General features: G+C 44.1%; 1 protein-coding gene across 1 annotated transcript; it reads right to left on the reverse strand.

Moving 5' to 3' along the window:
- Nucleotides 1-2,611: 2,611 nt before the first annotated feature.
- Nucleotides 2,612-30,268, reverse strand: LOC126215187 (uncharacterized). The gene is made up of 6 exons (XM_049941855.1): nucleotides 29,875-30,268; nucleotides 16,211-16,328; nucleotides 13,720-13,850; nucleotides 9,969-10,096; nucleotides 6,770-6,866; nucleotides 2,612-3,968 (listed from the first exon to the last, which is right to left on the reverse strand). Exons 1-6 carry the CDS (start codon nucleotides 29,967-29,969, stop codon nucleotides 3,782-3,784), a joined length of 756 nt encoding a protein of 251 aa, XP_049797812.1. The 5' UTR covers nucleotides 29,970-30,268; the 3' UTR covers nucleotides 2,612-3,781.
- Between the last annotated feature and the right edge of the window lie 41,821 nt (nucleotides 30,269-72,089).

Consider the following 72,089-nt stretch of genomic DNA (forward strand, 5'->3'; position numbering starts at 1 on the left):
ACAATTAAGTGTGTAAGTAGGATGTTTGTTTTCTTATTGGCAACGTTACGTAGCGCTCTGTATGAAAATCACTGGCTGTGCTGTGTGCAGTCTGTGGCTAGTTTGCATTATTGTCTGCCATTGTAGTGTTGGGCAGCGGCAGCTGGATGTGAACAGCGCGAAGCGTTGCGCAGTTGGAGGTGAGCCGCCAGCAGTGGTGGATGTGGGGAGAGAGATGGCGGAGTTTTGGTATTTGAAAGAATGGATGTTATGAACTCCTATATATATTACGACTTTTGATGACTATTAAGGTAAATACATTGTTTGTTCTCTATCAAAATCTTTCATTTGCTAACTGTGCCTATCAGTAGTTAGTGCCTTCCGTAGTTTAAATCTTTTATTTAGCTGGCAGTAGTGGCGCTCGCTGTATTGCAGTAGTTCGAGTAACCAAGATTTTTGTGAGGTAAGTGATTTGTGAAAGGTATAGGTTAATGTTAGTCAGGGCCATTCTTTTGTAGGGATTATTGAAAGTCAGATTGCGTTGCGCTAAAAATATTGTGTCTCAGTTTAAGCACAGTCAGGTATAATTGTTCAAAGGGGACGTTTCAAGTGCCTGGCAGAGGGTTCAATGAACCACCTTCAAGCTGTCTCTCTACCGTTCCACTCTCGAACGGCACGCGGGAAAAACGAGCTCTTAAATTTTTCTGTGGGAGTTCTGATTTCTCAGATTTTATCGTGATGATCATTTCTCCCTATGTAGGTGGGTGCCAACAGAATGTTTTTGCAATCGGAGGAGAAAACCGATGATTGAAAATTCATGAGAAGATCCCGTCGCAACGAAAAACGTCTTTGTTTTAGTGATTGCCACTTCAATTCACGTATCATGTCTGTGACACTATCTCCCCTATTTCGCGATAATACAAAACGAGCTGCCCTTCTTTGTATTTTTTCGATGTCATCCGTCAGTCCCGCATGATGCGGATTCCACACCGCGCAGCAATACTCCAGAATAGGGCGGACAAGCGTGGTGTAAGCAGTCTCTTTAGTAGACCTGTTGCACCTTCTAAGTGTTCTGCCAATGAATCGCAGTCTTTGGTTTGCTCTACCCACAATATTATCTATGTGATCGTTCCAATTTAGGGTATTTGTAATTGTAATCCCTAAGTATTTAGTTGAATTTACAGCCTTCAGATTTGTGTGACTTTTCGTGTAATCGAAATTTAGCTGATTTCTTTCAGTACTCATGTGAATAACTTCACACTTTTCCTTATTGAGGGTCAATTGCCGCTTATCGCACCACACAGATATCCTATCTAAATCATTTTGCAAGTCGTTTTGATCATCTGATGACTTTACAAGGCGGTAAATGACAGCATCATCTGCAAACAATCTAAGACGGCTACTCAGATAGTCTCCTATATCGTTTAATATAGATCAGAAACAATAGAGGCCCTATAACACTTCCTTGGGGAACGCCGGGTATTACTTCTGTTTTACTCGATGACTTTCCGTCTATTTCCACGAACTGTGGCTTTCTGACAGGAAATCACGAATCCAGTCGCACGACTGAGGCGATACTCCGTAGGCACGCAGTTTGGTTAGGAAACGCTTGTGAGGAACGGTGTCGAAAGCCTTCTGGAAATCTAAAAACATGGAATCAATTTGACATCCCCTGTTGATAGCACTTATTAGGAGCATAAAGATTTAGTTGTGTTTCACAAGAACGATATTTTCTGAAACCGTGCTGACTATGTGTCAATAAATAGTTTTCTTCGAGGTACTTCATAATGTTCGAATACAATATATGTTCCAAAATCCTATTGCAAATCGACGTTAGTGATATAGGCCTGTAATTCGGCGGATTACTCCTACTTCCCTTTTTGGGTATTGGTGTGACTTGAGCAATTTTCCAGTCTTTAGGTGCGGATCTTTATGTGAGCTTGTATATAATTGCTAAATATGGAGCTATTTTATGAGCATACTCTGAGAGGAACCTGACTGGTATACAATCTGAACCGGAGGCCCTGCCTTTATTAAGTGATTTAAGCTGCTTCGTTACACCTAGTATATCTACTTCTTTGTTTCTCATCTTTGCAGTTGTTCTTGACTGGAATTCAGGAATATTTACTTCGTTTTCTTTGGTGATCCTTGTTGTATGCCCAGTGTGTCAATTCAGTTTGTACACTTTTTGTTGCATCACCCTGTATATATAGAGTTTGCTCTGCAGAATTGTCGTGCACGGACCAGTGTCTTGCCTTTCAAAGTTGTCACCAGGCAGAGTTGGAACTGACGTTTTCAATTTCACTTGTCATATTTTGCAAATTCTCTTGTCATCCATACAGACTGAACCATAAACACCCTATCCGAATGTGGCTGATGTTTTACTGTGCTACTGCCTAATCCTAAAAGAATTAATGTCTTCATAGTCAAGAAAACATAACTCGTATTGCATTAGGAAACATATCTACATAGTTCGAAATTAGGATCCAGATAAGTAAACTCCATTAAAATAATTTGATTGAATCACTCATTTATTGCAAAAATAAATAAATAAATAATAAATCTACAAAAGTACAAAAGTAGTTCAAAGTGTTAGTAAAAATGAACATTAACGTTTGGCAGTGATGCGAACAACTCGAAAGCATATTAAACAGCAAAACCACCTTACAAGAATCGTGGCGACTTCTAAAGGTAGCTTATTGTGACAAATATGAAAGATAACATTTTGACACACTTAAGAAAATGTGTTAAAATTTCCACTGAAGCATTCCGAAAAAAATGGAGTGAAATTCCTGAAATGCGGAAACATAATATTTGCTATCATAGTGAAATTTCCCATTCATTGGCATATGAAATCGTAGGGAGGAACCTATACCATAAGTCGTGGTCTTCATTTATAATACTGTTAAGTGTGTTTGTGGTTCTCAGGAATCATGCCATTAAACTGACTGGCACAGGCATTTTGTGTATTTCGATTGGCGATCACAGCAGTCAAACACAGACGAGAATAAAAATATTTGCGTTCTATGAAAAATAGGTATTTACACCGAGAGGTTTTTCTGGTCTTCTTGCTCAGCAATAGCTGCACAAGTGATAAATAGGTAACTACAATGTCTTATGTACTAACAGCACACTGATTTAAAATAAATATATCGAACCAAAGCACTATTTACAAGCTTGTGGAAGATTGTGGAGGAAAAGATGAAACGATAAATTAAAACAATGATGAGTTGAGTAGTCATGTAAAATTGTAGAGGAGATGGGGAATGACGTGATGAAACGATAAATTAAAAGCGATGATGAGTAGAGTTGTGGTATAAAATTGTAAAAGAGGTAGAGGACGAAATGATGAAACAATAAATTAAAAGTGACAATGAGTGGAGTTGTGTAAAATTGTAGAGAAGCTAGAGAACGGAATGATGAAATGGTAAATTAAAAGTGATGCTGAGGGGAGTTGTGGTGTCAAATTGTACAGGAGGTAGAGAACGAAATAATGAAACGATAAAATAATAGTGAAGACGAGTAGAGTTGTATACAATTGTAGAGGTAGATAATGAAATGATGAAACGATAAATAAAAAGCGACAGTGAGTTGTGATGTAAAACTGCAGAGGGGGTAGAGACGAAATGATGAAACGATAAATTAAAAGCGATGAGAGGAGTTGTGTTGTGGTAACGATGACACCGCTCCGGATGCCGTGGTGCGTGAAGCTGACGTCACTGTTGAACGGGACGGCGAGATCACAGTAGCTGATCCGTTTCGCGCAGCGGTGACGTCACAGCGACTTGTCACGGTGACGTCATCAGAACTCGGCTGTGGCGAAACGCTGTCCGCCCATAGCCAGGGGAACCAGGAGCGGGCGGGCGTCAGACGAGCAGCTGCTGTTCCAGTGCTGGTCCAGGGCTCCAGCCGGGAGGGAATTCTCCACTGCAGTTCCATTGCGCCGGCAGATTGCTCCAGCTTCTTCACTGAATTCGTCTGTCGCACCCCTGTAACAAAAATAAATACGTTAGTATCGAAACATCCATAGTTTTACACTTTTATTGTCTCATTTCCTAACTTAACTCTCTCATCAGCGTCTGATTTGACTGAATATACTCCAGCACCCACTTTTATTGATGTGCAGTTTAAACCTTTGTGTCAAGACAGTATCTTACAACCTCTGTGTCAAGGCAGTACCCATTCCATTCAACTGATCTTTCAAGTCCTTTGCCATCTGTGACAGACTTACAATGTCATCGGCAAACCTTAGTATTTTCATTTCTTCTGCCTGAGCTTTGTTTCTTTTTCCAAATTCCCCCTTCGTATCCTTTATTCGTTTTCAACTACTGAGTCTTGATATCTGCAGGTTGCTTTCTGTACAAATTGCATATAACGTTTTGCTCACAGTATTTTTCCCCTCTTACCCTCAGCATTCAAAAGAAGGTGTTCCACTCAACGTTGTCGAAAGATTTTTGTAGCTACGCGAATGCTGTAAGTCTCGGGTTTCAATTCTCTCAATAGCTAGACGGAAGTGAGGATGCGGTTATAATTTGACAGTTTAATATTTCGGCTCCATTGTACTTAACAATAGGACCATGTTAAAACTGAGGTGGTTTAGAAAATCAGCCTTTCGTCTTTAGACACGCACCCCAAGAATCACGGTGCCTCATCAAGTAATTCTGTGCATCAGTTCATAAATAAATAAAAATTCATTTTTCTAATCGAAACGTCTTTTTCTAGCTCCATTATTTAGTTCTTCCCACGTCCATGAACCCATACAAACACAGTTCAATACCACTTAAAAATCTAATGATCTAAGTTTGTATACCAATATCGAGATCAAAAACAGTTCACCTACAGCGCAAAAAACAATACACACTGCCATGAAAATGTGATTAAAATACAGCGAGTTTTCATAAGAGCGAGCATAAATGTAACGGGACATAGAGAATGCTCCACTGAACAATTTGCGGTAGGGAAGCTGCGGTGAGAGAAGCCTCCTTAAGGATATACGGAAGTAATCTTGTGTAGCACAACCGTTTTCTAGCTTGTTTACAATTAACATGTGTACAAGTTTACACGTACTGTGCTGTTTATTTATATGTATGTACACTGTGTGATCAAAAGTAACTGGACACCCCACAAAACATAGGTTTTTGATATTAGGTGCATTGTGGTGCCACCTACTGCCAGGTACTCCATATCAGCGACCTCAGTAGTCATTAGACGTCGTGAGAGAGCAGAATGGGGCGCTCCGCGGAACTCACAGACTACGAGCGTGGCCACGTGATTGGGTGTCACTTGGGTCATACGTCTGTACGCCAGATTTACACACTCCTAAACACCCCTAGGTCCACTGTCTCCGATGTAGTAGTGAAGTGGAAACGGAAGGGACACGTACAGCGCAAAAGCGTACAGGCCGACCTCGTCTGTTGACTGACAGAGACCGCCGGCAGTTGAAGAGGGTCGTAATGTGTAATAGGCAGACATCTATCCAACCATCAGACAGGAATTCCAAACTACATCAGGATCCACTGCAAGTATTATGACAGTTAGGCGGGAGGTGAGAAAACTCGGATTTTATGGTCGAGCGGTTGCTCATAAGCCACACGTCACGACGGTAAATGCCAAACGACGCCTCGCTTGGTGTAAGGGGCGGAAACATTGGACGATTGAACAGTAGAAAAACGCTGTGTGGAGTGACGAATCACGGTACACAGTGTGGCGACGCGATGGCAGGGTGTCGGTATGGCGAATGCCAGGTGAACATCATCTGCCAGCGTGTGTAGTGAAAACAGTAAAATTTGGAGGCGGTGGTGTTATGGTGTGGTCGTGTTTTTCATGGAGGGGCCTAGCACCCCTTGTTGTTTTGCGTGGGATTATCACAGCACAAGCCTACATTGATGTTTTAAGCACCTTCTGGCTTCCCACTGTTGAAGAGCAATTCGGGGATGGCGATTGCATCTTTCAACACGATGAAGCACCCGTTCATAATGCACAACCTGTGGCGGAGTGATTACACGGCAGTAACATCCTTGTAATGGACTGACTTGCACAGAGTCCTGACCTAAATCATATAGAACACCTTCGTGATGTTTTGGAACGCCGACTTCGTGCCAGGCCCCACCGACCCACATCGATACCTCTCCTCAGTGCAGCACTCCGTGAAGAATGGGCTGCCATTCCCCAAGAAACCTTCCAGCACCTGATTGAACGTATGCCTGCGAGACTGGAAGGTGTCATCAAGGCTAAGGGTGGGCCAACAGCATATTGAATTCCAGCATTACCAGGTGTCCGGTTACTTTTGGTCAAATAGTGTATAAACAAGGAATTGACAGAATATTAGCTGCCCGTGATGTAATTATAAACACATCAGGGGTATTTATCAGGGTGGTTCAGAATCTTATTCACCGATGTTACGCTTGCATTGAGGTTGCTGGCCGTCAGTTTCAGCACATTTTGTAAGATACAGTACATATGGTACGTTCACTGTGTCAGTGATGGTATTTGCAGTGAACTGTAACTAATGTAAATTAAAAAGTTCACAGTAATATGATTTTAATCTTATATTTCCTTAAGGGGACTGTGTTATTGCGGAGGCGGACGTGTGCGGGTCAGTACAGTCCGCAGAATGAGCGCCGCTGCAACGCCTCGCTCAGGTCGATGCTCGCCCTCGGCGGCGTGCTTAGCGCCAGCTGTTCGTGGCACGCTCGGCCTTCCTGGGGAACCTCCTGTCTCTTGTCGCACGACACACAAAGCCCTGCAGGCCTTCACATGCGCTATGAATGAAGTGCGCGATGCGGCTTACCTTGCAATCAGGTTTTCCTTGCGAGCCGGCAGCAGAGAGCCGGCGGTGTGTGCGTGCTTGTGGTCGCCTTCCTCCCAGAGTAGAGACTTCACGCCGTCTGCAAATACACAGAGGAGTGACGTTAACATTGGAAGTGCTTCGAAAAAAGTCCGTGATAAGTTTGTCATGTACGGTGATACAATAAAGTGCTCTAAATTCAGAGTGTATGGATCTTCCATACAAGCAAACATACACACATACACACACACACACACACACACACACACACACACACACACACACACACACACACACACACAGAGAGAGAGAGAGAGAGAGAGAGAGAGAGAGAGAGAGAGAGAGGTGAGAGTAAGAGTGAAATATGGTGGCACTGGAAGAAGACATAGAAAGGAAAGACAATGAGAGTAAGATAATCAGATATTAAAAAGAAAAGATGAATATGAGGAGGGAAACGAAAAGCTGGAAGTACAGTAAAGTAACGAAGAGAGAGAGAGAGAGAGAGAGAGAGAGAGAGAGAGAGAGAGAGAGAGAGAGAGAGAGATTCAGAGACAAATAAGAGCAGAGGAAGAGACAAATATGTTATAGCTGAGGAATACACAATAAGATATTGATATAGAGAAGGAGGAACAGAAAAAAGAAAGAGGTGTATAGAGAACGAGGATCAGAAGTGAATGAAAAGTATGGAGAAAGAGAGGAAGAAGACGAATAGAGGCAGAAAAAATAGCAAGACGAGCAAGAGAGAAAGATATAGAGAAAGAAAAATGAGATGAGAGAAATATATGGAGGATGAGAGTAGAGAGCATGAGATATTTACAGAAAGAGAAAGAGAAAAAATAGAAATATATGGAGAATAATGAACTGAAAAAGATTAAGATGTGACGAAAGAGAACGAAGAGGAGAAGATAAATCTACAGTACGAAATAAGTAGTGAGAGGAAGTAAAAGACGAAGAGGGTGACGCAAAGCCATTACATAAAATGTTGATAATTGCTTAAATATTAGTGAAACTGTGGAATTTGACGTGATACGCGTTGATTTAGAGCGACGCCGATTTCATTCTGCAAAAATAGTAAAGACTTGTATGTCCAGTACTTCTCTAGGGAAGCTGCAAGCGACTGTCATACTTTTTCATACATTAACAAAGGAAGTTATTTCTCGACCTATGAGTAGGAATAAGATCTCCCGATACCTGAGTAATTGAATAAATTGCGTTTAAATCCACAATCGTTGTCAGAAATTTTGCAGAAACTGCTTTGAGTAAGAAAGTGGGAACTAAAAATATGCATTTTTTGTGATGGATGCCAAGTTTAGATCCCACAGAACTCTGTAGAGAAACGCTATAAAAACAATTATCAGAAAACAGAGAAATTACCAGATGTTTTTCCATTTATGGAAACAGCCATCTATTAAACAAACTCGACCCCATTACTGATCCAGGCCGTGACGGCGATCAGTAAATTCAGGACATCTCTGCGGTGTCTGGAGTCATTTCAACTCAAATTGGAACACATATGATGAAGCCCCAGGAGATGTTCCCCTGAGTGAGACTTTGCACTCCAATTTGTGGTAATGTGATGGTAACTGAGTTAAAGCTGGTACGCCATAAGCAACCACATTTGGTGCAAGTATGACGTACGGTCTGGAGAAATGCAGGTTGTCCCAGGACCAATGTTCGGTATTCAGGAATATGGCAGGAACGATCGTTGGAGGCGAAGAAGTCTACTGAACATGGGCTCTAAAGAGCGCACCCTAGTAGCATCTTCGATGATGTGAAGAAACATCTTCTACTGCAAGGTCTTTGCTTTGATTATTTTGGAAGGAGATTGTATGAACTGAAACAAGAAAAAATCGTCGAGTAAACAGGGACTCCAAAACGCACACTTCAAGAGCTGTGGACACTTAGTAGAAGCGACGTGTTTCACAGTAGTGAACACGAATAAAGCCCCTCATAGTATTTAAGGCATGTGTTTTACAGCCCTTGCACGCTGGACATTTTTCTCCCAAAATACGGAAACCAAAGAGCTTGCAGCAGAAGAGATTCGTTTGATACTACTGAAGATGAAGAAACATTCACAGCTTTGGGGCATGCATTTCACAGCCCATGTTTACTAGACATTTTTTGCCTCAAATGTTAGTTCCTGTCAATAATTTCATTTTGAAACTCCTCCATTGCTCCGCGTTAGCCTACAAAAACAACAGGAGACTATGAGTCCGTCTTGATGCAAACACTTTCGTGTTTATTTACTTATTCCCAAGCCGGCCGTTGTGGCCGAGCAGTTCTAGGCGATTCAGTCCGGAACAGCGCTGCTGCTAGGTCGCAGGTTCGAATCCTGCCTCGGGCATGCATGTGTCTGCTGTCCTTAGGTTAGTTAGGTTTAAGTAGTTCTAAGTCTAGGGGACTGATGACGTCAGATGTTAAGTCCCATAGTGCTCAGAGCCATTTGAACCATTTACTCCCAATTAGTTTTAGCGTCAAATATTGCCGTCATCAGTGGATTTTTTGATTCTTATTTACTATACGTCACAGCTTGGTTTCACGATTGTAAAACTATACGTCACAGCATCTTTTAAGGTCATAAAACTATTTTGAGACGTATCAAAGAACCCACTGATGATGGCGGTATTTGTATTTGTTGTTGAAACTAGGTTGGAAATAAATATTAATGCGGACTCACAATCCCATGCTGTTGTATCGTACTTGTCATACCTCTGAATATTGATCATTCCTTCTGGGACACGCTGTAGAATTTAGGTGTAGAACATTCCTAGCACACTTAAGTATGGGGTGCGAGATTCAGTACACATATGCTTTACTACCGAACAAAATATACCGCTCCGTAAGACGCCCCAAGAACCCTTGTCCCATGGGGTAGGGGCGTAAAAGTGTTGACATGTAAAAATAATAGAAAACAACTGATGATTTTGACGAATCCATAGTATGAGAGAAATAAGCGACAGGGAAAAGGTCGTAAAGTTGCGATATATCGCTGCTTCAGAACCTGACAGCTTCAATTACCATCGGCAACAAATGAACTGCAGCCGAATTTACTGGATAATTACATTTGAAACAATCTCTTGAGAGACATAATGCCATATTACGACTCATTGTATTACCACGTTTTCAGTACTTGTCGGCAGGACGTGCTACTATAATCACGACCTGGCACATGACAAACAATATGCAAGATAGCGGTACTCACCGAGCAATAGGTCGACGTATGACAAGATCTGCGACTGCAGGGTTCTGGGTTCTCCTTCCGGCAGCGGCGCGGAAACTGGGACGCACCGCCCCTCGGAGTCCCTCTCGTGGCCCTCCGCGCATTCACACCTGAAACATTGGTTCCTGTCTCTGCTTTCTGTCTGCAAAGCGTCTCACCTAGTGAAATAACTTTGGAGCGTGAGAGCAAAACGAAAATAGCACCTCTACATTCCATGAATTTTTGGAGGAGTGTGTACTTCGAAGTAAACATTCCACAAAAACTTCGCGGAGTACAGTTATTGATGGCCCTATTATGCATGCATCGATGTATGCTGAGCAGCCAAAACATTACGACCACTGACAACCGCTACGTTTGATGCCGGCTGGTTGCGTTGCAGGCACGTGACGCGGTAGCAAAAGTATGTAAGCGGTGCAGTCACGGACGGGGGATCACCCTAGCGGAGATATGCTCTGCAAATGGAGAAATCAATTGAGAGAACTGACTTTGACAAACGGCAGATTTCAAAATCTTGAACATGGCTGCGAAACAGCGTCTTTGTAAATTTGAAGAGGTCGAAAAAATCAGCCAAGCAGTTGCAAAACAAAGGTTTATTATCTCTTGACCTAGGTTTCGATATTTCTAAAAATATCTTCTTCAGAAGTCCCCTGTTGTATCTGCGAATAATCTAGTCTATTGTGAGCTGTTTGTTGGTTGGCTAGTAGGTGCGGTCTCTATATCACTTTACAGTCTAAAGTTAGTCCGAGGTATTTTAGTGTGTTAGTAAATTGGAGAGGAAGTTTGTAAAAATGATGAGCTACAAAAGAAAAGAAGAAGATCTACATCTACATTTACATTTATACTCCGCAAGCCACCCAACGGTGTGTGGCGGAGGGTACTTTACGTGCCACTGTCAGTACCTCCCTTTCCTGTTCCAGTCGCGTATGGTTCGCGGGAAGAACAACTGCCGGAAAGCCTCCGTGCGCGCTCGAATCTCTCTAATTTTACATTCGTGATCTCCTCTGGAGGTATAAGTAGGGGGAAGCAATATATTGGATACCTCATCCAGAAACGCACCCTCTCGAAACCTGCACAGCAAGCTACACCGCGATGCAGAGCGCCTCTCTTGCAGAGTCTGCCACTTGAGTTTGCTAAACATCTCCGTAACGCTATCACACTTACCAAATAACCCTGTGACGATACGCGCCGCTCTTCTTTGTATTTTCTGTATCCCCTCTGTCAACCCGACTTGGTACGGATCCCACACTGATGAGCAATACTCAAGTATAGGTCGAACGAGTGTTTTGTAAGCCACCTCCTTTGTCCTTTCTAAGGACTCTCCCAATGAATCTCAACCTGGCGCCTGCCTTACCAACAATTAATTTTATATGATCATTCCACTTCAAATCGTTCCGTACGCATACTCCCAGATATTTTACAGAAGTAACTGCTACCAGTGTTTGATCCGCTATGATATAATCATACAATAAAGGATCCTTCTTTCTATGTATCCGCAATACATCCGACCCTACCTACTAGGTCATTTATTAAGTGCTAAGTGATGGAAGGGGGAAGTGTTGTAGTAGAAGAAGAAGAGGATGGTGATGAGAAAGAAGGAAATGGATCGAAGGCGACTAAAATGGGAAGTGAGCGGAAGTGTGTGAAAGGAAATCATGAGGAGATCGACACAGGGCTTTGTTGGGTAACAGTTCCTTACGGTCTACTTCCTACCGACTCGTTTGTTTTATTCAGCTAGTACTTAAAGCCACTCTCGCTATGTCGAATGAGCCATCGCAGCAGAAATGTAAAGAGTGTGTTTTGCGTTTATTGTTTTGTTTGTTACTTATATGCATTGATCGACAATGAACCAATGAAACAGGAATCGCGTTATTGTTGCACGTGTGTTACACTGTGTGTTGTGTGCCTGTTTTGAACTAGAATGAGATTTTCACTCTGCAGCGGAGTGTGCGCTGATATGAAACTTCCTGGCAGATTAAAACTGGCAGAAATACAGCTGTGTGTCCTTGGGTAGCTGAGTTGGTAGAGCACTTGCCCGCGAAAGGCAAAGGTCCCGAGTTCGAGCCCCGGTCTGGCACGCAGTTTTAATCTGCCAGGAAGTTTCACATTTTGAACTGTCTCATAAAAAAAGACGAATCGACATGTATACTTTTTACTATTTTAGAAAGTAGTGAAGGAATAAACAGGCTATGGAGCGATGAGGATGAATGTGGTTATGGGGAATTATCGGCGCAGGGGTCGGTTATCCACGTTGCTAGACTGCCTACTACCATAGCTTCCTACGAGAGAACAGCACTGCCAGTCACTGAATATATGGAGACATTCATCCCACAGCGACTACATTTGCCGAATGAAATGAAATGATCGCATGGCATTTGCTGCCCGGGATATCCCTTTCGGGGTTCGGTCGCTGTATTGCAAGTCTTTTTAGTTGACGCCACTTCGGCGACTTGCGTGTCAATGATGATGGATACACAACACCCAGTCCCCTGCCGGGAATCGAACCCGGGCCCCGTTGCGTGGTAGGCGGTATCGCTAGACGTGTAGCTGGTCTCTTATTACACGTTATTTTTTAAATAACGGTGTTGCCGTTCTAAATGTAAGGAAGTACGACTGTTTTTAAATTTCATGTAATCCTCTTGTCTATAAATTCTACTGAAACAGTGGTTCAGAATCCATAGTTCGTGAGCACAGTAGCAGAATCTTCCCGCCATCTTACATCTATGTGCTGCAAATTATTCAATAGCAAAGCTGGCTCAGAGTACTTAACTGCCCCTTGGTCTATTTTCATTCGCCCCACACACCCCTAACTTACTTGACCAATGTTCCGTCTCCATACCGCAACCCTTTCCTCCATCCCTTTCGGCACTCTCATCCCCTGGAACATTACATCCCACTTGGCTCACCCCTTACAGGGGAATCTGCACCTATGAGTGTCCTTCTTTCTGCCTTGATATCGTTAACTTTTGAAATTTCGGAAATTATCGACGGTGACACCAAGTTAAAATGATCAACAGACCCGAACAGGAGGATATGGGATGTCACATATAATAGTGTTCAAAGAGGAGTCTTAAGAAAAGATTGATGCTACAGATGCTAAGTACTGCCGAATCAACAGTTCAGAAGTCACACCTCATAGCTGATTTGTACATGTCAGTATTTAAAAAAGAATCATCTCTAGATGACCTTTGTAACGAAAATAGTGAAATACATCTGAAATGAAAACAAATTATGTAGTTAGCGCCTGAAACCAGAAATTACCAGGTGAAAGTGCCTGTATGAGTGAAGAGGTACTTTGATTACCGAGTGTTTCCGAAAATAAATTTAGCAATGTTAGGATTCGAAACAAGAACCCCTCACATGCACACTCCTGCGTGAGGCAGAATAGAGGTTTCACGGTCCACGGGGTACAGGTTGGATCAAGTAGGCGGCGATGTACAGTATTCAGGCCAAGTGGAGAAAGGTACTGCTAAGTAATCTGAAATAAACCAGCGTTCTCTAACTGCTGCTGCAGCAATACTGCTACCTGTTGCGTCACATAGAGTCGCCTGTTGCTGTGTAATGGATATGGAAACGACACACTTCGCTATCATACAACTAAGACAGAATCTGAGTAATGATGGTCCCAGGATGGTGCCCTAAGGTACCGCCTAGCCATACATATTTTCCGAAGGGAGAAAGAGGGGTAACTGCAGTTGATGGAAAGCAGTACGTCTCCAATGAAGGAAGGACTTACCTGTTGGGTGCGGTGCAGCTTTCTCCTTGAGGACAGCCCCTGGTGCAGATGGGAACGCAGGCGTCTGGTGTGTCTGGGGACCTCTGGTAGCCGGCACAGCAGTGCCTCTCCGTGCGGAACACCACCTCAGTCTGCACACACATACCATCCACATGGTTACATACAGCAGTCAGTGGTATAGCATTCATTTCAACAAAAAAAATGTAAATGTCGTGTGACTAGGGCCTCCCGTCGGCTAGGCCGTTCGCCGGGTGCAAGTCTTTCGAGCTGACACCACTTCGGTGACTTGCGCGTCGATGGGGATGAAATGATGGTGATTAGGACAACACAACACCCAGTCCCTGAGGGGAGAAAATCTCCGACCCTGCCGGTAATCAAACCCGGGCCCTTAGGACTGACATTTTCTCGCGCTGACCACTCAGCTACCAGGGTCGTACATTTCAACAATATACAAATGGAACAACACAATTTCAGAGATTTTACTACCATGCAGATAAGGTTTTATGTACGCAAACTGAAGCTGCCATTGAAAATTTGTACCAGGGTTGGGAATCAAACATCGTCTCCTACTTACTAGACAGGTACGTTAGCCACTATGCCACCTTCACACGGAGACTCACACAATTGCGCGGCTGACCCTGGAACGCCTCCCTTCTCAATCCAAAGAGGCTTAGTGGCTAATGGAACTGCCTAGTAAGCAGAAGACCCAGGTTCGATTTCCAGACTCGGTACAAACTTTCACTCGCCACTCAAGTCTATATCCATAAAAGCATACGTACACCATGTAATACCACACTGTTGCAGAATTTTCAAAGTGCTGTTGTTGTGGGCACTTTTCGACTAGATGTTCTAATGAAACTAGTCAGTGCCCCTTTTCACCACATAGCGTAGTATTTGATATGTGTGATAAATTCGCGACATGATGCCATAGAGTTAAAATTGTGACACTGGATTTTGTACAGTTTTAACAATAGTAATGAGATGCTTTTGTACACTTACATCCAAAATGTGTGTGTTGTTGTTGTAGTCTTCAGTCCTGAGACTGGTTTGATGCAGCTCTCCATACTACTCTATCCTGTGCAAACTTCTTCATCTCCTGCAACCTACATCCTTCTGAAACTGCTTAGTGTATTCATCTCTTGGTCTCACTCTACCATTGTCACCCCCCCCCCCCACTTCCTTCCAGTACTAAATTAGTGATTGCTTGATGCCTCAGAACACGTCCTACCAACCGATCCCTTCTTCTAGTCAAGTTGTGCCACAAACTCCTCTTCTCCCCAGTTCTATTCAATACCTCCTCATTATATGATCTACCCATCTAATCTTTAGCATTCTTCTGTAGCACCACATCTCGAAAGCTTCTATTCTCTTTTTGTCCAAACTGTTTATTGTCCATGTTCCACTTCCATACACGGCTACACTCCATACGAATACTTTCAGAAACGACTTCTTGACACGTAAATCTATACTCGATGTTAACAAATTTCTCTTCTTCAAAACCGCTTTCCTTGCCATTGCCAGGGTAAATTTTACATACTCTCTACTTCAACCATCATCAGTTATTTTGGTCCCCAAATAGCGAAACTCCTTTACTACTTTAAGTGTCTCATTTCCCAATCTAACACCCTCAGCATAACCCGACTTAATTCGACTACATTCCATTATCCTCGTTTAGCTTTTGTTGATGTTCATCTTATATTAACCTTTCAAGACACTGTCCATTCCGTTCAGTTGCTCTGCTAAGTCCTTTGCTGTCTCTGACAGAATTACAATGTCATCGGCGAACCTGAGAATAACAGAATGACGACAGTGGAAATTTAGTCTGGACCAGGACTAAAACCCAGATTTCTCGTTCATCATGAGCAGTCACTTTACAATTAGGCTATACCGGCATGACTCACAGGCAGACCCAAAATTCCATATGTTGTCAGCCATGTGTCTACAACCCGTACTCGTACATCCATTATGTGTATTTCCGTACAGGCGAGACATTCTACTTGAAAGTCGCATGCATGGTGTCGGTGGTTAAATACGCAATTCAGAATAACACAGGCGCTGAAGTATCGTATCGTATCGCGTAATAATTAGAGGCGAACGTGTTAAATATACATGTTTTTCAATTAATACTTCATAAATACATGTTGCAGTGTTCACTAGCTGTTGTATACATGTGTATTCCTATGTACTGAATAACACAGAACATAATTAACCGTGTACATTAAATACGTTTCTTCTCCGTAACTATTTGGAAGAGGACATATGTCCATATGAAGTCTTCTGCTTCGAATGATCGTTCCTGTCATATCAGTGAGTACTGACTATTTCTCTGGGACATCATGCATGCAACTAGAATATGTGTGGTCACGGAACTGAAGCCTGCAGAACATCAGTAGTAATTTATCCCCACCGAGAAGAAGATTTGTCATGCGACCTGCTTGACCGTCTAAGGTAACTCTTTGCTTCTTAACAGTTAAACATAAAGCGTACTGACCTTGTAGTGTGTGACCGGCCTGGCCTCTGCGGCGTACTTCACACATGACGGTCCTTCACAAGACTCGTCGCTCACTGTCCTCTGCACGTGCTGTGTCTCCCCGTGCTTTCGCGTGTACCTGAAAATACACAACACCTACTTTGAGATTTGATTTCGGTTACACAGCACACTGATAGAGTTGTGTATCATCGCATAGTCTGTATCTTCGACTCCACTGGAGACAACTTACACCTAATTATAAGTTCAGTTTTTTCGTACATGGAGCGTCGTCCTTGTTGATGTCTTCTTAATTTAGATCCATACCATGATAAACAACTGGGAAGTGTATGGTAGAGGGCATTTACCATTCTTCCACATACAGGTTGGACAAAATAAAAATTGTCCTAGAAAATGGGCTGACTCGTAATTGACATTTGTCAATAAATAATAGAGCTGCTGACCACAGAAGGACCTGGAAGAGCAGCTGAACGGAATGGACAGTGTCTTGATAGGAGTATATAAGATGAACATCAACAAAAGCAGACGAAGGATAATGGAATGTAGTCGAGTTAACTCGAGTGATGCTGAACGAATTAGATTAGAAAATGAGACACTTAAAGTAGTAAAGGAGTTTTGCTATTTGGGGAGCAAAATAACTGATGATGGTCGAAGTAGAGAGGATATAAAATGCAGACTGGCAATGGCAAGGAAAGCGTTTATGAAGAAGAAAAATTTGTTAACATCGAGTATAGATTTAAGTGTCAGGAAGTCGTTTCTGAAAGTATTTGTATGGAGTGTCGCCATGTTTGGAAGTGAAACTTGGACGATAAATAGTTTGGACAAGAAGAGAATAGAAGCTTTCGAAATGTGGTGCTACAGAAGAATGCTGAAGATTAGATGGGTAGATCACATAACTAATGAGGAGGTATTGAACAGAATTGGGGAGAAGAGAGATTTGTGGCACAACTTGACTAGAAGAATGGTTCGGTTGGTAGGACATGTTCTGCGGCATCAAGGGATCACCAATTTAGTATTGGAGGGCAGCGTGGAGGGTAAAAATTGTAGTGGGAGACCAAGAGATGAATACACTAAGCAGATTCAGAAGTATGTAGGCTGCAGTAGGTACTGGGAGATGAAAAAGCTTGCACAGGATAGAGTAGCATGGAGAGCTGCATCAAACCAGTCTCTGGACCGAAGACCATAACAACAACAACCACAGAAAAATCTGGAAGCCGCAGTTTCGATACACCAGTGTGTTTCTGTCGTGCATTTGCTCATACACATTTCCTGCAGGCTCTGTCCAGACTACTTCACTTTGTCATTACGTTCGAGTAAGTGAGAGGAGCAGACGTGTTTCGTAAGGAGTCGAATGCAACAGAAAATGGTGCGCACGATGAAACAGTGCGTGTTCATCGATGAGTCTTATGTTCTTATGTGAAACACAGTTCATGGAAAATGTGTGCGGAACTGTGCGTGTAAGAGTTTGAGACTGTAATTATTTTGGCAAAACCTCCAGCGAAGTGTCCAGCATTTCATGGCAAAATCTGAGCAAGCATGTAGTTTAGCAGTATGTATTACATGCCTCTCAGTCCATTTTCTGAGCCATCCTCGTTCTAAATATTGTTTGGCCCAGTTTTATTTAAAGATTCTTTCTATTTGTTTCATGTAGACTATGTGTTCAAAAGTATCTCGGAGCAAGTGGACACTAGTATGGGGAGTGTCCACCATTCGCCTTTGCGACGGCATGATCTCTGCTGGGGACTCTGTCACTGAGGTGTCTGAATGTCTCTGGAGGTAAGGCTGATCATTCTTCCCGGAGCGCCGAAACCAGATCCTGGACGATGGGGTCTGGCCCGATGTCGACATTCTAACTCATCCCAAAAGTGTATCACTGGATTCATGTCGGGACTTGGGCAGGCTACTCCATTTCAACATCGTTTCTGTTCGCAAATCATTGCCTCACAGATGCTGTACCCTACACAGTATACCGAGTTATAAAAGGTCTGCAACCCAGGGACCACGAAATGGACCTGTGCACCATAACAGCACCTCGTTCCTCCATCACTGTTGGCGCTATACATGATATCAGCCAACGTTTTCCATGCGTTGGCCAACCCAAACGCTCAATCGGATTGCCACAGGGTATAGCGTGATACATCACACCAGACCCCTCTTTCCCACTGTCCAGTGACATCGCTTACCATTGGCTACAGGAATTTGAAGCTTATGAAGAGCCACTTGACCACTGTGTCCCATTCTTTTGAACATTGTGCTAGTTGGACTGCTGGAAGCAGTCTGGAACTCAAAAGTGGTTCCTTCCGCTGATTTCATGCGACTTTTTACCGTGACCCTCTGTAATGCTCGACCTGTCCGTCATTATTGAGGGCAACTCGGACTCGCTTTAGTTGTGGTTGAGCCCGCATCTCGTGGTCGTGCGGTAGCGTTCTCGCTTCCCACGCCCGGGTTCCCGGGTTCGATTCCCGGCGGGGTCAGGGATTTTCTCTGCCTCGTGATGGCTGGGTGTTGTGTGCTGTCCTTCGGTTAGTTAGGTTTAAGTAGTTCTAAGTTCTAGGGGACTTATGACCACAGCAGTTGAGTCCCATAGTGCTCAGAGCCATTTAGTTGTGGTTGATGGTTCAGAATCGCGTCACCAGCTGTCGACTTGGGCAGTTTTAGAAGGGTTGAAATGTTCCTGGCGGACTCGTTACTCAGGTTGTAATCAGACATTCGATGGAGGCAAGTAGTGGAAAAAGAGGTGTACAGCGGGTAACTTCGAAAAATGTACGAGGGTCACTCCAAAAGAAATGCACACAATTTTTTGTAAAAATACAGTTTTCATTCTGCATGTATGAAAGTTTTACAGTGTGTAGATACATCCTTCCCGCTTGTTTTCAAACTTAGTTCAACCTGTTCCCGTGAGTGGCGCCGTCACAGCATGTCTTCAAGATGGCTGCTACACTTGACGTTCGTCAGAAGCAACGTGCTGCCATAGAATTCCTGTGCTGTGAAAACGAGATAGTGGGGAACATCCGCAAGAGGTTGAGAAAGGTGTATGGAGATGCTGCTGTCGATCGCAGTACAGTTAGTCGGTGGGCAAGCAGGTTACGGGATGAAAGCGGGCACGGCAATATTGAGGATTGTCCTCGCAGCGGCAGGTCTCGTACTGCACACACTCCAGACAATGTGCAGAGACTTAACGAACTGGCGACTGCTGACAGCCGCATCACAGTGAACAAATTGTCACGCTACGTTGGGATAGGGCAAGGAACTGTTTGCAGAATACTGAAAGTGTTGGCGTTTAAAAAGGTTTGTGCCTGGTGGGTTCCCAGGATGTTGACAGTGGCACACAAAGAAACAAGAAAGACGGTATGCAGCGAACTTTTGGAACAGTACGAGAATGGTGGAGATGAATTTCTTGGAAGAATTGTGACAGGTAATGAATCATGGCTCCATCATTTTTCACCAGAGACGAAGAGGCAATCAGTGGAGTGGCATCATGCAAATTCACCCAGGAAAAAAAAATTCAAAACAACGCCTTCTGCTGGAAAAGTTATGGCTACGGTGTTTTTCGATTCCGAAGGACTCTTGCTTGTGGACATCGTGCCAAGTGGAACCACCATAAATTCTTATGCATAAATGACGACACTGAAGAAACTTCAAGCTCGACTGCGTCGTGTTCGACCACATCGGCAACAGCAGGACGTTTTGCTGTTGCCCGACAATGCGAGGCCACATGTCAGTCAAAAAACCATCGAAGCAATCACAAAACTCGGATGGACAACACTGAAATACCAGCCTTACAGTCCTGACCTGGCTCCATGTTTCTTTGGGAAACTGAAAGACTCTCTTCGTGGAACAAGGTTTGAAGAGGATGACTCCCTTGTGCACGCTGCCAAACAGTGGCTCCAACAGGTTGATCCAGAATTTTACCGTGCGACTATACAGGCGCTGGTTCCAAGATGGCGTAAGGCAGTTGAGAGGGATGGAAATTATGTGGAGAAATGAAAATATTGGTCCTAAAGGATGTATCTACACGCTGTAAAACTTTAAAACATGTAGAACAAAAGATGGATTTAAAAAAAAATAGTGTGGATTTCTTTTGGAGTGATCCTCGTACATTTACCAAGGTAAGGAGGAAAAGAAAAGAACCAGCAAGTAGTCTGAGTAAAGGAAGAAGAAATACACTGAAACAACGAAGAAATACCGGGAGGAAAGAAGGGAAGAACGAAGCTGCAGTAGGGCCATGTTCGACTGGTAACACTTCTTACCGCAGCTCGTGGTCTAGTGGTTAGCATGGCTGCCTCTGGATCACGGGGTTCCGGGTTCGATTCCCGGCCGCGTCGCGGATATTCTCCGCCCGGGGACAGGGTGTTTATGTTGTCCTCATCATCTTATCACAATTTGGGGAGTGCTGAGACTGGAAATGGAAAGAGTTTGGAACTTGTACATGCGCTGATGACGACGATGTTGAGCGCCCCTCAAACCAACGTCAACATCATCACCGAGCTTCGAATTGAGGACGTTACTGTTTCTCTGAACGGGTCTCCGGAAATACGTGCTGGCGATTGGCCGGTTGCCACCGGATTGCGCGAAAAGACAAACGCCTGCTTCCTGATACTTGGCCGGTGTTTTGCGCTGCTGTAGTAGCCACATTCTCCTTAACCGACCGCACGAGGAAACCGACAATGGCAGCCTAGGTGATAAGTGCCCGAAGCACACAGCTGGGCAATGCCCTGGCGACAGTTCACCAGTCACACTGTGGAAGCGCGTTCTGCCACGGAGGCAGCAAGCAAGTGTTGGAACATCTAGAGAGGGCTTTCTAGATTCAAACGCAGTGCAATGCACCTGACTTGGGTTGACCACCTCAAACAAATTTCTTGTCCAAAATAAAGAAAAATTGGCGAGGTGCGAATAGGACTAGCGCACTGAGCGTTCCGTAAAAACTTAAGTATGTATACAGGTGTTCGGAAATTTCCGTTACAGACTTCTTGGACTTTTGGGGGGGAGTGAATATATAATATTTTAAATAGGAAGCCACCTTCGGAGCCGGCCCCTGTGGCCGATCGGTTCTAGGCGCTTCAGTCTGGAACCGCAATGCTCCTACGGTCGCAGGTTTGAATCTTGCCTCGGGCATGGATGTGTGTGATGTCCTTAGACTAGTTAGGTTTAAGTAGTTCTAAGTTCTAGGGGACTGATGACTTCAGATGTTAAGTCCCATAGTGCTTAGAGACATTTTCGAACCACGTCCGGAAACGTACCATTTCCGTTCTACGACGGTTTCAATTCAGATGTTTAACGCATCCACTGAGCGAGGTGGCGAAGTGGTTAGCACACTGGACTCGCATTCGCGAGGACGATGGTTCAAACTCGCTTCAGACCATCCTGATTTAGAAAGTTCCTGGCAGATTAAAACTGTGTGCCGGACCGAGACTCACACTCGGCACTCGGGACCTTTGCCTTTCGCGGGCAAGTTCGAGTCTCGGTCCGGCGCACAGTTCCAATCTGCCAGGAAGTTTCATATCAGACCACACTCCGCTGCAGAGCGCAGATCTCATTCTGGAAACATCCCCCAGGCTGTGGCTAAGCCATGTCCCCGCAATATCCTTTCTTCCAGGAGTGCTAGTTCTGCAAGGTTGGCAGGAGAGCTTCTGTAAAGTTTGGAAGGTAGGAGACGAGATACTGGCAGAAGTAAAGCTGTGAGGACCTGGCGTGAGTCGTGCTTCGGTAGCTCAGTTGGTAGAGCACTTGCCCGCGAAAGGCAAAGGTCCCGAGTTCGAGTCTGGGTCCGGCACACAGTTTGAATCTGCCAGGAAGTTTCATATCAGCGCACACTCCACTGCAGAGTGAAAATCTCATTCTGGCATCCTGATTTAAGTTTCCCAGTGATGTCCCTAAATCGGTTCAGGCAAATGCCGGCGAGGTTACTTTGAAACGGCACCGCCACCTACGTTCGCCATCCTTCCCTAATCCAAAAGGGCCAATAACCTCGCTGTATTGTCCCCTGTCCCGAATAAACCAACCAAGCAACTCATCCACTTTTGTGTGAGGAATTGAATTAGGCTTGACGCAGTACAGTAATTAGGTAACAGTTTCCAAGGAAACGTAACGAAACATCCATTTTCCACTTAAGGCCATTCGTTTGTGTTAACACTTCAACATCACGTGTTTACACTATTCCAAAAAGAATCCAGCATACTGTACGTTCAGAGCAGAACTGATGCATTTCAACAGCAGCTCGATGCGGCGACTATCAACATTGTACCTATGAACCATTTCCTAGTACACACGGTCCATCCCATCTGGAGTGTCTTCAGTTTCTAGTGAAGCGTCCAGAACTCGAGCCAGCAGATATTCAACTGTCTCTATTCCCCTGCCCGTAAATTAAACTTACTTACGATTCCACACGAAGTAGTCCCTAGAAGTAAAACCCGGCGGTCACGGCAGCCACGCTTTTGGTTCACATCGGCCTACCCATCTTTGACCATATCGTCTGTCTCCGACCTACTCGTCAGAAGAGAAGTGGTGTACCATTATGCTGACAGATACGCCGCGCGGGGTGGACGCGCGGTCTCTGGCGCTTTGTAACGGTTCGCACGGGTCCCCCTGTCGGATGGGTATGTGCGTATGTGTTGCCCTTAGCGTAAGTTTAAGTTAGATTAAGTAGTGGGTAAGTCTAGGCACCGATGATCTCAGCTGTTTGGTCCCATAGGGACTTACCACCAATCCAAAAAAAATTGTTCAAATGGCTCTGAGCACTATGGGACTTAACTGCTGAGGTCGTCAGTCCCCTAGAACTTAGAACTACTTAAACCTAACTAACCTAAGGACATCACACACATCCATGCCCGAGGCAGGATTCGAACCTGCGACCGTAGCGGTCTCGCGGTTCCAGACTGAAGCGCCTAGAACCGCTCGGCCACACCGGCCGGCTTACCACCAATCCAATCCGACTGATATTCAGTGGCACAGCCTCCTAGAGTGGCTCCTGTACGTTTTGTACGAAGATGCAGGACCAGTAAGCTTGAAGGGAAGGATGAATGACACATCTGAACTGAACCGCCGTAGAGCGCAAATGGTACGTTTCCGGGTATGCTTTCCCAATCAAAATATTACGTGCTCAGTCCCTTGGAGTGTAGATAGTACCCTGTGTAGATAATACATCCATGCCGGGAATCTACAATATCGACGATATCGGGCTATTATCGATACGACACTGGCAAGATATCGGTCCAGGGAATTCCAAGACCGTATCAAAATGTCTACAGAAATTCCTCACACTAGTGTGGACATAGAGAAAGAAGCGAACAGGTGAGTTCAGTTCATGTAGGATGTGTAAAGAGAGAAGATTCAATAAAATATATTTTATTTACTTACTAAAACATGACTACAACTTACATGTCATGTTTGCATGCACAAATATTTTTCTATATTTATTTTGATGGGTGATGAATGCAGCGTTAAGTTCTAATGACGAAACGATTTTTTCCACATAATAAGTTCCACAAATTCCGGATTTTTTTCCTTTACTTGTACTGCGATACCTTGCTTCCAGCCAAATTTCCTATAGGTTTCAATGAGGATTCAGTTTTTACCCAATGAGGAACGGAACACTCAAAATATATCAAACAAATGTTGTTGACCTACCAGAGAAAGACTAACCAGCATGACTGATATATTGTAACTTTGCTCGTCAACAAGATATGAATGGCACTACGTCTGTTTTAAATGGCAGCCTATATTATGTGTTCGGTAGTCCACTTCCTCTCTTCGAGACCTCTTCAGAAAGGTATCAACCAATGGAAACTAAAAAAAAAGACATAAAAAGATGCACACCCGTCATGCGCATACCCGTCGTCAGATGAAGATTTGTGTCTAGACTGTACACGAACGAAAGGAAGATGGAAATGCTGGTCATCTATGCAGAATGTAAACTATCACAACAGTAACTGCAAGACGGGTGCAAGTAGCGCAGTAGTGTATTACTATTAAACGACGTATTGTGTACAGTAACGGCGGTCCTTGATTAAAAAGTGTGCAGTCATTATGTTTCTTGTGTTGTGGTTGAAGGTTGGTGTAAAGCTAGTCAGGTGGGAGTAGTCTGCAGAGGAACCACCTTCGCGGCGGATGTCTTCTCGTCTTGTGAATCTCCAGGAAACGGCAAGTTTCAACCCGAGACATCACAGTCGTTGTAGAACCCGTACAAACGAAGCCGCCAAAGTTACTGTACTCGCTTCTGTGGGGATCAATTCACACATGAGCATAGTACAGCCTCATCGAGTGACTGACATTTACAAAACCTGTCTACATCATAGTCTAAAGCGTGACCATAACTGTCCACCCTTACCATGCACTCTTGCATCAGGAATCCACTTGCAGAAACGTGAACAGTTTCTGTCAGAAGGAAATCCTCGTCAACCAGAACTACTTCTCCGATGTTCTTTTTACGGTCGGAGCTCTACACCTTTAGATGAAGACCGTCAAATCAGTGACCTGCTTATATTTTCTTGGTGCTTCAGTTTGTTTTCTGTCGTTTCCAGCTAGGGGACGACTTAACGTTACGCCGGATACCTGCACTGTGTGCAAGCACAGGAGACTCAAAGTCAGTTTAGTGTTACGTTCTTAACAACTACATGTCTACGTGACCGGTACACTGTGATACGATTTTGAACAGGTGTTGAGGAAAGAAGGTCATTTCCGAATAAAAAATGTACAATGTTATTTAGAAAAGACGCACCTCAGTTCATATCTCTGTGACAAAGAAAGTTACACGGAAGACAATCGTGTTGGTTGATTTACCCCTGGTAGCCATACAGCGCTTGCTCGATATATTTTTCTATCTTTCTGCGTAAGATGTTATTTGGGATGGTGAGGTTTGCTTGGGACATCCTGTATAATATACAGCGTGGTCAGAAACAGTCTGAGGAGCTTATAAGGGTGTTGCAGGATAGGTTATGCTGAGCGGTAATTGTTAAGGGAAAACGAAATCCGTTACGTTGCGCCCTTTCCGAGTTGAGTGAGGTCGAAGTTAACTCGGTGCCTGCCAGTGCTTTCCTTTTTTATTTTCTGTATTTATTTTTTTTCTAACCAAATGAAGAACACGGTTGACAACACCGTCTGTTGCAGGTTGCTTCATTTGCTCACAAAACGACCTGATTAGCCAACGTCAATGTTAATTAAACCAGAAACGGCTCACCGTATCAAATTTTTTATTTTTTTATTTTTTTCCTATCAACTCTTTCTCGGCATAGCTTACTTGCAATAGCCTCCCAAGCTTTTCGGACTGTTTCTGACTACCCTGACTACTTACTTTCCAGACGCTTTTCATTTTGAAGGGATTCTCAGGGTAGTAATACAGTCTGTGTTAAGACGTGAATCTTCAAAGTTCGAAACTGTTTCATCATAATATTTACTAAAGTGTTACACGCATTTACTCGTTTGTTGGTTCAAATGGCTCTGAGCACTATGGGACTTAACTGCTGAGGTCATAAGTCCCCTAGAACTTAGAACTACTTAAACCTAGCTAACCTAAGGACGTCACACACATCCATGCCCGAGGCAGGATTCGAACCTGCGACCCTGCGGTCGCGCGGTTCCAGTCTGTAGCGCCTAGAACCGCTCGGCCACCCTGCCCGGCTACTCGTTTGTTCTTCCGAAATTTGTGACCAGATGAGAGAAAACGTACGCTTTTCCTGCACAGATGAGTAACATTTTATTCGTATAAATACTTCGTATAAATACTGTGGTGTGAAATGTTTCATGTTTCCAAGTATCACACCTAAATACAAAACTATAATTTCTGAGAAAAACTCTATAGACGCCTTTAGTTTAAAAGGTAAAACGCATCTGGAACGTAAATAAGTGTCACATTGCAACAAGAAAAAGGCTTTTTAGTTTGTAACACGAATATTTATGTACTTACATCGGAAAACGGTCGTATTAACAAAATTACTACATGGGGTACTGTTCAAACATCTCAGTACATGAGTAGGTATAATGAAACCCAAACCCATGAATGCCTTGGTGTTGGAAACTACAGAAATGTCACTGACATTTAGAGTGGTCATAATCGCAGAAAAACTCCTCGTTAGTTGAGCGGCTGGCCTTCCTGAGAAAGTAGAAAAACTGGAAAAGGTAAACACCCCAAACGCACCACATCTGCCTCCGCATAAAGGTGGCTAGGCATAAAAGTTTTGTACCGCTGTTGCAGATGGTAAACAAGTTACCATCCACTCACCAGAACACTCGTAGGAATACTCGTATTCAGCGCTGATCTACATCTGTACAGTATCTACCTGCCACATAGACAGTATAGTATCACATACAGAACTACAAATGCGAAATATTACCCACGAAAACTACCAAGATGTCTATGATGATGTCTGGTTTGTGGGGCGCTCAACTGCGCGGTCATCAGCGCCTGTACAAAGTCTCAGTTTTTACACAGTCCATTTTTTTTACCCAATCCAGTCTAGCCACTGTGCGAATGATGATAATGTCGATGATGATGATGAAATGATGAGAGCAACACGAACACACAGTCCCCGGGGAGAGAAAAGCCCCAACCCGGCCGGTAATCGAACCCGGGAGCCCATGATCCAGAGGCAGCAACGCTCGCTAATAGATCACCTGCTGCGGACAAGACATCTATGAAATTAACACTCACCGAGCAAAATCTCTGGACAGAAACAACATAGGCCTACTTTATGCTATTTTATGAGGAAACACCAGGTACCAACGACAATTTTTCCTTCCCAAGGAAGCATCCTTCCTGCATAGGGAGCTTCTAAAAAAAAATGTTCAAATGTGTGTGGAATCTTATGGGACTTAACTGCTAAGGTCATCAGTCCCTAAGCTTACACAATATCTAACGTAAATTATCCTAAGGACAAACACACACATCCATGCCCAAGGGAGGACTCGAACCTCCGCCGTGACCAGCCGTACAGGGAAGCTTCTAAGAATATGAGGTACTAGCAACAGTGTGCGTCAGTCTCTCGCATCGTCGTGATGATACGTGACACTTTAAACACTTCCAGCGACAAACCGAAACATCATGACCACCTCCTTTAACGTACTGGTTCAGCCGGGTTCGGATTAGGCAAATTTAGTGACCAAAACATTAACGTGAGTTGGCCATCATGCTCCACAAATCACTATATCACACACGGACAGTTATCATGCTGGAAGATGCCAGTGGTGTCACAATGGACACCGAGCATGTTCGGATTCAGGTGGTCCTCAATCATGTTCACGTAGTGCACAGAATAGAAAAGGAAGTCGAGATGCTGGCAGTTTGAAGACATCAGAGGGGTAGTTCTGACGTTGGGCTTGATAATCCAAGCAAGTCATTAAAAAAAAGCACGTCCAAAAATGCTTTCGACGTTGTGAGACGGTGCAAGATATTCGAAATTCTGAGAAAAACGGGAGTGATCTATAGGCATGTACAAGACCGAGAGGGAACAATAAATGATCAAGAACGAAGTGCTCGGTTTAAAAACGGTGTAAAAGAGGGTGGAGTGTTTCACCCCTAGTGTTCAATCTAAACAATGAGGAATGGATGAAGGATAGAAAGGAAATGTTCAAGAGTTGGATTAAAATTTCCACGTGAAAGGGTATAAACGGTATGTCAACTGATGACATTGGTATCGTGAGGGAATGTGAGAAAAAGTTACAGTATCTGTTGAATTGCATGAGTACAGGATATGTATTGAGAGTAAACCGAAGAAATTCGAAAGCAGGGAACAGTAGCAGAAGTGACGTTGACAATAAACTTAAAATGAAAATTAGTGACCCAGAACTAGAGGAAGTGAAGGAATTCTGCTTCCCTGGAAGAGAAGACAGAAATTCGACTAGGACAGGCAAAGAAGGCATTTATGGCCAAGAGAAGTCTCCAGTATCCAACATAGGCCTTAATTTGTGGAACAAATTTCTGAGGATGTACATCTGCAACGCAGCATTGTATTGTAAGAATCGTGGACAGTGGTAACAATGGAGATTCGATATGTTTCGTATGTGGTGCAATAGATGGATACTGAGAATTACTTAATCTGACGAGATGAGGAAAGATGATATTCCCCACAGACTCGGTGAAGAAATGAGTGTACGAGGCAGACTGACAACAAGAAGGGATAGGATACTAGGACATGTGCTAAGACATCAGAGAGGAGCTTCCACGGTACTAGAGAGAGCAGCAGGGGATGAAAACTATAGGGGAAGACTACAGTAGATTTTATCCTTTACTTGGATGGTGAGCTCCACTGCTCCCAAAACATACATCTATGCTGCGAGGACGTATACTGGTAAATTACGAAAACACAATTTGAGTGAAACTTATACACTATTTATATAAAAATGAAAAAATTCCTCCAGCTGTATTTAAGGTGTCGATTTTATTTTGGCAACTAGTTTGAACGTTGTAACAACGTCATCTTCAGGCCCAACACTTGTTCACGTCAACTGCGTGCGGCTGATACTCGGAGTCAGTAGTGAGATACGTACGTGCTCCGTGTGGAAGGTTGGTAGTAACTCACTGACATCAACAAGTGTTGGGGCTGAAGAAGACGTTGTTACAACGTTGAAACTAGTTGCCAAAATAAAATCGACACCTTAAATACAGCTGGAGGAATTTCTTCATTTTTAATATAAATTTATACCAGCTGACGTCCCACTGTCCCCCATTTCAACTATGGATGTACAAAGATGTACACTATTTAGTGCAAACAGTTCCAAGTCCACATACTGCGCTAATATTGTGTGCCAAAAGCTCATCCACCGGCACAACGAAAAGGTGCGCATGATCCCTTTGTTTTACGATTGCGCCAAAAAGCTGTGTTGCGTAGAGATAATGTTGCATTTATTACACGTATACGTGCTGTACCCTTAAGAGGTGATCGTTTTTTGAAATATTTTCCAACAACAGGTTGCTATAGTATCGAATAAAGCAAAAGGCTAACTTCAGGGACAAGTTAAAGCAGTAATTATGTTCCATAGAACAGCCTGGCGATATGGTGCCATTTGAGACTGCTGTTTCAAAAGTCAGACATACGGATAATGCATTTCGATAACGAAAATCTTCAAATTTACATATATACAGTGTATTAATACAACATTCTAAACAGTATGTTACATACAAGTGAAGAAAAAAATTAAATAGAGAAGAAGCAAAACGTGTAGGTGAGAACAGCGGTCCCTGGAAGACCCTCACCAGGATTATTATCGCTTACAAGACCTGGCATTGTGGAATAGATGGTAAGTCCCAGTCTAGACCTAGTTATGTATATAGTAATATGCCTTTTACATTGTATACCCGTTCTTGTCGTAAAGTTAGTAATGATGAAAAAATACATGTATGGATGAAAGGACTTGGTGTACTTGCAGAAAATGTAACTGTAACTGGTGATGTAACCCTGTACTATAATTATTAATAAAGTGTGATCTGTAGCGTCAGCCATTAACCGGACAGGGGTACATCTCGAACCGGGGGCTCAAGGATGCAACAGTTTGAAAAAATTGTGAGACATAGTGCCGCACTGCCCGCTGGTATCATGTAACTGTTACGTGGCACTGGAAGGAACAGTAGAGGGGATAATTGTTGGGTAGAGATGGAAAGATTAGCACAGTAAGACAGAAAGCAGCATAAGTGCAACCGAAGCACCAGTAACTTGAAAAATCCATGGTAGACTTACCCCACTCTCTTGTAGCAAAACCGCTGTCTCTCCCCAGCAGTTACGACGACCAGGCTGGTCAAGAGCAGCAAGACTGTCGCAGATCCCAGCTGCATTTTTCTGTGGTTCGAATTCCGCACGGATGAAACTTTGGTCCAACACGACTGCTCCCCCGTCCTAGACAGACCGGAATGCACGACACAGGAGCACTAGAGCCTTCTAGAATGACTTTCTCTGGCTCGAGTAGCGTAGAGCGAAGCTTGAGACGAAGTACCACAGGGTTTCGTTTTCGGTCCAGAGAAACTTATCTCTGGCGGAGTTTTGCAGTTTGAGGTACAGAGCTCCGGCTTCTGGGCTACGGCGGAGATCCTGTGCGAGGAACACCTGTTGTAGGACAAGGCAACACAGCAGAGGCGCGTTCGCGACTGGTCTACAGTGGAGGACTCATCGCCTTGTTAATGGGGCGGCCGCCGGCGTGCTGACGTCAGTGGGGTGTCGTGAGGTGGGAGCAGACGGCGGGGGGTGGGGGAGGTCCACGCCGTGTGGTTTCCCTCCCCCTCCCCTCCCCCCCGCCACCAGCCGAGTACACCTCTCAGACGGTGGGTCGCCGGATACGGCGAGACGGTAGGGAGTCTTATCTGTGACGGCGGTGCGGTCGCAGACCGGGACGCGGATGCTGCGCGTCTGGCGCCGCCGGCGTCGCCCTTCCATTCCGGCTAGCGCCGGCTTCCAGGTAGAGGCGGCCGACCTTTGCGAAGCCGACGCCGCCGTGACGCACCGCGCCGCTGAGCTGGCCTCTGGAACTTCCTCCCGCGCCGACAGCGTTATTCACCGCGCTTAAGTGATGCAAACGAGGTGTGGCGCGCCGCAACGGCGAGCCGAGTTCTTTTATTTGGCTTCGGTTAATTGAAGCATACTGGCAACACTACCGAAAACCATTCCTTCATATATACAGCGGAGAAACAGCAACCTCGCCAGAGATAACTTTTGCTGAACCGAAAATGAAACTCTGTGGCATAAATACACTACTGGCCATTAAAATTGCTACACAAAGAAGAAATGCAGATGATAAACGGGTATTCATTGGACAAATATATTATACTAGAACTGACATGTGAATACATTTTCACGCAATTTGCGTCCATAGATCCTGAGAAATCAGTACCCAGAACAACCACTTCTGCCCGTAATAACGGCCTTGTTACGCCTGGGCATTGAGTCAAACAGAGCTTGGATGGCGTGTACAGGTACAGCTGCCCATGCAGCTTCAACACGATACCACAGTTCATCTAGAGTAGTGACAGGCGTATTGTGACGAGCCAGTTCCTCGCCCATCAGACGTTCTCAATTGGTGAGAGGTCTGGAGAATGTGCTGGCCAGGGCAGCAGTCGAACATTTTCTGTATCCAGAAACGCCCGTACAGGGCCTTTAACATGCGGTCGTGCATTATCCTCCTGAAACGTAGGGTTTCGCAGGGATCGAATGAACGGTAGAGCCACGGGTCGTAACACATCTGAAATGTAACGTCCACTATTTAAAGTACCGGCAATGCAAACAAGAGGTGACCGAGACGTGTAACCAATGGCACCCCCTACCATCGCGCTGGGTGATACGCCAGTATGGCTATGACGAATACACGCTTCCAATGTGCGTTCACCGCGATGTCGCCAAACACGGATGTGTCCATCGTGATGCTGTAAACAGAACCTGCATTCATCTGAAAAAATGACGTTTTGCCATTCCTGCGCCCAGGTTCGTCGTTGAGTACACTATCGCAGGCGCTCCTGTCTGTGATGCAGCTTCAAGGGTAACTGCAGCCACGGTCTCCGAGCTGATAGTCCATGCTGCTGCAAACGTCTTCGAACTGTTCGTGCAGACGGTTGTCGTCTTGCAAACGTCCCCATCTGTTGTCTCAGGGATCGAGACCTGGTTGCACGATCGGCTACAGCCATGCGGATAAGATGCCTGTGATCTCGACTGCTGGTGATACGAGGCCGTTGGGATCCAGCACGGCGTTCCGTATTACCCTCCTGAACCCACCGATTCCATATTCTGCTGACAGTCATTGGATCTCGACCAACGCGAGCAGCAATGTCGCGATACGATAAACCGCAATCGCGATAGGCTACAATCTGACATTTATCAAAGTCGGAAACGTGATGGTACGCATTTCTCCTCCTTACACGAGGCATCACAACAATGTTTCACCAGGCAACGCCGGTCAACTGCAGTTTGTGTATGAGAAATCGGTTGGAAACTTTCCCCATGTCAGCACGTTTTAGGTGTCGCCACCGGCGCCAGCCTTGTGTGAATGCTCTGAAAAGCTAACCATTTGCATATCACAGCATCTTCTTCCTGTTCTTCCTGTCGGTTAAATTTCGCGTCTGTAGCACGTCATCTTCGTGGTGTAGCAATTTTAATGGCCAGTAGTGTATACAGTTGTAACAACAAAGGCACTCTACGCATCAGAAATAACCACAATCGGAGCCGTAACTGCCGTGGGAGAAACACTTTTTTTAAAAAAATTAGGTTGACTCTTACACAGAAGATTACAGCAACCAGCCACATTTCGCAATTCTATCCATAAACAGCCCTTTTCAATCTATCCCAGGCGTGCTCGATAGGGTTCATGTCCGGAGAAGATGCTGGCTACTCTAGTCGAACGATGTCATAATCCTGAAGGAAGTCATTCTCATGATGTGCACGATGGGGGCGCGAATTGTCGTCCATGAAGACGAATGTCTTGCCAATATGCTGCCGAAATGGTTGCACTATCGGTCGGCGGATGGCATTCACGTATCGTACAGCCGTGACGGCGCCTCTTATGACCACCAGCGGTGTACGTTGGCCCCACATAATGCCACCCCAAAACAGTAGGACACCTCTACCTTGCTGCACTCGCTGGACAGTGTGTCTAAGGCGTTCAGCCTGACCGGGTTGCCTCAAACCCTTCTGCGCCGATTGTGGCATATGCGACACTCATCGGTGAAGAGCACGTGATGCCAATCCTGAGCGTTCCATTCGCCATGTTTTTGGGCCCGTCTGTACCGCTCAGCATGGTGTCGTGGTTGCAAAGAAGGACCTCGCCATGGACGTCGGGAGTGAAGTTGCGCATCATGCAGCCTATTGCGTACTGAGTCGTAACACGACGTTCTGTGGCTGCGCAAAAAGCATTATTCAACAGGATTCCTTCGAGCTATAATCCGTAGGTAGCGGTCATCCACTGTAGTAGTAGCCCTTGGCCGGCCTGAGCGAGGCATGTCATCGACAGTTCCTGTCTCTCTGTTCCCCAATAAATAGATTGCAATAATACTTCCAATGTGCATTTTTTTTGGAACATACACTTTTTAAAAGGGACAGTCCCTGTTGACACTAACAAACTAGAAGTAGGGTAAATTAGAATGTCTGTGGTGTTTATTGCAGAAGTCTAGCGTGAGTCGTTTATGAGGCATCGTACTTTGTGAAGTTCCCACAAGAACACATGTTTGTGCCATTCAACTTGTGTAGTTACTAGATACGATGTTGCTGTGTTTGCTTACAATGTGCTTGTGCGCTTGTAGAGTGCTTTGGGACTCGGTAGTCAGTTATTGTGCGACTGTCCAAGTAGAAAAAGCCATCATGATGCGCAACATATCGCAATAGATGTCAACCATCGCTGCAGTTATGTCTCAACCTCAAAGGTAGTTTCGTCAGAGTGGTAGTGTAACACCTAGACGACGTAACAGAAGGAAACAAGTGACGACAGACGAGGGGAAAATTAAAGTTCTTGCTGCTGTTGCAGTTGATACGCACGCTAGCTCCCGCGCAATCGTACGAGGAAGTGGCATGAGTCAGGCAGGTGTCCTACACGTTATTCGTCGATATTGGTTCTACATCTACATCTACATTTATACTCCGCAAACCACCCAACGGTGCGTGGTGGAGGGCACTTTACGTGCCACTGTCATCACCTCCCCCTTTCCTGTTCCAGTCACGTATGGTTCGCGGGAAGAACGACTGCCGGAAAGCCTCCGTGCGCGCTCGAATCTCTCTAATTTTACATTCGTGATCTGCTCGGGCGGTGTAAGTAGGGGGAAGCAATATGTTAGATACCTCATCCAGAAACGCACCCTCTCGAAACCTGGACAGCAAGATACACCGCGATGCAGAGCGCCTCTCTTGCAGAGTCTGCCACTCGAGTTTGCTAAACATCTCCGTAACGCTGTGACGTTTACCAAATAACCCTGTGGCGAAACGCGCCGCTCTTCTTTGGATCTTCTCTACCTCCTCTCTTAACCCGACCTGGTACGGATCCCGCACTGATGAGCAATACTCAAGTATAGGTCGAACGAGTGTTTTGTAAGCCACATCCTTTGTTGATGGACTACATTTTCTAAGGACTCTCCCAATGAATCTCAACCTGGCACCCGCCTTACCAACAATTTTATATGATCATTCCACTTCACATCGTTCCGTACGTATACTCCCAGATATTTTACATAAGTAACTGCTACCAGTGTTTGTTCCGCTATCGTATAATCATACAATAAAGGATCCTTCTTTCTATGTATTCGCAATACATTACATTTGTCTATGTTAACGGTCAGTTGCCACTCCCTGCACCAAGTGCCTATCCGCTCCAGATCTTCCTGCGTTTCGCTGGAATTTTCTAATGCTGCAATTTCTCTGTATACTACAGCATCATGCGCGAAAAGCCGCATGGAACTTTCGACACTATCTGCTAGGTCATTTATATATGTTGTGAAAAGCAACGGTCCCATAACACTCCCCTGTGACACGCCAGAGGTTACTTTAACGTCTGTAGACGTTTCTCCATTGAGAACAACATGCTGTGTTCAATCCCTATCACATCTCTCTCCATCAAGAGCTGCATAGAAACGATTATGAGAATCGTGATAACTTCTGTACATGGACATTAAGGCAGGATATTTAGTGATGAAGCCACATTTACCAATCGTGGCTAGGTAAACCGCCGAAACATGCATTATTGGTCTGTTGACAATTCCCTTCGGCTTCGTCAGGTGGAACGTCAGCGTCCATGAAGCGTAAGCGCGATGTGTGGGATAGGGAACCATCAGCTCAGAGGCCCGGTTTTCACAGGCAGAACACTGAACGGGCACAGGCATTGCAGCGTCCTAACAGACCTGTTCCACGGATGCTCGAAGACTTTCCTCTCTAGTTTAGGACGAACCTGTGGTACCAACATGTTGGCTGTCCAGCCCATAGTGCACGGAGTACTAGAGCATGTCTTCACAAATTGTTTCCAAATCGTTGGACTGGACGCCCGTTCCATTCGCCGTATTTGATACTGAAGACGTTTCTGTGTGGGGAGAGCTGAAAGACGCTTCTACAAGGACATACCAACTGCACCCGACTGTATGAAACGACGTATTACTGCAGCCTGCTCGGACAACTCCACTGAAACGCTGCCAGTGGTCATTTTGTACACAACCTGTGACGGTCAGTTATCTCATTACTGATCCGAATCCATATAACAAGTGTGTGCACTTGTGCTGTTCTTTAGCGTGTGCTACCAAACGTGTGGGAACTTTTCAAAATATACTATCTCGTTGAAACGTCCCCTTTGGAAACTTTTAAATAACTGTGCTGGTAAACCTCTTACGTTATTTGATTATCAAACAGATAAGCAAAACTGAACGTACTCAGACATTTCTCTCTTTATTTATTCTGATCATCACTAAACTGACACACAATATTTTTAGCACAACGCAATCTGACTTTCAATAATCCCTACAAAAGAATGGCCCTGTCTAACAATAACCTATACCTGTCATGAATCACTTACCACACAAAAGTCTTCGTTAAACGAACTACTGCAATACAGCGAGCGCCAATACTGCCAGCTAAATAAAAGATAGTAACTACTGAAGGCACTAACTACTGAAGGCATACTTAGCAAATGAAAGATTGACGCATTCCTGGGGTCAGATACATCACATGATCACACTGACAGAACCACAGGCACATAGACACAGGCAACAGAGCATGCACAATGTCGGCACTAGTACAGTGTATATCCACCTTTCGCAGCAATGCAGGCTGCTATTCTCCCATGGAGACGATCGTAGAGATGCTGGATGTAGTCCTGTGGAACGGCTTGCCATGCCATTTCCACCTGCCGCCTCAGTTGGACCAGCGTTCGTGCTGGACGTGCAGACCGCGTGAGACGACGCTTCATCCAGTCCCAAACATGCTCAATGGGGCACAGATCCGGAGATCTTGCTGGCCAGGGTAGTTGACTTACACCTTCTAGAGCACGTTGGGTGGCACGGGATACATGCGGACGTGCATTGTCCTGTTGGAACAGCAAGTTCCCTTGCCGGTCTAGGAATGGTAGAACGATGGGTTCGATGACGGTTTGGATGTACCGTGCACTATTCAGTGTCCCCTCGACGATCACCAGTGGTGTACGGCCAGTGTAGGAGATCGCTCCCCACACCATGATGCCGGGTGTTGGCCCTGTGTGCCTCGGTCGTATGCAGTCCTGATTGTGGCGCTCACCTGCACGGCGCCAAACACGCATACGACCATCATTGGCACCGAGGCAGAAGCGACTCTCATCGCTGAAGACGACACGTCTCCATTCGTCCCTCCATTCACGCCTGTCGCGACACCACTGGAGGCGGGCTGCACGATGTTGGGGCGTGAGCGGAAGACGGCCAACGGTGTGCGGGACCGTAGCCCAGCTTCATGGAGACGGTTGCGAATGGTCCTCGCCAATACCCCAGGAGCAACAGTTGAAAGGTGGCTACACTGAGCCACGGCGCCAGAGATCGCGGTAGAGAGTATTGTTCCGCCGCCTCCACTGGCAGTGATTATTGAGATGTCGTAGTGGGCAGTGCTTGTCGAGGACTCGTAGTAGTCAGTTCGTATTGAGATGTCGTAGCGGGCAGTGCTTGTCGAGATGTTGTAGTAAGGAGTGCTTGTTCCATGTTTTATGCAGTTGTTTGATGGGCTAGACAGCAGATGTTGTTCGAATGGAAATACTGTAATAATCAGAGTGCTTTTCGTCAATATATATATGAAGGTAAAATGTGTTGTTTTTCATTATTTCAGTGTTTTAAATAATGCGTCATTACAGGTTCAGTCAACAAAGCATCTGGCTTGTGTTCTTGTTTTAGAGTGTAATTCTGGTTTTCTTGAGTAATTATGGTATTTTTATTTTCTTTAATTAATTCAGTATAAATGATATTTAAAATTTCTTGTGTTGTTGAAGAAGAACCGTGCCAGATGCGTACGTTGAGTCATACTTCCACACACAGAACAGTTACACTTGTGCTTTGGTTTAGTTGGTTTTATAGTTGCTGGGGACTTAATTAATTGTGTTAATGAAAATTTCCATTTCATTCTTTGTTATTGTTTTATGCAGTCAGATTGCGTAATAATACTAGTCAGGGCCAACCGTTTACGAGACTTCGTAATCGGACAGACAGCTACTAAAGCAAGAAATTAAAATTATTTGCATTATATTTTAATTAAGCCCCCATGCACAGTGTCCCTAATTTGCTGGGAAGTGGCGGTGCGGTCCCCTACGGCACTGCGTAGGATCCTACGGTCTTGGCGTGCATCCGTGCGTCGCTGCGGTCCGGTCCCAGGTCGAGGGGCACGTGCACCTTCCGCCGACCACTGGCGACAACATCGATGTACTGTGGAGACCTCACGCCCCACGTGTTGAGCAATTCGGCGGTACGTCCACCCGGCCTCCCGCATGCCCACTATACGCCCTCGCTCAAAGTCCGTCAACTGCACATACGGTTCACGTCCACGCTGTCGCGGCATGCTACCAGTGTTAAAGACTGCGATGGAGCTCCGTATGCCACGGCAAACTGGCTGACACTGACGGCGGCGGTGCACAAATGCTGCGCAGCTAGCGCCATTCGACGGCCAACACCGCGGTTCCTGGTGTGTCCGCTGTGCCGTGCGTGTGATCATTGCTTGTACAGCCCTCTCGCAGTGTCCGGAGCAAGTATGGTGGGTCTGACACACCGGTGTCAATGTGTTCTTTTTTCCATTTCCAGGAGTATATATATATATATATATATATATATATATATATATATATATATATAAAATCAGTTCATGACATCCAGTCTTACAAATTTACTCTTTCTGATGGACACACGTCCAGATCATCCGCTCTCAACATAACTACGCCATCTCTCTCCCCACATCCACCGCTGCTGGCGGCTCACCAACTGCGCAACACTACGCGCTGTTCTCATCCTACTGACCAACACTACAATAGCGAATATTCCAACAATGAGTCCAACCAGCCACAGACTTCACACAGCACAGTCAGTGATTTTCATACACAGCGCTACGTGACATTACCAACATGAAAACCTAAACAGCCTACTTACATCGTAAACGACTCGCACTAGAATCCTGGAGGAAACACAACTGACACTCTAATTTACCCTATTTTTAGTTTGTTAATGTCGATAGTTATTGTTCCATGTGAAAAAGTGTAAGTTTGCACAAAAAATACCCTTTTTAGGTGTTTTTATAATCTGTTGACTGGCTAACAATACGAACCCCTGACAACTAATACATTATGTAAAAACCGCACATCAATAGCACTGTCCATTTCCGCAATGGTCGGCCGAGGTGGCCGGGCGGTTCTAGGCGCTTCAGTCCGGAACCGCGCGACTGTTACGGTCGCAGGTTCGAATCCTGCCTCGGGCATGGATGTGTGTGATGTCCTTAGGTTTCGGGAGTTCTACGTTCTAGGGGACTGGTGACCTCAGATGTTAAGTCCCATAGTGCTCACAGCCATTTTGGACCTCAGAGCCATTTCCGCAATATTTGCGGTGCAGGTTTTTGGTGATTCACCCTGTACATGGGCTATGATCAAAAAATAACAGGAAGTCTTTTAATTTACATCCGACTTCCAATTTTTTTTATCTTGTTTGTACACATTTTCCTGATGTACTGTATATTTACATTTTCAGCTGTTTTGAATATTTGATTTACTGTTGTTTTTGAACGACATGGATCAAAGAATTTGCATTAAAATGGAATAAAGTGCAGCGCAGCATTCGAAATGTTGACTGTGGCCTTTGACGAGTGGTATAAATGTTTTAATGAGGGTCGAGAAGACGTTGAAGACAATGACCGCCCTGGTCTCTCTACCACATCAATTACTGACGACAATGTGGAAGCAGTAAAGAAAACTGGTTCTGCAAAATCTCCAGGTTGCTGATGATGTCGGCAGAGCCTTTGGCTCATGCCAAGCATTTTTTCGGATGTTTTGAGGAGTAGTAGAGTTTGTTCCCAAATTATTTAATGTCGACCAAAGACGACGTCGCGTTAATATCGCTCAGGAATTGCTGAATGAAGTCGACAACGATGCATAAATTCTAAAGAAGGTTATACCAGCTGACAGAACGTGGGTATACGGGTATGACGTCGAAACCAAGGCCCAACCATCCCAATGGAAACTGCCTGAAGAGGCAAGAACGAAAACAATTCGACAAGTTCGACCACATGTGGAGGTTCCTCTGAAAGTTTTCTTCGATTGCAATGCTATAGTCCATCACGAGTGCCTGCCTTATGGTCGTACGGTCAATAAGGAATACTACCTGGAAGTTGTGCGCCGTTTGCTTGAAGCGGTCCGAAGAAAACGACCACAATTGTGGCAACACAACTCGTGGAAATTTCATCACAATAATGCACCCGCTGACAACTCAATGCCTGTTCGTGATATATGGCAAGAAAAAAAAACGCCGTTATATTGCCTCAGTCACCGTATTCACAGGACATGGCCCCCTGTGACTTCTTTCTACTCTCGAGGCTGAAGAGAATCATGAAAGGACTACGTTTCGGTGCCTTTGATGAAAACAGAATCGCTGTAGGAGCTGAACACCATAACGAAAACCGAGTTCCACAAGTGATTCTAAAATGGGACAAGTGTATTATATCTGAGGGGGTTTACTTAGATGGGGACGAACCTGCTGTTGATGAATAAATATGGATTCCTTAAAAGAAACAAAAATTTCCGGCACTCTTTGATCACACCTCCTAAAGGGTGATTACAGTGAAGGGTCCAGTTTCAGAACACTGTAAAAAACGAACCACTCCTCAGAATGACGTCGAATTTGAATGTTATCGAAGAAAGGGAGAAAGTTTAAAGCAAGAAACAATTTTTCGAAAATTTTACCGCTGTAAACGGTTGAATGTGCAAAACAAAAGATCGTCCGAGACGCCCAACATGAGTCTGCGTGAAGGATCGCGCGCTGTTGGTAAAATGGCTCAAATGGCTGTGAGCACTATGGGGCTTAACTTCTGAGGTCATCAGTCCCCTACAACTTAGAACTACTTAAACCTAACTAACCTAAGGACATCACACACATCCATGCCCGAGGCAGGATTAGAGTCTACGACCGTATCGGTCGCGCGGTTCCAGACTGTAGCGTCTAGAACCGCTTGGCCACTCCGGCCCGCGCTTCTGGTAAAGAACTCCAATAGCTCTGCAAAAGTTCCAGACACTCAATGGTGTGAAAAAAGAAAATGGTCGGATGTCTACTAAGGGGCTGTGGCAAAAAGATTACGAAATTTGAAAAGACAGGCTCTTCTGAAGTGCAGTGTGGCGGAGGGAGGAAAGCAGCTCATCTGACGTCAATAGATGATGTAGCCACATCACTACAGGAGGGGTGGAGCGTTGGTGTGCAAACATGCAGTGCACGGCGAATATGCCTGTGACCACGGTGCATAAAATTCTACGAAACATCCTGTATTGCTATCCATACAAAATTTCCCATGTTCAGAAGTTGCTCTATGGTAACCTACTAATAAGACAAACGTTTGCTCTAGAATTTCTTGCTCACATGAAAGTAGACAACGAACGGCCACCGAACATTCTGTGGACAGATGAACCCCACTTTCATCTCCAAGGGCACGTCAATGCGCAGAACTGCAGAATATGGACAACGGAAAACAGCTCGCAAATCAACAGAGTGGCTTTTAATGGTTGCTTTTTATTATTATTTATTATTTTTTTGTTTTGAAATTAGTATTTAATTTTATGTTATTCTAGGTTTTAAAATGTTTGAACTCAAATGCAAGTCTGAATCAAATTAAAATTATCTTTGGCTAAATGAGTCTTCAATTAAAGCAAGAAAATTACCTACTTGAAAAATTATGTAAAAATATTTTTAAATACTGAAATCTGAATGCAATTTGCCAGATGTTACCACCAAAATAATTAATGATCGATATTTTTCTAGCTAGGCTCCTCTACCGGCACTGCCTGTTGGCGAGTATAATTTTGGAACGTGATTTACGCCTAAAAGTTATCTCACTTCGTTTTGTGAAAAGTGAAATTTTAAATGCAGGTTCTATTCTGAAAGCAAACCAAACGTATTAAACTGACTGGTGCGGTAAATACGCGATCATTCACTAACAGACATACCCACACAAAGTAAGCCACTTTTAATTACCAAAAAATGAGAAAAAAGCTGAGAAAAAGATATGATTATTGGTAATAACTAACACAATGAAATTAAATAGTTATTATTAGGTAAAATGAGCACAAATAAGAAAATCTGTACATAACATAGACCAAGCAATATGTTTTATGAGCGTACCACACAATGGCTGAAAAGGAAGAGAAAGAATAAAAAGTTGCGAGTCCTTGATTGGTTAAATTACATAGATAATCCAGTTACAGAGATATTACTTTCATTGTAGTCGCAGTGTCTCTTGTCAGCGATAAAATCGTCTCAGTGCTACTGCGCGAAAACACACAGTCACGAAATCCGCTAACGCTTGGGGAAACATTACAGGCTTCATTCTGCAAAGCTTTGTGCTGCAGGTTGACACCTTCGTTTATCGTAGCGCCATATTTTTTTTTCGAGAAGATGAGTCGTGTTACGTGTACCGTTACTGGTAAACGCTATGAGACTCTTTTGCGCACCAACATCATTCCAACGCTTCAACAGCGTGGATGCGTGGGTGGGATCGTTTTCATGCAAGGTAGCGCTCCTCCACACATCCAACAGACAGTGAAACGGCTGCTGCAGAGACATTTTGGAAATGCTAGAATTATCAGCCGTGGTTTCCCTGCAGCCTGGCCGTCCAGGTCGATCGATCTCAGTCCGTGTGACATCTGGATGAGGGGTTTATCTGAAAAATGCTTCGTTCAGTGCTCCAATTACGAAAGAAGCTGAACTGAAAGCAATCATTGCGCAACCCATTCTCAACGTCACCGCAGAGACACTCCAGTCTGTTGTGGAACACACTCTTTCTCGACTTCAACTTGTGCCAGAAAACTGAACATGTCTTACACCAGTCTGATGACAGCTGAAAACCATTGTCATTTTGCTTTTTATGCGGTTTTTAGCCTCAGAACATTTAACAACCGATGTCATTTTGCACATAAGGAAACGGCGACTTATAACATAACTGGGTTAGCACCCGCTGCTTCCCTCGTTTGAAGTGTATGGCCTGCAGAGATTTTTTAATTTTTATTTAATCGAATTTTTATATCGTTCACAAACTGCAACACCTAAACTTTTCACGCTAATTAAGGCCGTATAAGCACGGTCTTTGCCGAATGTACTTCTGACCAAATGCGATTCTGGTAGCTGAAGTCCAAAATTTTTGTTAATCATACCTTTTTCGTTGCTGGTACTGCGAACGGCTGAAAGCAAGGGGAAACTACAGCCGTAATTTTTCTCGAGGACATGCAGCTTTACTGTATGAGTAGCATGGAAAGCTGCATCAAACCAGTCTCAGGACTGAAGACCACAACAATAACAACCTTTTTCGTTCTTCTGGAGATATTTCCTTAGCAACTTTCATCCTCTAACAAGTATTTCTTTATATCTAACCGAGAAGTGAAATACCAACTTCTGTACATTTAACTTTAAAATTTTTTTAATATAAGAAATTGCACTCCTTTAGGGGTTTAATTTCCGGAAACATTGAAACACGTATCTTTTTTTTTTTTTATAATTGAGAAGTCAAATACCAGTTGTCACAGTTCTAGCCTTAAAAATCCTTTGGTACTTCTTTAATAATTATTTATTTTCAAAAGCTTTCACCCACTATTTTACCCCCTTAGTGGTTGAGTTTCCAGAAATGCTGACACACGTATTTTTTGTTTTCTGACTGAGAAACCAAATACCAGTCCTCGTAGCTCTAGCTTCAAAATCCGTTAATAGCAATGCACTTTCCAACAGCCTTTCATCCGCTATTTGATAATCTTAGGAGTGGAATTTCGAAAAATCCCCTCTCAAACGATGCCTGCATTAGAAGATCCACACCCTCTCCAAACTTCAAGTTTCTATCCTTAGCAGTTTGAACTGGGCGATGATGAAGTCAGTAAATCAGTCTGACCCAAAGACTTAGCTTTAAAAATGCTTTCGAAATGAAATGATTTCATAAAACATTTCATCTCCTATTTCACGTGTATGGGTTGAATTTCCAAAAACAGTAAAACTGAGAAGCCAAATGTAATATTTCATAGATTTAGCTTTAAAATGCATTCATAATAAAATATTTTCTTAAAAAATTTCATTCCCTGCTTCACCCCCTTAAGGGTTCAATTTCCAAAAACACTGAAACATGTATTTTTTAATTTGTAATAGAGAAATCAAATATCATTGTGCATAGAGACAGCTTTAAAATACTTTAGTAGTTCTCTAATAATGATATATTTTCAAAAAAGCTTTCACCCGCTGTTTCATCCCCATAGGGTTAAATTTGCAAAACATGCTGAAACACGCATTTCTTTATTTCTGACCGAGAAACCGAATACCAGTTTTCGTAGGTCTAGCTTCAAAATTGCCTTAATAGTAAAACAATGCTTGAGCCCTGGTTTCACCACCTTAGCATCGGAATTTCGAAAAATCTCTTCTTAAACTACGCCGGTTATAAAATATTCACACATTCTCCAAACTTCATGTTTCTGTCCTCTGCGGCTTAGGCTGGACGACGAGTCACTGAGTCAGTCAGGACATTTCCTTTTATAGAGATAAGCCACAAAAAGCGTGTACGTCACCCAGTCTCCAAGCGAAAAAGCAAGTCAAGGAGAAACCACACCGGTCCATACCTCAAACGAACTCGCATCCAATGAATCTTGTCACACATAATGACGAATATTTTTTCAGTTTCCACACATTGCAGGCCGCCCCATACCGACAATGTCAGGAATATACAAAATAAAGGCCGGCCGAAGTGGCCGTGCGGTTAAAGGCGCTGCAGCCTGGAACCGCAAGACCGCTACGGTCGCAGGTTCGAGTCCTGCCTCGGGCATGGATGTTTGTGATGTCCTTAGGTTGGTTAGGTTTAACTAGTTCTAAGTTCTAGGGGACTAATGACCTCAGCAGTTGAGTCCCATAGCGCTCAGAGCCATTTGAACCATTTATACAAAATAAAATAGTGTGAACAAAGATTTAAGATTATTTTACAATGTCCACAGAGCTGCAGTACTTGCAGGTGAATTCTGACATAAATATAGACAAAATAAAATAAAAAATAACTGTACGCATCTTGGAAGGCATAAACTTGGATATTATCGTGTTTACGCAGCCATTGATGATATACCAAATCTCATACGTTAGTATGAACAGGAGTTTTGTGTGTTTGGCGGTCTCCGTGATCCAATGAAATAGGAGCACATGTTGGAAGAGATACCTCCAGTTTCCAGAAGTTATCAGAAATCTGTTTTGCTGTGCTTCGAAGAAACTTGCTAGGAAACAGCAGGTGTTTTACAACTCTTTCTTCTGTCAGTTGCAGAGGTGGTTATCTCTGACACCTGCTCGATGTAAGTTACAAGGAGCTTAACAACGTTTTGTTCGCGTTCATAGCGAGGTAGTTATCAGATTTCTACTCGCCTCAAATTTTCGAAGCTAGGGAGAGCTTCTAATTACGCGTTGGATCGCAGCGTAGTATTCATCTCTATGGCAGACTGAATGTGCCGCTCCTCTGTCCATTCTTCCTGGGCCAGCTGCAGTGAGAACAATTTACGTGTGCAACAATAAGAATGCAGTGGGAATGTATTCACATCTGTTGGACGAATGTTATGAAAACAAACACTCCAAACCGACGTTTCACGTAAGTCACATGCAACGAAAATCTGTAACGCAACCATCTGTGTGTGGCGTGTTTATAATTATGTATTATTTATATTTTAGGACAATTAATCTGTAAAGAACACACCACATGTCATAAAGAACACACCACATGTCATAAAGAAAGCGTGTAAACCGTCTGAGGATGAATCACAACGATTCGAAACCGGTAACGGTACCCTTTGAATAAAGGAACTGAAAGTAAATTTGTGGCTGGTTGCTGTCCTAACACCATCAATATTTGTCAATAGTTCTCGCATAATTTCTAGTATTTGGATATCCATATAACTGTTCCTCTTCAGGTTTTCAGTAGACTGCAAATCGCTTTTTTTTCTCTGACACTATCAGCAAGTTCTAGAGCCGAACATGAGAACAGAATCTCAGAGCCCCTCGAACCGCTATGGCATCCACGCTGTTGGTTGACCAATATGGGGCACACGAAATTGCTTGAAATACAATTTAAAAATTTAACAAAAAAATTATTCCAACTGGACAAAGATCGTTGGGTTTTTATGTAAGTGTACAGACAAACAAATGACTATAATTTCAGAAAAATTGGATGACTTATTCAAGAGAAAGAACTTCACAAATTGAGCAAGTCAAAAACGCGTTGGTCTACCTCTGGCCGTTGTGCAAGCAGTTATTCGGCTTGTCATTGATTGACTGAGTTATTGAATGTCGTCTCTAAGGATATTGTGCCAAATTCTGTCCAATTGGAGAGTTAGGTAGTTAAACTCTCGAGCTGCTTGGTGGGGCCCCCCCTTCTTGCAGCGGTGTACCGTAGGTCTCTAGAAAAGCGTAGCGTTCCAAAGGATTAGAAAAGGGCACAGGTCATCCCCGTTTTCAAGAAGGGATGTCGAACAGATGTGCAGAACTATAGACCTATAACATCGACCAGCTGTAGAATTTTGCAACACGTATTATGTTCGAGTATAATGACTTTTCTGGAGACTAGAAATCTACTCTATAGGAATCAGCATGGGTTTCGAAAAAGACGGTCGTGTGAAACCCAGCTCGCGCTATTCGTCCACGAGACTCAGAGGGTCATAGACACGGATTCACAGGTAGATGCCGTGTTTCTTGACTTCCACAAGGCGTCTGATACAGTTCCCCACAGTCGTTTAATGAACAAAGTAAGAGCATATGGACTATCAGACCAATTGTGTGATTGGATTGACGAGTTCCTAGATAACAGAACGCAGCATGGAGAGAAGTCTCCCGAAGTAAGAGTGATTTCAGGTGTGCCGCAGGGGAGTATCATAGGACCGTTGCTATTCACAATATACACAAATGACCTTGTGGATGACATCGGAAGTTCACTGAGGCTTCTTGTAGATGATGCTGTAGTGTATCGAGAGGTTGTAACAATGGAAAATTGTACTGAAATGCAGGAGGATCTGCAGCGAATTGACGCATGGTGCAGGGAATGGCAATTGAATCTCAATTGTAGACAAGTGTAATGTGCTGCGAATACATAGAAAGATAGATCCCTTATCATTTAGCTACAAAATAGCAGGTCAGCAACTGGAAGCAGTTAATTCCATAAATTGTCTGGGAGTACGCATTAGGAGTGATATAAAATGGAATGATCATATAAAGTTGATCGTCGGTAAAGCAGATGCCAGACTGAGATTCATTGGAAGAATCCTAAGTAAATGGAATCCGAAAACAAATGAAGTAGGTTCAGTACGCTTGTTGGCCCACTGCTTGAATACTGCTCAGCAGTGTGGGATCCGTACCAGATAGGGTTGATAGAAGAGCTAGAGAAGATCCAACAGAGAGCAGCGCGCTTCGTTACAGGATCATTTAGTAATCGCGAAAGCGTTACGGAGATGATAGATAAACTCCAGTGGAAGACTCTGCAAGAGATACGCTCAGTAGCTCGGTACGGGCTTTTGTTGAAGTTTCTACGACATACCTTCACCGAAGAGTCAAGCAGTATATTGCTCCCTCCTACGTATATCTCGCGAAGAGACCATGAGGATAAAATCAGAGAGATTAGAGCCCACACAGAAGCATACCGACAATCCTTCTTTCCACGAACAATACGAGGCTGGAATAGAAGGGGGAACCGATAGAGGTACTCAAGGTACCCTCCGCCACACACCGTCAGGTGGCTTGCGGAGTATGGATGTAGATGTAGATGTAGGTGTAATGCTCCGCTAGTCATCGGGTGTCAGTTCGAAGCGGGACTCACCACTGAAGACAAATCTACTCCAGTCAATGAGATTCCAGGCCGAAGACGTGTCTGGGGACTCGCTGGACAACGGTGGGATACCAACTTGACTGTCGCCCGGTATACGGCCCCTCAACCAGGAATGATAGTGTGGGTGCCGTTTCTTATCATAGCAATACATCTCTGGTTGTCATCAGCGACACCCTTAAGTTGCATTTACACCTGTGCGCCATGAGGCTCTTCGCCTTGCGGCTGTACTTGCGTGTAGGCGCATGCCTCTTTCTCAGTGTGCGTATACGTCATACCATTCACACATTCTCTGTCCGCGTCGGCGCGCTACTCTGGCAGAACCATGGCGCGCAAACCTCACCACCTACAAAATCATTGTCAAACGATGTTATGGAAACTACTGGATGAAAAGTTTTGATTCTTCTGTTATTTATAGCTTCGTGATGAACTGCCTGCCGGCCGCTGTGGCCGAGCGGTTCTAGGTGCTTCAGTCCGGAACCGCCCTGCTGCTACAGTGGCAGGTTCGAATCCTGCCTCGGGCATGGATGTGTGTGATGTCCTTAGGTTAGTTAGGTTCAAGTAGTTCTAAGTCTAGGGGACTAATGACGTCAGATGTTAAGTCCATAGTGCTCAGAGCCATTTGAACCATTTTTGATGAACTGCCTATCTTTCCATTAATAGTCATATCTCTTGTGATATTTAGGGATTTTGTAGGTCACAACACGAAATTCGAATAGTTTGCAATGAACAATAGGAGTGGCTATGAATTTGCGTTTGGTACGTGTAAGATCATTTATTGCTGTGTATCAAATGTAACTAACACACCGAATTTTTATTTTGACTTTGGGGGGAAGCCTATATCTATCTTGATGAAATGGATGGTACATATCACACTCACTTCCGCCTGTGCCCACAACGATATAGCTGTACTGAATTATTCGTAACATCCATTGTATTTCATAAATGGTTAAAAACACCAAACAAGTTTTTGGCAAATGGTAGAACACAAAGACTATTTTGGAATGTCATTAATACATGAAACATTCACATTTAAGCAAGTACATGATTTTTAAAAGGAATATTTTTTTCTTTCACGTTGAATATCTACATTATTTTATACAAAATTAATAAAATGTATGCTAATTAACACAAATCTACTCATTATTTTTATGAAAAATGCGTGACTTCTTGTTTCCAATTACATTTCAATTGCAAAATTCCAAGGTTCATAGCAAAGACAAATTCTTAATTACGAGCGGCGTTTGAAAAGTCCGGGCATAGTCCGAGAGATCGCACCAACGGCGTGTATCGAGGTCATGTTTAGTTAGTAGCATCTTTGGAAAGAACGCACACCAAGTTTCAGCAATATTGGTCTATTTCTTTGTGTCTGGCATTCGTGTGAATCAAGGAAGTCGAGTGATTCTCAAAAAATGGACGAAAAATGATTTCATTTGGTTATTAAACATTTATGAAAGGCAAAACGCCTAAGGAGACTAAAGAAAAGCTTGATAAACATTACGGTGACCCTGCACCTTCGATTAGAACAGTTTATAAGTGGTTTCAAAATTTGCGGAGTGGCCATATGGGCACAAGTGATGCTGAACGTTCTGGACGCCCTGTGGAAGTTACGACCCCAGAAATCATTGATAAAATCCATGATATGGTGATGGATGACAGAAGAGTTAAGGTGCGTGAGATTGCTAGTACTGTGGGCATCTCGAATGAACGGGTACATTATATTTTTCATTAACATTTGGACATGAAACGGCTACCCGCGATTGCTCACGCTTGACCAAAAACGGAATCGTGTGAAGTGTTGCAAGCATGTTTTGCAGCTGTTCAGAAAGAACCCTCAGGATTTTAAGCGTCGTTTCGTCACTGCGGATGAAACATGGATACATTACTATACTCCTGGGACCAAACAACAATCTAAACAACGGGTTATCAAGGCAAAATTTGCACCAAAAAAGGCGAAGACTATTCCGTCGGCCGGAAAGGTTATGGCGAGTGTCTTTTGGGTTTCGCAAGGGATCATCCTCATCAACTATCTGGAAAACGGTAAAACTATTACAGGTGCATATTATTCATCGTTATTGGACCGTTTGAAAACCGAGCAGCAACAAAAACGCCAGCGATAGGACCGCAAAGAAGTCCATCACGACAATGCACCAGCACACACCTCAGCTGTTGTGGTCACAAAATTAATGGAAATAGGATTGCAACTCGTTTCACATGCCCCCTGTTCTCCAGACTTGGCTCCTTCGGACTATTATTTGTTCCCCAATTTGAAGAAATGGCTGATGGGACAAAGATTGCAGCAACTAATAGCTATTTTGCCTACTTGGACAATTCCTATTATTCGGAAGGGATCAAAAAATTTGCGTTGGACGAAGTGTATAAGTCTAAAAGGAGACTATGCCGAAAAATAAAAAGGGTCTACCCCAAACACGTAAGTAGTTTTTATTTTTGCACGGACTTTTGAAACGCCCCTCGTATCGATATTTTATAAAAGACTGTTAATACATACATATTTTTTTTTAATGTGAGAAATCTTTATCAACAATCTCTTATATAATATCGATAACTAAGAATTTATATTCGTAATTAAAATTGAAATTTTTTATGTAGTGTATAATTAAAAACAAGATGATGTTCATTTCTCATAAACATAACGATTAGATATTTGTTAATTAGCATATTTTTGACGATATTCATATTAAATGCATCATGTGTTCGAAATGAATAAAAAAAGTAGGCCTCAGCAAGATTTGAAATAGCGATGTAGGAGTTACCATTTTGCCATACGAGAACGCTACCGAGTAAGCCGAGCTGCTTGTTGCGCAAGTTGCGTTCACTTCTGCGAATTACAGTTAAAGTTACTCGAAAAACTTCAAAGTCTATTTTCTACAGGAATTTGGTAGTCGCATCGAACTACACTCGCCGGCCGAAGTGGCCGTGCGGTTAAAGGCGCTGCAGTCTGGAACCGCGAGACCGCTACGGTCGCAGGTTCGAATCCTGCCACGGGCATGGATGTTTGTGATGTCCTTAGGTTAGTTAGGTTTAACTAGTTCTAAGTTCTAGGGGACTAATGACCTCAGCAGTTGAGTCCCATAGTGCTCAGAGCCATTTGAACCATTTTGAACTACACTCCTGGAAATGGAAAAAAGAACACATTGACACCGGTGTGTCAGACCGACCATACTTGCTCCGGACACTGCGAGAGGGCTGTACAAGCAATGATCACACGCACGGCACAGCGGACACACCAGGAACCGCGGTGTTGGCCGTCGAATGGCGCTAGCTGCGCAGCATTTGTGCACCGCCGCCGTCAGTGTCAGCCAGTTTGCCGTGGCATACGGAGCTCCATCGCAGTCTTTAACATTGGTAGCATGGCGCGACAGCGTGGACGTGAACCGTATGTGCAGTTGACGGACTTTGAGCGAGGGCGTATAGTGGGCATGCGGGAGGCCGGGTGGACGTACCGCCGAATTGCTCAACACGTGGGGCGTGAGGTCTCCACAGTACATCGATGTTGTCGCCAGTGGTCGGCGGAAGGTGCACGTGCCCGTCGACCTGGGACCGGACCGCAGCGACGCACGGATGCACGCCAAGACCGTAGGATCCTACGCAGTGCCGTAGGGGACCGCACCGCCACTTCCCAGCAAATTAGGGACACTGTTGCTCCTGGGGTATCGGCGAGGACCATTCGCAACCGTCTCCATGAAGCTGGGCTACGGTCCCGCACACCGTTAGGCCGTCTTCCGCTCACGCCCCAACATCGTGCAGCCCGCCTCCAGTGGTGTCGCGACAGGCGTGAATGGAGGGACGAATGGAGACGTGTCGTCTTCAGCGATGAGAGTCGCTTCTGCCTTGGTGCCAATGATGGTCGTATGCGTGTTTGGCGCCGTGCAGGTGAGCGCCACAATCAGGACTGCATACGACCGAGGCACACAGGGCCAACACCCGGCATCATGGTGTGGGGAGCGATCTCCTACACTGGCCGTACACCACTGGTGATCGTCCAGGGGACACTGAATAGTGCACGGTACATCCAAACCGTCATCGAACCCATCGTTCTACCATTCCTAGACCGGCAAGGGAACTTGCTGTTCCAACAGGACAATGCACGTCCGCATGTATCCCGTGCCACCCAACGTGCTCTAGAAGGTGTAAGTCAACTACCCTGGCCAGCAAGATCTCCGGATCTGTCCCACATTGAGCATGTTTGGGACTGGATGAAGCGTCGTCTCACGCGGTCTGCACGTCCAGCACGAACGCTGGTCCAACTGAGGCGCCAGGTGGAAATGGCATGGCAAGCCGTTCCACAGGACTACATCCAGCATCTCTACGATCGTCTCCATGGGAGAATAGCAGCCTGCATTGCTGCGAAAGGTGGATATACACTGTACTAGTGCCGACATTGTGCATGCTCTGTTGCCTGTGTCTATGTGCCTGTGGTTCTGTCAGTGTGATCATGTGATGTATCTGACCCCAGGAATGTGTCAATAAAGTTTCCCCTTCCTGGGACAATGAATTCACGGTGTTCTTATTTCAATTTCCAGGAGTGTATTTCAGAAACCCAAATTTTTGCGTTTGAACTTCATGTACACTAACATAAAAAACTAGAAAAAAAATCCGGTTACCAGGTGGTCTTCCTGTAAGTCTGGTGCAATGGAAATTGAAGTCCGTGAAGCAGAGAGTGGTAGGTGCATGCCTCTTTTTGAACATGTGCGCATACGTGAATTGATTTCCATCTGGCGAGACCATGAGCGCAATGGGAGTGACAAGATGTCGGCTGTGTTAGTAACAGAAACCGCCGCAACGGGAATTATTCTGACAAAACAACGAAATCGCAGAAACAAGCGCAAGTGCCGGGTCCACGAATATCTTTTGCGTCGTAGGGTTTGTGTGAGTGTGGTGGTAGAAATAAAGATGGCAAGTTATGTGGTGTTTTAAAATTTCACTTGTCATCGTGTGATTTCGAGGTAATACTTCATCTTGTTGGACCGTTGATAGCAAAGGATAATACGAAATACATCAACGCTATAGCAGTGACCACAAGATTAGCTGTGACACTTCGGTTTCTTGCTACTGCGAACAATTACCTCAGTTTGATGTTCCATTTCTAGATATCTACTGCATCGGTATGTAACATAATACCAGACGTTTACCAGGCTCTAGTAAAGTCTTTGGAAAGCTACATTAAGGTAAGTTGACGGCCACTTAACGTTTCCTTCTGACGAAAACAAAGAAGTTAGTTCATGCTTAACGTTTACATTTAACAATATGCGAATATGTTCTTATTTATGCAGAAAGGGTAACACACTTCGATTTACTTATACCTCATCAAAATTCCATCAAGATTGGTGTGTGTGTGTGTGTGTGTGTGTGTGTGTGTGTGTGTGTGTGTGCGTGTGTGTGTGTGTATGTGTGTGGATGGAGGAAACGGTGTCAAATTTTTTGAAAAGTATTTAATCAGATCATCTGAAATTACGTTTTGTTTACTTTCAGCTTCCAAACTCTAGGGGGAGTGGTTGGATGTCGTGCATGATTTGGAAATGAGATGGAGTTTTCCGCATTGTTTGGGGGCTTTGGAGGGGACACATATCGTTCTATAGTGCCCACAGAACATTGTAAGCAGCTATTTCAACTATAATCAAATTTTCAGTGTTCTTTTCTTGGCTGTCGTGGACGCAAATTGTTTACTTCGATACGTAAACGTAGGTATTCCACGCCGGGTATCTGATGGTGGGGTATTCCTCCAGACGTCATTATATATCGCTGCTGAAAATGGGAAGTTAAATATTACTGAGAACGAGCTTCTTCCAGGAAGTACTAACCCAACACAATGTGTTCATCGCAGATGACGCCTTTCCGTTATCAACCTACGTAATTAAACCATTTCCAGGTGAATTGCACTCAGGATCTTCGCTTATTGATTTACACGTCAAGTTCCGTAGGACCAAATTGAGGAGCAAGGTCATGGAACGTGTTAGTACATGAAATTACAACATAAAAGTAATAACGGATAAAATAAAATGTTTATGAATCTAAAAAAGTCAAGCCATAAGTAAAAGTAAACGCAATCAACAATACATCAGCTTAATTTTTCAAGGAATTCCTCGACAAAATAGAAGGAGTGAACCATGAGGAAATTCTTCAGTTTCGATTCAAAAGCGCGTGGATTACCGCTAAGATTTTTGATTTCCTGTGGTAGCTTATTGAAAATGGATGAGACAGTATACTGCACACCTTTTTGCACAAGAGTTAAGGAAGTTCGATCCGAATGCAGACCGGATTTCTGCCTAGTATTAACTGAGTGACCACTGTTAATTCTAGCAAATAAGCTGAGATTGTTAACAAGAAACGACAGTAAAGAATATATATACTGAGAGGCCAATGTCAGAATACCCAGACTAGCGAACAGGGGTCGACAGGAGGTTCGCGAACTTAGTCAACTTATTGCCCGTTTCTGAGCAAAAAATATCCTTTGAGAAAGCGAACAGTTGCACCAAAATAGAGTACCATGTGACATAAGCGAATGAAAATAAGCAAGGTAGACTAATTCTGGTGTCGAAAGATCACTTACTTCAGGTACCGTTCGAATAGTAAAAGAGGCAGCATTAAATCTTCGAACAAGATCCTGAACCTGGGGTTTCCACGACAGTTTACTATCTCAACACCTAGATATTTGAATTGTTCAGTTTCACTAATCATATGCCCATTCTGTGAAACTAAAACGTCAGATTTTGTTGAATGTGTGTTAGGAATTGTAAACACTGAGTCTTACTATGATTTAGTGTCAATTTTCTACAAGCTGTGAACTTACGTCATGAACTGCATTATTTGAAACAGGGTCTATGTTGCACACAAAATCCTTTGCAACAAAGCTAGCGTCATCAGCAAACATAAATATTTTAGACTTACCCGTAATACTAGAGGGCATTTCTGTATAATTACAGATTCTCAGGAGGACGGCGTGTAGTGGAGAACGCGTTTGGCATTTTAGCATCTGTATGGAGAATTTTTAGAAAGCCCCTGAGCCGGCCGGTATGGCCGTGCGGTTCTAGGCGCTTCAGTCTGGAACCGCGTGACCGCTGCGGACGCAGGTTCGAATCCTGCCTCGGGCATGGATGTGTGTGAAGTCCTTAGGTTAGTTAGGTTTAAGTAGTTCTAAGTTCTAGGGGACTGATCACAGATGTTCCATAGTGCTCAGAGCCATTTGAACCATTTGAAAGCCCCTGAATGAGAGATGGTCCAAATGGCTCTGAGCACTATGGGACTCAACATCTTAGGTCATAAGTCCCCTAGAACTTAGAACTACTTAAACCTAACTAACCTAAGGACATCACACACACCCATGCCCGAGGCAGGATTCGAACCTGCGACCGTAGCAGTCCCGCGGTTCCGGACTGCAGCGCCAGAACCGCACGGCCACCGCGGCCGGCTGAATGAGAGAACTGATACACTTTAGCTTATTGTTCTTACATGTATTTTGTAGTGTCGGCAGACTTGCCAACACTACGCACACTAATTGAAAGAGGCGGCTAAGATGCACGCGCTAACTCACGAAGGATGGAGTGAGGTCTGAAACAGGATACGTAATGAATGTTATAAAGAAAAGTACGTAGCTCCTTGAATACTTAACTTTTAATACATCCTTGTATACAACGTTCTTGATGAGACATCTGGAGATTGTGGCGATACAAGTGAGACTCTTTAGATACAAGCTATGTTACAAATGGCGCCTTGCTAGGTCGTAGACATGGACTTAGCTGAAGGCTATTCTAACTGTCTCTCGGCAAATGAGAGAAAGGCTTCGTCAGTGTAGTCGCTAGCAACGTCGTCGTACAACTGGGGCGAGTGCTAGTCCGTCTCTCGAGACCTGCCGTGTGGTGGCGCTCGGTCTGCGATCACTGCCAGTGGCGACACGCGGGTCCGACATGTACTAATGGACAGCGGCCGATTTAAGCTACCACCTAGCAAGTGTGGTGTCTGGCGGTGACACCACATATTTCCCTAGACAAATTCTCTCGGAGAAGTGTAGCATCATCACATCTGTACTGTCCTCGTGGACGCACTGATAGTGAAAATACCGGAGAAGGAAGAATAACATAAGGGAAATGGAGAACAGATGTTCAGAAAACTCCACGAAACTCCAGTTCTGACTCATGAGCTTTCCGAGCAAACTTAATGAATTACTTTACTTCTCATTACGGACGTTTCGCATGGAAAGACAAATTTGTGCAATGTTATTTGTAGATAAAACTAGTCTTTTACTGACTGCAGTACTTTGTTGAATAATTTACATTTTATTGTGAGGATAGACAAATGTATCTAAGTGAAACAGTACTGGTCCTGCAATTATTTTTCACTTCATAAACTTGCCACAGCCCCCTCAGTGTTTGATATACAAATCCTAAAACACTTGAAAGTCTCCATCCACTTTAGTTGTTACAAACGTTTAACATGAAAGGCGAATTTTAATGCACACACATACAGGATGTTTCAAAAAAGGACCTTCGGCAGAGGTCCGAGTCCTCCCTCGGGCATGGGTGTGTGTGTTTGTCCTTAGGATAATTTAGGTTAAGTAGCGTGTGCGTTTGGGGACAGGTGACCTTAGCAGTTAAGTCCCATACGATTTCACACACATTTGAACATTTTTTTGAAAAAAGACCATACAATTTGAAAATTCATATAAATTTATTCATAGTACCCTCATAGGTGATTGGAGTGTCAATTTGTAGTGAAATACATCAAGTTTTGTCTCGCGCAGTTCGCTAGTGCCAAATCGCACCATAAGGAGCGCTATCGGCAGTTGCGTTAAAGATGGCTGCCTTCACTGGAACTGAACGTGCTAACTGTGTGTGTTGGTTTGAAGAATTGAAGTCGGCGACAACAGTTCAACGTAATTTCCATACCAAGTACGTTAAAGATCCTCCTTGTAGCCCTACAATTTATGAATGGCATAAATGTTTTGTAGAAACAGGGTGCTTGGTAAGACATGGGAAATCATCAGGTCGTCCAAGCACATCTGACGCCGGCGTTGAGCGAGTGAGACAACATTTTATCAACAGTTATGTAAAATCTACCTGGCGTGCATCTCCCGAACTGCAAATCCCACATACGACTGTTTGGCGTGTGTTGAGAAACTGTTTGCATTTGAATCTGCACAGACTGACGATCATGCGAGCAATAAAAGATGCTGATAAAATTGCTCGTAAGAACGTCTGTGCGGATATGTTGTATTGATTACATGAGGATGAACATTTCTTACACAAAATCATCTTTTCTAACGAATCGACTTTTCACTTAGGTGGCAAGGTTTACATACATAACTGTAGATTTTGGGGCAGTGAAAATCCACATCAAACATTGCAACATGTTCGCGATAGTCCTAAACTGAACGTTTTTCGTGCATTGAACAAGAACAGTGTACGGCCCCTTTTTTCCGTGGGAGAACCTGGATATGTTACAACAATTTTTGATACCACAGATCGATGAGGAGGACCAAGAACGAAATGTTTACTTCATGCAAGATGGTGCACCACCCCACTACCTGGCTGACGTCAGGGATTTTCTCAGTGACCGCTTTCCGGGGCAATGGATTGGCTGTGATGTGGCAAATGTATGGCCCCACGTTCCCCAAACCTGACACCACTTGATTTTTTTAATGGGGATTGTTCAAGTCTATCGTGTTTGTACCTCCTGTGCCATGTGTCTCATTCAACAATGAATGCTTACTACACGTATCAGGGGACGTTAGAATTTTCATTAAATATTCAGTAATTTTCCCTGTAAGGTATTTTTAAACATTTTCAACATTTAGCGGCCCTGTCAGCAACTGTATAAATATTAATTTTAATTTTAATAATCAACAGCCTTAGTTGCACCGTTTACCTAGAATTTACCTAGGTTTCAGTCAGGATAACCCAACCTTCTTCAGAATAACAGTAACTACCGTTTGTCCATAGTGGACATCGTCAAGCTAAAACTACAAATCCATAAATTATCGTCAGACTGTAAAAGCTTATCTGAAACTTCCACGGCCCCACTTCGCAACCGTGATGCGGCAGCCACGAGTGCTGTACTGGATCTATGGACAAACGGTAGTTACTGTTATTCTGAAGAATATTGGGTTATCCCGACTGAAACCTAGGTAAATTCTAGGTAAACGGTACAACTGAGGCTTTTGATTATTAAAATTAGAATTAATAAGGTATTTTTCATGTTTATTAATGATTTATCCAGCATTAGTGAGAATAAGAATTTATTATCAATGTTGCCCTTTGTCTTTGTTCATGAGTGTTAATGAGTAACATGAATTTCATACAAGTAATAATATACTAGATAATTTAAAAACAGTCTGTTGATATGTTTCACCTAAGAGCATTATCCACATCCTCGATCCAAGTCATTTTTATTTAAAGGAGTATTTGATGTGTAAAATAGTCTATTTGCCGCCTGGAGTATTGCACTAACTTATCGGCTATTGGTTAAAAATGTGTAGCTAGCGAGCAGAGAGCAGAAAGACCCGCGTTTCCAAGCAATTACATAACGAGGTAAGATATTTTCATTTCAGGATCAGTTTGCTACGAAGATTATAAACGCACAGGTATCATTTCATGAAAAGCATTATTAGGAAGATAATTTAATCATAGGGAGCACTTTTTTTAATCAAAGAATTTCCATTAAAGTTGAGGATTTAATTAGTTTGCACATTTTTTAGAAAGATCATAAAACAGGGTCAAATTCATGTCGTATTCTTGCAGGCAGCTGTATTTAGTTTCTCTCGCAGTTGGAAATGCACAGTGTCATTCAGAACAGCAATTTTACAACCAACCAAACAAACCAGCACGAGTTCAAAAATAAACCAAACAAAAAGAATTAATTTAAAGGAAACTTTCACATGCTTACCCTACAATCAATAAATATGTGAAGGCAATACTACCGTGTGCATCTTATATGAACTCCACTAATTTAAAATACGCAATGATTTGAAAATATCGATATGAACATCAATTTCAAATATGCAATGATATAAAAATATTGTTGGCCTTACATACACAGTTGTTGAAAAATATTACATTTCCAAACATACTTCTGGAATAGCATTACCTCTGTCTGTCTTACCTCCCCCCTCCCCCCCCCCCCCCCCCCGATAAACCATGGACCTTGCTTTCGGTGGGGAAGCTTGCGTGCCTCAGTGATACAGACGGCCGTACCGTAGGTGCAACCACAACGGAGGGGTATCTGTTGAGAGGCCAGACAAACGTGTGGTTCGTGAAGAGGAGCAGCAGCCTTTTCAGTAGTTGCAAGGGCAACAGTCTGGATGATTGACTGATCTGGCTTTGTAACACTAACCAAAACAGCCTTGCTGTGCTACTACTGCGAACGGCAGAAAGCAAGGGGAAACTACAGCTGTAATTTTTCACGAGGGCATGCAGCTTTACTGTATGGTTAAATGTTGATGGCGTCCTCTTGGGTAAAATATTCCGGAGGTAAAATAGTCCCCCATTCAGATCTCCGGGCGGGGACTACTCAGGAAGACGTCGTTTTCAGAAGAAAGCGTGGAACGTCAGATTCCTTAATCGGGCAGGTAGGTTACAAAATTTAAAAAGGGTTCAAAAATGGTTCAAATGGCTCTGAGCACTATGGGACTCAACTGCTGTGGTCATAAGTCCCCTAGAACTTAGAACTACTTAAACCTAACTAACCTAAGGACATCACACACATTCATGCCCGAGGCAGGATTCGAACCTGCGACCGTAGCAGTCGCACGGTTCCGGACTGCGCGCCTAGAACCGCGAGACCACCGCGGCCGGCTAAAAAGGGGGAAATGGATAGGTTAAAGTTAGATATAGTGGGAATTAGTGAAGTTCGGTGGCAGGAGGAACAAGACTTTTGGTCAGGTGAATACAGGGTTATAAATACAAAATCAAATAGGAGTAATGCAGGAGTACGTTTGATAATGAATAAAAAAATAGAAGTGCGGGTAAGCTACTACAAACAGCATAGTGAACGCATTATTGTGGCCAAGATAGACACGAAGCCCACGCCTACTACAGTAGTACAAGTTTATATGCCAACTAGCTCTGCAGCTGATGAAAAAATTGATGAAATGTATGATGAGATACAAGAAATTATTCAGGTAGTGAAGGGAGACGAAAATCTAATAGCCATGGGTGACTGGAATTCGAGAGTAGGAAAAGGGAGAGAAGGAAACATAGTAGGTGAATATGGATTGGGGGTAAGAAATGAAAGAGGAAGCCGTTTCGTAGAATTTTCCACAGAGCATAACTTAATCAAAGCTAACACTTGGTTCAAGATTCATAAAAGAAGGTTGTATACATGGAAGAATCCTGGAGATACTGACAGGTTTCAGATAGATTATATAATGGTAAGACAGAGATTTAGGAACCAGGTTTTAAATTGCACTGTAGATTAAAACTGAAGAAACTACAAAAAGGTGGGAATTTAAGGAGATGGGACCTGGATAAACTGACAAAACCAGAGGTTGTACAGTTTCAGGGAGAGCATAAGGGAACAATTGACAGGAATGCGGGAAAGACAGTAGAAGAAGAATGGGTAGCTCTGAGGGATGAAGTAGTGGAAGCAGCAGATGATCAAGTAGGTAAAAAGACGAGGGCTAATAGAAATCCTTGGGATAAAACAGACGAGGGCTAATAGAAATCCTTGGCATAAAACAGAAGAAATATTGAATGTAATTGATGAAAGGAGAAAATATAAAAATGCAGTAAATGAAGTAGGCAAAAAAGAATACAAACGAGTCAAAAATGATATCGACAGGAAGTGCAAAATGGCTAAGCAGGGATGGCTAGAGGACAAATGTAAGGATGTAGAGGCTTATCTCACTAGGGGTAAGATAGATACTGTCTACAGGAAAAGTAAAGAGACCTTTAGAGAAAAGAGAAACACTTGCATGAATATTAAGAGCTCCGATGGAAAACCAGTTTTAAGCGAAGAAGGGAAAGCAGAAAGGTGGAAGTAGTATATAGAGGGTCTATACAAGGGCGATGTACTTGAGGACAATATTATGCAAATGGAAGAGGATGTAGATGAAGATGAAATGGGAGATAAGATACTGCGTGAAGAGTTTGACAGAGCACTGAAAGACCTGAGTCGAAACAAGGCCCCGGGAGTAGACAACATTCCATTAGAACTACTGACGGCCTTGGGAGAGCCAGTGCTGACAAAACTCTACCATCTGGTGAGCAAGATGTATGAGACAGGCGAAATACCCTCAGACTTCAAGAAGAATATAATAATTCCAATCCCAAACAAAGGAGGTGTTGACAGATGTGAAAATTACCGAACTATCACTTTAATAAGTCACAGCTACAAAATATTAACACGAATTCTTTACAGACGAATGTTTAAACTGGTAGAAGCCGACCTCGAGGAAGATCAGTTTGGATTCCCTAGAAATATTGGAACACGTGAGGCAATATTGACCTTACGACTTATCTTAGAAGTAAGCTACATTACTAGCATTTGTAGACTTAGAGAAAGCTTTTGACGATATTGACTGGAATACTCTCTTTCAAATTCTGAAGGTGGCAGGGGTTAAAATACAGGGAGCGAAAGGCTATTTACAATTTGTACAGAAACCAGATGGCAGTTATAAGAGTAGAGGGGCATGAAAGGGAAGCAGTGGTTGGGAGGGGAGTTAGACAGGGTTGTAGCCTCTCCCCGATGTTATTCAATCTGTATATTGAGTAAGCAGTAAAGAAAACAAAAGAAAAATTCACGAGTAGGTATCAAAATTCATGGAGAAGAAATAAAAACGTTGAGATTCGCCGACGACATTGTAATTCTGTCAGAGACAGCAAAGGACTTGGAAGAGCAGTTGAACGGAATGGACAGTGTCTTGAAAGGAGGGTATAAGATGAACATCAACAAAAGCAAACCGAGGATAATGGAATGCAGTCGAATTAAGTCGGGTGATGCTGAGGGAATTAGATTAGGAAATGAGACACTTAATATTGTAAATGAGTTTTGCTATTTGGAGAGAAAAATAACTAATGATGGTCGAAGTAGAGAGGATATAAAATGTAGACTGGCAATGGCTAGGAAAGCGTTTCTGAAGAAGAGAAATTTGTTAACATCGAGTATAGATTTAAGTGTCAGGAAGTCGATTCTGAAAGTATTTATACGGAGTGTAGTCATGTACAGAAGTGAAACGTGGACGATAAATAGTTTGAAAAAGAATAGAATAGAAGCTTTCGAAATGTGGTGCTACAGAAGAATGCTGAAGATTAGATGGGTAGATCACATAAATAATGAGGAGGTATTGAATAGAACTGGGGAGAAGAGAAGTTTTCTCACAACTTGACTAGAAGAAGGGATCGCTTGGTAGGACATGTTCTGAGTCATCAAGGGATCACAAATTTAGTATTGGAGGGCATCGTGGAGGGTAAACATCGTAGAGGGAGACCAAGAGATTAATACACTAAGCAGATTCAGAAGGATGTAGGATGCAGTAAGTACTGGGAGATGAAGCAGCTTGCACAGGATAGGGTAGCATGGAGAGCTGCATCAAACCAGTCTCAGGACTGAAGACCATAACAACAACTGTCTGTCTATCTCTCCCCCTCCCTCCATCTCTCTCTCTCTTTCTTTCTTTCTGTCTCTCTCTCTCTCTCTCTCTGCGTGTGGGTGTGCATGTGGGTGTGCATGTGGGTGTGCGTGTGGGTGGGTGTGCGTGCGTGTGGGTGTGCGTGTGGGTGTGCGCGCGCGCGCGCGTGTGTGTGTGTGTGTGTGTGTGTGTGTGTGTGTGTGTGTGTGATACAGAGGAGGCAGGGAGAGAGTTCAAAATTTTCGTTTATCATCAGCTTCCTAAATCTAGTGAAGGATGGCTGGGGAATCCCTAAATCTAGTGAAAGGTGAATGGGGGAATTTCGACGCTGGTGGCTTTGGACAGAAGGCATGTAGTTTTGCAATGAACTTACATCTCACTCCGAATAATTGCGAACGTTTCTCTGCCTTACCTTACCTCGCCGCCATCGAGACTAAAGGAAAGTTGCTCGTGGAGGAACCAGGACGGCTTTGGCACGTCTGGGGATCCAGAACCACTCTTCGACATCTAGTCGTTTCGTACACGCCGGTAGTAGGAACGAAAGATTTTTATAATGTCCAGGGTTGCCTTCATTGTTTACAAGTTGTACTTATTTGTCAGGGACTGTAGACGATCACTTCTCTAAATTCTGTCTGTATAATCGGCAAAATTGACAAACGATAAACAAGGAAATGTTCAAATGTGTGTGAAATCTAATGGGACTTAACTGCTAAGGTCATCAATCCCTAAGTTTACATCCTACTTAACCTAAATTATCATAAGGACAAACACACACACCCATGCCCGAGGGAGGACTCGAACCTCCGCCGGGACCAGTCCATGACTGCAGCGCCCTAGACCGCACGGCTAATCCCTCGCGGCGACAAACAAGGAAAGGAGCGATAATGCTCCACAAATTCTGATTGTTTACCACTAGCCCAATCAACCACGGTGCTAACGTGAGCGAGTGCCAGAAACTTGGATCTTTCAACTGTCAGTGAAAGTGAAACAAACGAATAAGCGGGAAGAATGGCGGACGTGCGCACGACTGTTGCACGTGTCCCCCTGACTGAAGTGGTGGGACTCCTGCGACTGCGCATGCATCAGAGGCATGCGCGACTGCGCACCGCTGCATGCGCCCCCTTGCCTGTACGAGTAACGACCGCATGCGCCTAGTCCGCACGTGAAGTAGCACAGATGTGAATGCGCCTTTACAGCGCAGCGGCACGACGATGATATTCTACGTCCCGTTTACTCGCGTTTCATGGCAGGCCATCCTGGGCTTACATTTCAGCAAGATAAGGCCCGTCCGCACACGACGGGAGTTTCTACTGCTTGTCCCCGTGCCTACAAAATCCTATCTTGGCCAGTTAGGTTGCCGGATCTCCCGCAGTTCAGAACGTTTGGAGCACTATGAGCAGGGCACTCCAACCAAGTCGGAATTCTTACGAAATAAGGCGCCAGTTGGACAGATTTGGTACGATATCCCTCAGCAGGATCAATCCCGCGTCCGGCCATCCTGATTTAGGTTTTCCGCGATTTACCTAAATCGCTTCAGGCAAATGCCGGAATGGTTCCTTTGAAAGGGGACAGCCGATTTCCTTCCCCATCCTTCCCTAACTCGATGAGACCTCGCTATTTGGTCCCCCACCATAAATCAACCAACACAATCACTCAAGAGTCAGATGTAAAATCAACCAACCAACATTATCAATCACGGGCCAGAGGTGCATAAACGCATTACTGATTTGCTCAATGTGTGAAGCTGTTTCTCTTGAAGAAATCATCTTATTTTCCTGAAACTGCGATCATTCTTTTGTCTGTACATGCGCATCTCATTCATCGATTTTCGTCCCATTTGGATATTCCTTCATGGTGCGTCTTTTTTTTCTTAGAGTTCATTTGAGCATGGGAACAAGAAATGATGCACATTCTACTGCTGAAATATCTCTATATGGACAGTGTAATGCCACTTCCTCGGACGAGAAATAAAAATCAAAAATTAGCTCCCAACACCCCAAGGATTTCCCCCCAAGTCCCAAATGCCCAGAAAAGTGAATAAGCGAACGAAGTTCCATTTATCACTATTATTAGGACAATAACAAGTTATTAAATCAGGAATCTAAGACTTGACAATTTAGCAATCTACGAAAGGAAGATTAAATTTCAGTAAAATTAAAAATCAAAATCATAATAAATCGCAAAATTGGCATAAATTAACATTCGCAAAGTAGAACCAACGATCCCAAAGAATACTCCGTGTGAGTACTCTTTTGGAATCGTGAGTAATGACTAAGTATAATTCAATGCATTGTCACTACGTAACGAGAGTTAGCCAAAGCAGGTCATATATTTGAATACATGTAGGCGCGCTTAGATTGTTTTTGAGATTGAATAATTGCGATCTATTATGACGCAGTAATACGATGTTCTGACTTCAAATATCACGGCATTAGAATTCGAACGGAGGAGTTTTACCTACTGGAATAAAGTGAACTTTTAACTATATAATTGAACTAGACATTACTTAGACAGTTTAGGCAACGAACTCTGATAGACAATTTTCTTTCATAACAGCCAGTGGTTTATGGAACTTCAGTGATAGGTCCGACGTATATAATTTAAATCCCCCCAACACCTAGGAAAGTTTTCTTCTCAAGGCTCGTTTAGGAAGTGACTGATATTTTGCAATAAAACACCCTCTCGTGCCAAGTCGTGCATTTGTGATTTAAAATTCCATCAAATTATTGACATGAAACTCACAAGTAATAATTACTCGCAGCGATAATATTTGACTGTAGCGCTCGGCGCTTGTGTAGAATCTTTGACTCAAATAACAAGCCCACTGTTACGATTTCTTAGATACTTGAAATTACGACCAGCCTGTAGGGAATTTGTTGTGGATGTGACTGAATTGGTTTTGTCATTAATATTTCATCATTAATCAGTTAAACATCGATTACGAACGATTAATTACGATTCTTGGTGAAGTAAATATCTCACGCACGTCGACATTTCGGTTCAGCACTCTTATTTTGTGTAACGTCGTCTTCGCGACTTGATAACGATCTCAACACACTACCGACTGTCGCCGAGTTTTAGCCGAGGCCAAGTACAAATCAAACCAAACCAAGAAGAAGAGGCGTTATAACAGCCATGAGTATACAAATGACTACAGTGAGGCCAATAAAGAACATGCAAGTGGCGAAAATTGAGTTGACTGTGGTGAAACAATTTCTCATAAAACTGTAATACTGAGTAGCTAGATTCCCTTTCTACGTGTAGTATGTGAATGGAGTTCCAAATGGGACTACGCGGCTATCTGTTTGAAACCAATTATCGATGGTGTCACGATCCACGCTTTCGACTTCGAAACCTGTCAGAATGAGCAGGTCAAATTTTTTAATACCCTTTGACTGTATAATAATACCGCAGAAATGCTACTAATTAGTTATCTTTCGGTTCTACAATGGAACTGCTTAAACCAGGACTACATTTGCTAACCTTGCGTAACTTGCATTCACTGCTGGCGACGTAAGGCTGCCACGGCGTAAAATCCCACGCTATTCTTTTGAAGGAACCGTATCTTCAGCGCTGTTCTGTGCTTTATCCTTCATTCGAAAAGAAACTGTGCAACTTGTTTGCGGAATCTCGTGGTGCAATGAGACTTGCGCCACACATACACGCACGAATAGACGCTATGCCACCTGTCGTACGAAAGTCCTTACGGAAGTTTCTTGTGATGAGCAACACCGTAGTTGCAAAGTTTTAATCTGAAAAGAAGGAAATTTCCTCTTTCTTCCTTTTAACAAAAATGGTGACTATAATTAACGAAAAATAGTAACCCTTTGCGATTAAAGTATTTGTTAAAGAATGCATGCAGCCTATTGAACAATTTACCAAATTCTTTAAAAACTATATACGCATAGAAGAGATTATCACAGAATGGGATTTGTCACAAGAAAAAGTTTCTTTAGTTATGATCAAACGCTGAATTATTCTGAAACTAGAAGCAGTGCTTCAGTACGATGGTGGAGAGTATACGTGGCAGTCTGACTGTACCACGAGATTCCGCGAACAGGTTCTATGGTTTCTTTTCGAATGAAAAGATAAAGTACAATTCCGAGTCGAAGTCACAGAACCTTTAAGATAGTAGTGTGGGATTTCACGCACTGACGCACTGACAAATGCTGCGTTTCCAGCAATGTTTGTAAGTTGCGCAAGGTTAGCAACTGTAGTCCTGCTATTTTGCAGTTCCACCGCAAAGCCAAAACATCGCTAATCATGTTTTGAAACGTCACTCACGGCGTAGCTATAGTAGTTCTGCGCTGTGTTTATAGAAAAAAAGTATAAAAACATTTGCGTACTCATTTCGAAACGCTTCCAACTACAGTTTGTAGCTCGTTAGCATGGTTCCCACGAAGATTAGCGACAACAGACATGAAGAGAATGCTTTTGTTTGTGTCCTCGAACCTGGTAACAAATTATCCACATCGAAAAAAGTTTTGCATCACCTCGGTTCCGTCGGCCGGTGTGGCCGAACGACCGCTACGGTCGCAGGTTCGAATCCTGCCTCGGGTATGGATGTGTGTAATGTCCTTAGGTTAGTTAGGTTTAAGTAGTTCTAAGTTCTAGGGGACTGATGACTTTGGATGTTAAGTCCCATAGTGCTCAGAGCCATGTGAACCATTTTGAACCTCGGTTCCGAGAGTTTAGGAACCTGTACAGAAAATTGGAATAGAGATCAACATAAACATCATTTTCGCTCTTTTTATTGCTCATGAAAATCACACATTGCATGTTGTACTACCATACAGCGAGGCCTTCAGCAGTGGCGGTCCAGATTTCTGTACACACCGGTACCTCTAATATCCAGTAGCACGTCCTCTTGCGTTGATGGATACCTGTATTTCTCGTGGCGGTCTGTCGGTCCAGATTGTCCCAGTGCTCAACGGCCATTCGGCGCAGATCCCTCAGAGTGGTGGTGGGTCACGTCGTCCATAAACAGCCCTTTTCAACCTATTCCAGGCATGTTCGATAGGGTTCAAGTCTGGAGAACTTGCTGGCCACTCTAGTCGAGCGATGTCGTCATCCTGAAGGAAGTCGTTCACAAGATGTAGACCATGGGGGCGCGAATTGTCGTCCATGAATACGAATGCCTCGCCAGTATGCTGGCGATATGGTTGCACTATCGGTCGGAGGATGGCAATCAGGTACCGTACAGCCGTTACGGCGACTTCCACGACCAACAACGGCGTATATCAGCCCCACATAACGTCACCCCAAAACAGCAGGGAACCTCCACCTTGCTGCACTCTCTGGTCAGTGCGTCTAAGGCGTCCAGCCTGACCGGGTTGCCTCCAAACACGTCTCCGACGATTGTCTGGTTGGAGGCGTATGCGACACTCATCGGTGAAGAGCGGTCCATTCGGCATGTTGTTGGGCCCATCTGTATCGCGCTGCATGGTGTCGTGGTTGCAAAGATGGACCTCGCCATGGACGTCGGGAGTGAAGTTGCGCACCATGCAGCCTACTGCGCACAGTTTGAGTCTTAACACGACCTCCTGTGGCTGCACGAAAATCATTGTTCAACATTAGCGTTGCTGTCAGGGTTCCGTAGGTAGCGGTCATCCACTGCAGTAGTAGCCCTTGGGCGGCCTGAGCGAGGCATGTCGTCGACAGTTCCTGTCTCTCTGTGTCTCCTCCACGTCCGAGCAACATCGCTTTGGTTCACTCCGAGACGCCTGGACACTTCCCTTGTTGAGAGCCCTTCCTGACACAAAGTAACAATGCGAACGCGACTGAACCGCGGTATTAACCCTCTAGGCATGGCTGAACTACAGAGAACAGAAGCCGTGTACCTCCTTCCTGGTGGAATGACTGGAAGTGATCGGCTGTCGGACCCCCTCCGTCTAATCGGCGCTGCTCATGCACGGTTGTTTAGATCTTTGGGCGGCTTTAGTGACATTTCTAAACAGTCAGAGGAACTGTGTCTGTGATACAATATCCACAGTCAACGTCTATATTCAGGAGTCATGGCAACCGGGGTGATACAAAACTTTTTTCATGTGTGTTACAATGTTACTCTGTTTAGTATAATGAACTTAATTCTTGGTTATCTACATGGTCCAGTAACTTTAATGCGACGACTCCCTGTGTTCGACGTCAAAGTTGAATAGCCACTGACAGACGGCAGATGGCACCACTAGCATTAAACATGTTTGGGGATGCAGAAAACAGTACATCATTGTTGTTGTGCGGAAACAGATTTATGTGATGTCCAAAAGGTCAAGCGTCTAAGTGTGGTTCAGATGGTTCAAATGGCTCTGAGCAGTGTGGGACTTAACTGCTGAGGTCATCAGTCCCCTAGAACTTAGAACTACTTAAAGCTAACTAACCTAAAGCCGTCGGCACACGGACCGTGCTGTCGAACGTTAACGTTGAGCGTGCCAAGTTCAACGTGCTGCTGAACGCTCAGGAACGATGCGACTTGTGCATACGGTACGTGGGCCCCAACGTGGTATACGCGGTGGCAACGCACTCCAGCGGCAGTTGAGGGATGTTTCTAGTTCGTAAATGACACTGTTTACTCAACGGGCGCGCGTAAAATCCCCACGTTAATTCTATTAATACGCACATTTCTTCCATCGTCCACGAAAAGTAAATTACCGTTTCCAATCAATAAGGACACAGGCTTATAAAAGTTCCATTACATACAGTGCGGTACAAATTTCGAAGACTTCTCTGCATAAGATAAACATTATTTCATCATTCCCACATTTTAGTAACACCCCAAGGTCAGTCTTACTTGATCACTGTTCCTACCCAGTAGCAGAATCTTTGCAACATGTGAATTACGAAGCGTAAAAGAAAAAGGAACAAAGCTGTCCTGTAGATTAAGCCAATCGAACAAAATCACCCCTCAAAAAAGGTGAATTTATAATTACATAACATCAAATTATAGCATTTACTTATATTAAACTAATAATAGAGTATCAGAACCTAATAAAAACGCGAATGTTACGAAAAAAAATTTGGGAGTGTTATGACGCGAACCGCCGTCATTAATGTTTACAGACGCTACTCATTACGCTAATGCTACCATACAATCCTTGTGTGTAATCATATAGTATTACCCATGCTATAAACGTTAATCGTACAGTATTATGTTACTAATTGAAATTTAATTATAACAAATTATACCAAGGATAATACGTTTTCGGTGGATCTTCAGAGTGTCGCTGCCTTCAAATAGCCTACTCTCATAATACGCAAGTTACAATAATTCTTTTGCCACGAATATGATGTTTCTCATTATTTTATTGGAACGAATCACACAGTTAACAACGGGTTTTCCAGTGATTCTCAATTTGCTGGTGCTCAGAAACGGCATATATACGTATAGGCTTGAAATGAATGCCAATATGGCGCCTCACAACTCTGTACTGAAGGGAGACAGCGTGCGTGTGACGTAGTTGGCGTTGCGCCATCTCACTGGTCAACGCTCAGACGCACGCTCAGAATATCTGACATGCCAGATATTGCTCTGCAAGTTCGGAAAGACTCCCGAACGTGCTACTCCACGCTATGACGTCAGAAACTCGGCACGCTCAACGTTCGGATGCACGGTCCGTGTGCCGACGGCTTAAGGACATCACACACATCCATGTCCGAGGCAGGATTCGAACCTGCGACCTTAGCGGTCGCGCGGTTCCAAACTGTCATCAGTCCCCTAGAACTTAGAACTACTTAACCCTAACTAACCTAAGGACATCACACACATCCATGCCCGGGGCAGGATTCGAATCTGGTACCGTAGCGGTCGCGCGGTTCCAAACTGAAGCGCCTACAACCGCTCGGTTATTCGGCTGGCGTGTAAGTGTGTAAACTGTTCGCGTGCCCCATGGCAATATGATGCTGTCCAAAACAGAAACCAATGAAATTGTGGAGGACTGCGGGCCATAGATGGCAGGGGTGATCGACCGGTCGAACAGATGTGCAACTGTTGAGCAGCTGACCGCCCAGGGGCTACAAACAACGACCGCTCAGCAAACGTTGCTCCGTATGGACCTCCAGAGCGCGCGCCTGGATCATGCACTCGTGCTGGAATTTGTACGTCAGCGCCGCTACTGGACGCTCGCTGAGTGGAGGCATGTGGCCTTTTCAGACGAATCACGTTTTATGCTCCATCGGTCAGATGGCTGTTGCCGTGTACGGCGTGAAACGTCTGAAAGCAACCAGGAGGGAGTATTATGGTCTGGGGAATGTTTTCGTGGCATTCCCTAAGTGACCTCGACATTCAGGAAAGCAGAATGGATCCACACAGGTATGTATCTATCCTTGAGGACCACATCGGTCTCTACATGCAGTTTCTCCCCTGCCAGGGTGGCATCTACCAGCAGGACAATGCAACGTGTCACGCAGCTCGCGGGGTACGTGCGAGGTTCGAAGTGCCACCAAAGTCACCGTATTGAAACCCACTCGAAAAGCTGTCGAACCACCTCGATCTGGCTGTTCGCGTATTGGACCCTCTGCCGAGAGTCTCAACGCATGTCGACAAGGCTCCACATCCCCGGCGCCGCCTTCCAGAACCTCACTGACGCCGTTGCTGCCCGTCCTTTGGCGGTCTGTGCTGTCACGCTTTTGACAAGTCGTCGTACTTATTATCTACTTGACCATTACGACAGTTATTTACTTCTTCATGTAATTAGTCATATGCCTATAAGTCGAAACGTTATCACGACTGCCCACCGCGATTTGGATGTCGCATGATAGCGTTGCAGGAACGTGAAATGGTAAGGATTTCCTTGCTATTATTGACATATATATTGTTGTGTTGGCTGAAGAGCCAACACCGTGTTACTAGAGGAGGCCGAAATGCACGCGTTTAGCTCACGCAGTGAGGAGGGAAGGACTATACTGACGTTAGGTCTGGAACATGACAAGGAATTACAATTCAGAAAGCGGACGTAATTAGTTTGATACTTAACTGTAATCCATTAATGATGAACGTCGCTCTTGACGGTACATGAGTCACAATATTATCTGTTCAGAAGACATAATAACTGAATATGTCGCCTTGCTAGGTCGTAGCAAATGACGTAGCTGAAGGCTATGCTAAACTGTCGTCTCTCCAAGTGAGAGCGTATGTAGTCAGTAAACCATCGCTAGCAAAGTCGGCTGTACAACTGGGACGAGTGCTAGGGAGTCTCTCTAGACTAGACCTGCCGTGTGGCGGCGCTCGGTCTGCAATCACTGATAGTGGCGACACGCGGGTCCGACGTATACTAACGGACCGCGACCGATTTAAAGGCTACCACCTAGCAAGTGTGGTGTCTGGCGGAGACAACACATGTATCAAATAAAATCGTCATAACTTCTGGACGACTTCGGCTAGGACGTTCAAATTTCCCGGTTGACAGCGGCACATGATGGGAATTAGTATGCAAAAGAATGGTTTTGTTTACCGACGAAGCCCACTTTCATTTGCATGGGTTCGTCAGTAAGCAAAATTTGGGGACTGAGAATGCGCATTTTGCGATCGAGAAGTCTCTTCACCCTCAACGGTTGACTGTGTAGTGCGCAATGTCCAGTCACTGAATAATCGGTGTGATCAGAATGAGATTTTCACTCTGCAGCGGAGTGTGCGCTGATATAAAACTTCCTGCCAGGAAGTTTCAATCGATGTGATATTCCTCGATGGCGCGGTAACAGACGGTACGTAAAGGTTTTGGAAGATGATTTCCTCCCCACTGTTGGTTGGTTGATTTTGGGGAAGGAGACCAGACAGCGAGGTCATCGGTCTCATCGGATTAGGGAAGGACGGGGAAGGAAGTCGGCCGTGCCCTTTGAAAGGAACCATCCCGGCATTTGCCTGGAGCGATTTAGGGAAATCACGGAAAACCTAAATCAGGATGGCCGGAAGCGGGATTGAACCGTCGTCCTCCCGAATGCGAGTCCAGTGTCTAACCACTGCGCCACCTCGCTCGGTCTCCCCACTGTCCAAAGTGACCCTGATTTAACAGGATGCGGTTCATGCAAGACGTAGCTCGACCCCATCGAAGCAGGAGTGTGTTTCATGTCCTCAGGACGGGTCTGAACACTTCCCCGTCGGAGGTTCGAGTCTTTCCTCGGATATGGGTGTGTGTTGTTCTTAGCGTAAGTTAGTTTAAGTTAGATTAAGTAGAGCGTAAGCCTACGGACTGATGACATCAGCAGTTTGGTCCCATAGGAACTTACCACCGCCATCTCAACACATGTGACTCTTTTTTGTGGGGCTACATTAAAGACAAGGTGTACAGCAATAACCCCAAAACCAGTGCTGAGTTCATAACAGCCACGCAGGAGGTCGCCCACAGCATCGATATTCCGACACTTC

Source organism: Schistocerca nitens, chromosome 12 (genome assembly GCF_023898315.1).
Source record: "Schistocerca nitens isolate TAMUIC-IGC-003100 chromosome 12, iqSchNite1.1, whole genome shotgun sequence".
Classification (NCBI taxonomy): domain Eukaryota; kingdom Metazoa; phylum Arthropoda; class Insecta; order Orthoptera; family Acrididae; genus Schistocerca; species Schistocerca nitens.

Bases quoted from the DNA above. Each gene is read 5' to 3' on its own strand.
- LOC126215187 (XM_049941855.1), bottom strand. From the start codon at position 29,969: ATGCAGCTGGGATCTGCGACAGTCTTGCTGCTCTTGACCAGCCTGGTC. The intron at 16,329-29,874 runs GTAAGTCTACCA...GTGTATTTTCAG, and splicing joins TTTTGCTACAAGAGAGTGGG to GTACACGCGAAAGCACGGGG. The intron at 3,969-6,769 runs GTAAGCCGCATC...TTTTTGTTACAG, and splicing joins AAGGAAAACCTGATTGCAAG to GGGTGCGACAGACGAATTCA.